The sequence below is a fragment of the Schistocerca piceifrons genome, chromosome X (genome assembly GCF_021461385.2).
Source record: "Schistocerca piceifrons isolate TAMUIC-IGC-003096 chromosome X, iqSchPice1.1, whole genome shotgun sequence".
NCBI classification, from domain to species: Eukaryota; Metazoa; Arthropoda; class Insecta; order Orthoptera; family Acrididae; genus Schistocerca; species Schistocerca piceifrons.
In genome coordinates this window covers 937,917,865-937,989,953 of record NC_060149.1, presented here as the reverse complement: position 1 = coordinate 937,989,953, position 72,089 = coordinate 937,917,865, and positions in this window count along the sequence as shown.

Below are 72,089 nucleotides of genomic sequence, written 5' to 3'. Positions count from 1 at the left end.
ATCCGAATTTAATACAAAATGCACAATGCCGACTTAAGTAAAAGAGGTCTGTCACTCTCCCTTTCTAAGCTTTGAACCTCTCCTGTGAGTCCAGTTTTAGATTCCGATGCTTCACTTCATGTTTACTGTGTACCTTGCACCTTCTTATTGACGATGAAACACAGAAATTGCATCGGATTTTAAACAAAAGGCACAATGCCGACTTAAGTAAAAGAGGACTGACACTCTCCCTTTCTATGATTTGAACCTCTCCTGTGAGTCCAGTTTTAGATTCCGATGCTTCACTTCAGGTTTACTGTAACCCTTGGACCTTCTTTTTGACGATAAAACACAGAAATTGCATCCGAATTTAATACAATATGCACAATGCCGACTTACGTAAAAGAGGACTGATACTCACTCTTTCTATGATTTGAACCTCTCCTTGGCGTCTTGTTTTAGATTTGGATGCTTCACTTCAGGTTTACTGTATACCTTGCACCTTCTTATTGACGATGAAACACAGAAATTGCATCGGAATGAAATTCAAAAGACACAATGCCGACTTAAGTATAAGAGGACTGACACTCTAACTATCTATGATTTGAACCTCTCCTGTGAGTGCAGTTTTAGATTCCGATGCTTCACTTGAGGTTTACTGTATCCCTTGGACCTTCTTCTTGACGATGAAACACAGAAATTGCATCCGAATTTAATAAAAAAGGCACAATGCCGACTTAAGTACAAGAGGACTGACACTCTCACTTGCTATGATTTGAACCTCTCCTGTAAGTCCAGTTTTAGATTCCGATGCCTCACTTCAGGTTTACTGTATCCCTTGGACCTTCTTATTGACGATGAAATACAGAAATTGCATCCGCATTTAATACAAAAGGCACAATGTCGGCTTACGTAAAAGAGGACTGACACTCTCTCTTTCTATGATTAGATCCTCTCCTGTGAGTCCAGTTTTAGATTCCGAAGCTTCACTTCAGGTTTACTGTATCCCTTGGACCTTCTTATTGACGATGAAATACAGAAGTTGCATCCGAATATAATACAAAAGGCACAATGCCGACTTAAGTACAAGAGGACTGACACTCTCTCTTTCTATGATTTGAAGCTCTCCTGTGAGTCCAGTTTTAGATTCCGATGCTTCACTTACGGTTTACTGTATCCCTTGGACCTTCTTATTGACGATGAAATACAGAAATTGCTTCCGAATTTAATACAAAAGGCACAATGCCGACTTACGTAAAAGAGGACTGACACTCTAATTTCTATGATTTGAACCTGTCCAGTGCGTCCAGTTTTAGATTCGGATGCTTCACTTCTGGTTTACTGTATACCTTGGACCTTCTTATTGACGATGAAACACAGAAATTGCATCCGAATTTAATAAAAAAGGCACAATGCCGACTTAAGTACAAGAGGACTGACACTCTCACTTGCTATGATTTGAACCTCTCCTGTAAGTCCAGTTTTAGATTCCGATGCTTCACTTCAGGTTTACTGTATACCTTGGACCTTCTTATTGACGATGAAACACAGAAATTGCATTGGAATTAAATTCAAAAGGCACAATGCCGACTTAAGTACAAGTTGACTTACACTCTAACAATCTAAGATTTGATCCTCTCCTGCAAGTCCAGTTTTAGATTCCGATGCTTCACTTAAGGATCACTGTATCCCTAGGACCATCTTATTGACGATGAAATACAGAAATTGCATCCGAATTTAATACAAAAGGCACAATGCTGGCTTAAGTAAAATAGGACTGACACTCTGTCTTTCTATTATATGAACCTCTCCTGTGAGTCCAGTTTTAGATTCCGATGCTTCACTTCAGGTTTACTGCATACATTGCACCATCATATTGACGATGAAACATAGAAATTGCATCGGAATTAAATTCAAAAGGCACAATGCCGACTTAAGTAAAAGAGGACTGACACTCTAACTCTCTATGATTTGAACCTGTCCTGTAAGTCCTGTTTTAGATTCCGATGCTTCACTTCAGGTTTAGTGTATACCTTGCCCCTCCTTATTGACGATGAAACACAGAAACTGCAGCGGAATTAAATTCAAAAGGCACAATGCCGACTTAAGTACAAGAGGACTGACACACTAAATATCTATGATGTGAATCTCTCCTGTGAGTCCAGTTTTAGATTCCGATGCTTCACTCAGGTTAACTGTATCCCTTGGACCTTCTTATTAACGATGAAACACAGAAATTGCATCCGAATTTAATACAAAAGGCACAATGCCGACTTAAGTACAAGCGGACTGACACACTCGTTTTCTATGATTTGAACCTATCCAGTGGGTCCAGTTTTAGATTCCGATCCTTCACTTCAGGTCAACTGTATACCTTGCAGCTTCTTGTTGACGATGAAACACAGATATTGCATCCGAATTTAATACAAAAGGCACAGGGCCGACTTAACTACAAGAGGACTGACACTCTCCCTTTCTATAATTTGAACCTCTCCTGTGAGTCCAGTCTTAGATTCCGATGCTTCACTTCAGGTTTACTGTATCCCTAGGACCTTCTTATTGACGATGAAACACAGAAATTGCATCCGAATTTAATACAAAAGGCACAATGCCGACTTAAGTACAAGAGGTCTGTCACTCTCTCTTTCTAAGATTTGAACCTCTCCTGTGAGTCCAGTTTTAGATTCCGATGCTTCACTTCAGGTTTACTGTGTACCTTGCACCTTCTTATTGACGATGAAACACAGAAATTGCATCGGATTTTAATACAAAAGGCACAATGCCGACTTAAGTAAAAGAGGACTGACACTCTCCCTTTCTATGATTTGAACCTCTGCTGTGAGTCCAGTTTTAGATTCCGATGCTTCACTTCAGGTTTACTGTAACCCTTGGACCTTCTTATCGACGATAAAACACAGAAAGTGCATCCGAATTTAATACAAAAGACACAATGCCGACTTACGTAAAAGAGGACTGACACTCACTCTTTCTATGTTTTGAACCTCTCCTGGGCGTCCAGTTTTAGATTCGGATGCTTCACTTCTGGTTTACTGTATACCTTGCACCTTCTTATTGACGATTAAACACAGAAATTGCATCAGAATGAAATTCAAAAGACACAATGCCGACTTCAGTATAAGAGGACTGACACTCTAACTATTTATGATTTGAACCCCTCCTGTGAGTGCAGTTTTAGATTCCGATGCTTCACTTGAGGTTTACTGTACCCCTTGGACCTTCTTATTGACGATGAAATACAGAAATTGCATCCGCATTTAATACAAAAGGCACAATGCCGGCTTACGTAAAAGAGGACTGACACTCTCTCTTTCTATGATTAGATCATCTCCTGTGAGTCCAGTTTTTGATTCCGATGCTTCACTTCAGGTTAACTGTATCCCTTGGACCTTCTTATTGCGATGAAACACAGAAATTGCATCCGAATCTAATTCAAAAGGCAAATGACGACTTGAGTACAAGAGGACTGACACTCTAACTTTCTATTATTTTAATCTCTCCTGTATGTGCAGTTTTGGATTCCGATGCTTCACTTCAGGTTTACTGTATCCCTTGGACTTCTTCTTGACGATGAAACACAGAAATTGCATCCGAATTTAATAAAAAAGGCACAATGCCGGCTTACGTAAAAGAGGACTGACACTCTCTCTTTCTATGATTTGATGCTCTCCTGTGAGTCCAGTTTTAGATTCCGATGCTTCACTTCAGGTTTGCTGTATCACTTGGACCTTCTTATTGACGATGAAATACAGAAATTGCATCCGAATATAATATAAAAGGCACAATGCCGACTTAAGTACAAGAGGACTGACACTCTCTCTTTCTATGATTTGAAGCTCTCCTGTGAGTCCAGATTTAGATTCCGATGCTTCACTTACGGTTTACTGTATCCCTTGGACCTTCTTATTGACGATGAAATACAGAAATTGCTTCCGAATTTAATACAAAAGGCACAATGCCGACTTACGTAAAAGAGGACTGACACACTCTTTTCTATGATTTGAACCTGTCCAGTGCGTCCAGTTTTAGATTCGGATGCTTCACTTCTGGTTTACTGTATACCTTGGACCTTCTTATTGTCGATGAAACACAGAAATTGCATCCGAATTTAATAAAAAAGGCACAATGCCGACTTAAGTACAAGAGGACTGACACTCTCACTTGCTATGATTTGAACCTCCCCTGTAAGTCCAGTTTTAGATTCCGATGCTTCACTTCAGGTTTACTGTATACCTTGGACCTTCTTATTGACGATGAAACACAGAAATTGCATTGGAATTAAATTCAAAAGGCACAATGCCGACTTAAGTACAAGAGGACTGACACTCTAACTCTCTATGATTTGAACCTCTCCTGTAAGTCCTGTTTGAGATTCCGATGCTTCACTTCAGGTTTACTGTATACCTTGCCCCTCCTTATTGACGATGAAACACAGAAACTGCAGCGGAATTAAATTCAAAAGGCACAATGCCGACTTAAGTACAAGAGGACTGACACTCTAACTCTCTATGATTTGAACCTCTCCTGTAAGTCCTGTTTTAGATTCCGATGCTTCACTTCAGGTTTACTGTATACCTTGCCCCTCCTTATTGACGATGAAACACAGAAACTGCAGCGGAATCAAATTCAAAAGGCACAATGCCGACTTAAGTACAAGAGGACTGACACACTAAATATCTATGATGTGAACCTCTCCTGAGAGTCCAGTTTTAGATTCCGATGCTTCACTCAGGTTAACTGTATCCCTTGGACCTTCTTATTAACGATGAAACACAGAATTTGCATCCGAATTTAATACAAAAGGCACAATGCCGACTTAAGTACAAGCGGACTGACACACTCGTTTTCTATGATTTGAACCTATCCTGTGGGTCCAGTTTTAGATTCCGATCCTTCACTTCAGGTCGACTGTATACCTTGCAGCTTCTTGTTGACGATGAAACACAGATATTGCATCCGAATTTAATACAAAAGGCACAGGGCCGACTTAACTACAAGAGGACTGACACTCTCCCTTTCTATTATTTGAACCTCTCCTATGAGTCCAGTTTTAGATTCCGATGCTTCACTTCAGGTTTACTGTATCGCTAGGACCTTCTTATTGACGATGAAACACAGAAATTGAATCCGAATTTAATACAAAAGGCACAATGCCGACTTAAGTAAAAGAGGTCTGTCACCCTCTCTTTCTAAGATTTGAACCTCTCCTGTGAGTCCAGTTTTAGATTCCGATGCTTCACTTCAGGTTTACTGTGTACCTTGCACCTTCTTATTGACGATGAAACACAGAAATTGCATCGGATTTTAATACAAAAGGCACAATGCCGACTTAAGTAAAAGAGGACTGACACTCTCCCTTTCTATGATTTGAACCTCTCCTGTGAGTCCAGTTTTAGATTCCGGTGCTTCACTTCAGGTTTACTGTAACCCTTGGACCTTCTTATTGACGATAAAACACAGAAAGTGCATCGGAATTTAATACAAAAGGCACAATGCCGACTTACGTAAAAGAGGACTGACACTCACTCTTTCTATGATTTGAACCACTCCTGGGCGTCCAGTTTTAGATTCGGATGCTTCACTTCAGGTTTACTGTATACCTTGCACCTTCTTATTGACGATGAAACACAGAAATCGCATTGGGATGAAATTCAAAAGACACAATGCCGACTTAAGTATAAGAGGACTGACACTCTAACTATCTACGATTTGAACCCCTCCTGTGAGTGCAGTTTTAGATTCCGATGCTTCACTTGAGGTTTACTGTATCCCTTGGACCTTCTTATTGACGATGAATTACAGAAATTGCATCCGAATTTAATACAAAAGGCACAATGCCGGCATACGTAAAAGAGGACTGACACTCTCTCTTTCTATGATTTGATCCTCTCCTGTGAGTCTAGTTTTAGATTCCGATGCTTCACTTCAGGTTTACTGTATCCCTTGGACCTTCTTATAGACGATGAAATACAGAAATTGCATCCGAATATAATACAAAAGGCACAATGCCGACATAAGTACAAGAGGACTGACACTCTAACTTTCTATTATTTTAATCTCTCCTGTAAGTGCAGTTTTAGGATTCGATGCTTCACTTCAGGTTTACTGTATCCCTTGGACCTTCTTATTGACGATGAAACACAGAAATTGCATCCGAATTTAATAAAAAAGGCACAATGCCGACTTAAATACAAGAGGACTGACACTCTCACTTGCTATAATTTGAACCTCTCCTGTAAGTCCAGTTTTAGATTCCGATGCTTCACTTCAGGTTTACTGTATACCTTGGACCTTTTTATTGACGATGAAACACAGAAATTGCATTGGAATTAAATTCAAAAGGCACAATGCCGACTTAAGTACAAGAGGACTGACACTCTAACTTTCTAAGATTTGATCCTCTCCTGTGAGTCCAGTTTTAGATTCCGATGCTTCACTTAAGGATCACTGTATCCCTAGGACCTTCTTATTGACGATGAAATACACAAATTTCATCCGAATTTAATACAAAAGGCACAATGCCGGCTTAAGTAAAAGAGGACTGACACTCTCTCTTTCTATGATTTGAACCTCTCCTGTGAGTCCAGTTTTAGATTCCGATGCTTCACTTTAGGTTTACTGCATACATTGCACCTTCATATTGACGATGAAACATAGAAATTGCATCGGAATTAAATTCAAAAGGCACAATGCCGACTTAAGTACAAGAGGACTGACACTCTAACTCTCTATGATTTGAACCTCTCCTGTAAGTCCTGTTTTAGATTCCGATGCTTCACTTCAGGTTTACTGTATACCTTGCCCCTCCTTATTGACGATGAAACACAGAAATTGCATCTGAATTAAATTCAAAAGGCACAATGAAGCCTTAAGTACAAGAAGGCTGACACACTAACTACCTATGATGTGAACCTCTCCTGTGAGTCCAGTTTTAGATTCCGATGCTTCACTTCAGGTTAACTGTATCCCTTGGACCTTCTTATTAACGATGAAACACAGAAATTGCATCCGAATTTAATACAAAAGGCACAATGACGACTTTAGCAAAAGAGGACTGACACTCTCACTTTTTTGTGGTTTGAACCTCTCCTGTCAGTCCAGTTTTAGATTCCGATGTTTCACTTCAGGTTTACTGTATACCTTGCATCTTCTTATTGACGATGAAACACAGAAATTGCATCGGAATTAAATTCAAAATGCACAAGCCGACTTAAGTACAAGAGGACTGACACTCAAACTTTCTAAGATTTGGACCTCTCCTGTGAGTCCAGTTTTAGATTCCGATGCTTCACTTCAGGTTTACTGTATCCCTAGGACATTCTTATTGACGATGATACACAGAAATTGCATCCGAATTTAATACAAAAGGCACATTGCCGACTTAAGTAAAAGAGGTCTGTCACCCTCTCTTTCTAAGATTTGAACCTCTCCTGTGAGTCCAGTTTTAGATTCCGATGCTTCACTTCAGGTTTACTGAGTACCTTGCACCTTCTTATTGACGATGAAACACAGAAATTGCATCGAATTTTAATACAAAAGGCACAATGCCGACTTAAGTACGAGAGGACTGACAGTCTAACTTTCTATGATTTGAACCTCTCCTGTGAGTCCAGTTTTAGAATCCGATTCTTCACTTCAGGTTTACTGTATACCTTGCACCGTCTTATTGTCGATGAAACACAGAAATTGCATCGGAATTAAATTCAAATGCACAATGCCGACTTAAGTACAAGAGGACTGACACTCTAACTCCCTATTATTTCAACTTCCCCTGTGAGTCCAGTTTTAGATTCCGATGTTTCACTTCAGGTTTACTGTATACCTTGGACCTTCTTATTGACGATGAAACACAGAAATTGCTTTCGCATTTAATATAAAAGGCACAATGCCGACTTAAGAACTAGAGGACTGACACTCTCACTTTCTATGATTTGAACCTCTCCTGTGAGTCCAGTTTTAGATTCCGATGCTTCACTTTAGGTTTACTGTATACCTTGCACCTTCTTATTGACGATGAAACACAGAAATTGCATCCGAATTTAATACAAAAGTTACAATGCCGACATAAGTACAAGAGGACTGACACTCTCCCTTTCTATGATTGGAACCTCTCCAGTGAGTTTAGTTTTAGATTCCGATGCTTCACTTCAGGTTTACTGTATCCCTTGGACCTTCTTATTGGCGATGAAACACAGAAATTGCATCCGAATCTAATACAAAAGGCACAATGCCGACTTAAGTAAAAGAGGCCTGTCACTCTTTCTTTCTATGATTTGAGCCTCTCCTGTGAGTCCAGTTTTAGATTCCGATGCTTCACTTCAGGTTTACTGTATACCTTGCAACTTCTTATTGACGATGAAACACAGAAATTGCTTCCGAATTTAATATAAAAGGCACAACGCCGACTTAAGTACTGGAGGACTGACACTCTCACTTTCTATGATTTGAACCTCTCCTGTGAGTCCAGTGTTAGATTCCGATGCTTCACTTTAGGTTTACTGCATACCTTGCACCGTCTTATTAACGATGAAACACAGAAATTGCATCGGAATTAAATTCAAAAATCACAATGCCGACTTAAGTACAAGAGGACTGACACTCTAACTGACTATGTTTTGAACCTCTCCTGTGAGGACAGTTTTAGATTCCGATGCTTCACTTCAGGTTTACTGTATACGCTTGGACCTTCTTATTGACGATAAAACACAGAGTTTGCATCCGAATTTAATACAAAAGGCAAATGACTACTTGAGTACAAGAGGACTGACACTCTAACTTTCTATTATTTTAATCTCTCCTGTAAGTGCAGTTTTGGATTCCGATGCTTCACTTCAGGTTTACTGTATCCCTTGGACCTTCTTATTGACGATGAAACACAGAAATTGCATCCGAATTTAATAAAAAAGGCACAATGCCGACTTAAGTACAAGAGGACTGACACTCTCACTTGCTATGATTTGAACCTCTCCTGTAAGTCCAGTTTTAGATTCCGATGCTTCACTTCAGGTTTACTGTATACCTTGGACCTTCTTATTGACGATGAAACACAGAAATTGCATTGGAATTAAATTCAAAAGGCACATGCCGACATAAGTACAAGAGGACTGACACTCTAACTTTCTAAGATTTGATCCTCTCCTGTGAGTCCAGTTTTAGATTCCGATGCTTCACTTAAGGATCACTGTATGCCTAGGACCTTCTTATTGACGATGAAATACAGAAATTGCATCCTAATTTAATACAAAAGGCACAATGCTGCCTTAAGTAAAAGAGGACTGACACTCTCTCTTTCTATGATATGAGCCTCTCCTGTGAGTCCAGTTTTAGATTCCGATGCTTCACTTCAGGTTTACTGCATACATTGCACCATCATATTGACGATGAAACATAGAAATTGCATCGGAATTAAATTCAAAAGGCACAATGCCGACTTAAGTACAAGAGGACTGACACTCTAACTCTCTATGATTTGAACCTCTCCTGTAAGTCCTGTTTTAGATTCCGATGCTTCACTTCAGGTTTACTGTATACCTTGCCCCTCCTTATTGACGATGAAACACAGAAACTGCAGCGGAATTAAATTCAAAAGGCACAATGCCGACTTAAGTACAAGAGGACTGACACACTAACTATCTATGATGTGAACCTCTCCTGTGAGTCCAGTTTTAGATTCCGATGCTTCACTCAGGTTAACTGTATCCCTTGGACCTTCTTATTAACGATGAAACACAGAAATTGCATCTGAATTTAATACAAAAGGCACAATGCCGACTTAAGTACAAGCGGACTGACACACTCGTTTTCTATGTTTTGAACCTCTCCTGTGGGTCCAGTATTAGATTCCGATGCTTCACTTCAGGTCAACTGTATACCTTGCAGCTTCTTGTTGACGATGAAACACAGATATTGCATCCGAATGTAATGCAAAAGGCACAGGGCCGACTTAACTACAACAGGACTGACACACTCCCTTTCTATAATTTGAACCTCTCCTGTGAGTCCAGTTTTAGATTCCGATGCCTCACTTCAGGTTTACTGTATCCCTAGGACCTTCTTATTGACGATGAAACACAGAAATTGCATCGGAATTTAATACAAAAGGCACAATGCCGACTTAAGTAAAAGAGGTCTGTCACTCTCCCTTTCTAAGCTTTGAACCTCTCCTGTGAGTCCAGTTTTTGATTCCGATGCTTCACTTCAGGTTTACTGTGTACCTTGCACCTTCTTATTGACGATGAAACACAGAAATTGCATCGGATTTTAAACAGAAGGCACAATGCCGACTTAAGTAAAAGAGGACTGACACTCTCCCTTTCTATGATTTGAACCTCTCCTGTGAGTCCAGTTTTAGATTCCGATGCTTCACTTCAGGTTTACTGTAACCCTTGGACCTTCTTATTGACGATAAAACACAGAAATTGCATCCGAATTTAATACAAAAGGCACAATGCCGACTTACGTAAAAGAGGACTGATACTCACTCTTTCTATGATTTGAACCTCTCCTGGGCGTCCAGTTTTAGATTTGGATGCTTCACTTCAGGTTTACTGTATACCTTGCACCTTCTTATTGACGATGAAACACAGAAATTGCATCGGAATGAAATTCAAAAGTCACAATGCCGACTTAAGTATAAGAGGACTGACCCTCTAACTATCTATGATTTGAACCTCTCCTGTGAGTGCAGTTTTAGATTCCGATGCTTCACTTGAGGTTTACTGTATCCCTTGGACCTTCTTATTGACGATGAAACACAGAAATTGCATCCGAATTTAATACAAAAGGCACAATGCCGGCTTACGTAAAAGAGGACTGACACTCTCCCTTTCTATGATTTGATCCTCTCCTGTGAGTCCAGTTTTAGATTCCGATGCTTCACTTCAGGTTTACTGTACCCCTTGGACCTTCTTATTGACGATGAAATACAGAAATTGCATCCGAATATAATATAAAAGGCACAATGCCGACTGAAGTACAAGAGGACTGACACTCTCTCTTTCTATGATTTGAAGCTCTCCTGTGAGTCCAGTTTTAGATTCCGATGCTTCACTTACGGTTTACTGTATCCCTTGGACCTTCTTATTGACGATGAAATACAGTAATTGCTTCCGAATTTAATACAAAAGGCACAATGCCGACTTAAGTACAAGAGGACTGACACTCTCGTTTTCTATGATTTGAACCCCTCCTGTGAGTCCAGTTTTAGATTCCGATGCTTCATTTCAGGTTTACTGTATACCTTGCACCTTCTTATTGACGATGAAACACAGAAATTGCATCCGAATTTAATACAAAAGGCACAATGCCGACTTAAGTACAAGAGGACTGACACTCTCCCTTTCTATGATTGGAACCTCTCCTGTGAGTTCAGTTTTAGATTCCGATGCTTCACTTCAGGTTTACTGTATCCCTTGGACCTACTTATTGGCGATGAAACACCGAAATTTCATCCGAATTTAATACAAAAGGCAAATGACGACTTGAGTACAAGAGGACTGACACTCTAACTTTCTATTATTTTAATCTCTCCTGTAAGTTCAGTTTTGGATTCCGATGCTTCACTTCAGGTTTACTGTATCCCTTGGACCTTCTTCTTGACGATGAAACACAGAAATTGCATCCGAATTTAATAAAAAAGGCACAATGCCGACTTAAGTACAAGAGGACTGACACTCTCACTTGCTATGATTTGAACCTCTCCTGTAAGTCCAGTTTTAGATTCCGATGCTTCACTTCAGGTTTACTGTATCCCTTGGACCTTCTTATTGACAATGAAATACAGAAATTGCATCCGCATTTAATACAAAAGGCACAATGTCGGCTTACGTAAAAGAGGACTGACACTCTCTCTTTCTATGATTTGATCCTCTCCTGTGAGTCCAGTTTTAGATTCCGATGCTTCACTTCAGGTTTACTGTATCCCTTGGACCTTCTTATTGACGATGAAATACAGAAGTTGCATCCGAATATAATACAAAAGGCACAATGCCGACTTAAGTACAAGAGGACTGACACTCTCTCTTTCTATGATTTGAAGCTCTCCTGTGAGTCCAGTTTTAGATTCCGATGCTTCACTTACGGTTTACTGTATCCCTTGGACCTTCTTATTGACGATGAAATACAGAAATTGCTTCCGAATTTAATACAAAGGGCACAATGCCGACTTACGTAAAAGAGGATTGACACTCTATTTTCTATGATTTGAACCTGTCCAGTGCGTCCAGTTTTAGATTCCGATGCTTCACTTCAGGTTTACTGTATACCTTGGACCTTCTTATTGACGATGAAACACAGAAATTGCATTGGAATTAAATTCAAAAGGCACAATGCCGACTTAAGTACAAGAGGACTGACACTCTAACAATCTAAGATTTGATCCTCTCCTGTAAGTCCAGTTTTAGATTCCGATGCTTCACTTAAGGATCACTGTATCCCTAGGACCTTCTTATTGACGATGAAATACAGAAATTGCATGCGAATTTAATACAAAAGGCACAATGCTGGCTTAAGTAAAAGAGGACTGACACTCTGTCTTTCTATTATATGAACCTCTCCTGTGAGTCCAGTTTTAGATTCCGATGCTTCACTTCAGGTTTACTGCATACATTGCACCATCATATTAACGATGAAACATAGAAATTGCATCGGAATTAAATTCAAAAGGCACAATGCCGACTTAAGTACAAGAGGACTGACACTCTAACTCTCTATGATTTGAACCTGTCCTGTAAGTCTTGTTTTAGATTCCGATGCTTCACTTCAGGTTTACTGTATACCTTGCCCCTCCTTAATGACGATGAAACACAGAAACTGCAGCGGAATTAAATTCAAAAGGCACAATGCCGACTTAAGTACAAGAGGACTGACACACTAAATATCTATGATGTGAACCTCACCTGTGAGTCCAGTTTTAGATTCCGATGCTTCACTCAGGTTAACTGTATCCCTTGGACCTTCTTATTAACGATGAAACACAGAAATTGCATCCGAATTTAATACAAAAGGCACAATGCCGACTTAAGTACAAGCGGACTGACACACTCGTTTTCTATGATTTGAACCTATCCTGTGGGTCCAGTTTTAGATTCCGATCCTTCACTTCAGGTCAACTGTATACCTTGCAGCTTCTTGTTGACGATGAAACACAGATATTGCATCCGAATTTAATACAAAAGGCACAGGGCCGACTTAACTACAAGAGGACTGACACTCTCCCTTTCTATAATTTGAACCTCTCCTGTGAGTCCAGTTTTAGATTCCGATGCTTCACTTCTGGTTTACTGTATACCTTGCACCTTCTTATTGACGATGAAACACAGAAATTGCAGCGGAATGAAATTCAAAAGACACAATGCCGACTTAAGTATAAGAGGACTGACACTCTAACTATCTATGATTTGAACCCCTCCTGTGAGTCCAGTTTTAGATTCCGATGCTTCACTTCAGGTTTACTGTGTACCTTGCACCTTCTTATTGACGATGAAACACAGAAATTGCATCGGATTTTAATACAAAAGGCACAATGCCGACTTAAGTAAAAGAGGACTGACACTCTCCCTTTCTATGATTTGAACCTCTCCTGTGAGTCCAGTTTTAGATTGCGATGCTTCACTTCAGGTTTACTGTAACCCTTGGACCTTCTTATTGACGATAAAACACAGAAAGTGCATCCGAATTTAATACAAAAGGAACAATGCCGACTTACGTAAAAGAGGACTGACACTCACTCTTTCTATGATTTGAACCTCTCCTGGGCGTCCAGTTTTAGATTCGGATGCTTCACTTCAGGTTTACTGTATACCTTGCACCTTCTTATTGACGATGAAACACAGAAATTGCAGCGGAATGAAATTCAAAAGACACAATGCCAACTTAAGTATAAGAGGACTGACACTCTAACTATCTATGATTTGAACCCCTCCTGTGAGTGCAGTTTTAGATTCCGATGCTTCACCTGAGGTTTACTGTATCCCTTGGACCTTCTTATTGACGATGAAATACAGAAATTGCATCCGAATTTAATACAAAAGGCACAATGCCGGCTTACGTAAAAGAGGACTGACACTCTCCCTTTCTATGATTTGATCCTCTCCTGTGAGGCCAGTTTTAGATTCCGATGCTTCACTTCAGGTTTACTGTAACCCTTGGACCTTCTTATTGACGATAAAACACAGAAATTGCATCCGAATTTAATACAAAAGGCACAATGCCGACTTACGTAAAAGAGGACTGATACTCACTCTTTCTATGATTTGAACCTCTCCTGGGCGTCCAGTTTTAGATTTGGATGCTTCACTTCAGGTTTACTGTATACCTTGCACCTTCTTATTGACGATGAAACACAGAAATTGCATCGGAATGAAATTCAAAAGACACAATGCCGACTTAAGTATAAGAGGACTGACACTCTAACTATCTATGATTTGAACCTCTCCTGTGAGTGCAGTTTTAGATTCCGATGCTTCACTTGAGGTTTACTGTATCCCTTGGACCTTCTTAATGACGACGAAATACAGAAATTGCATCGGATTTTAATACAAAAGTCACAATGCCGACTTAAGTAAAAGAGGACTGACACTCTCCCTTTCTATGATTTGAACCTCTCCTGTGAGTCCAGTTTTAGATTCCGATGCTTCACTTCAGGTTTACTGTAACCCTTGGACCTTCTTATTGACGATAAAACACAGAAATTGCATCTGAATTTAATACAAAAGGCACAATGCCGACTTACGTAAAAGAGGACTGACACTCTCTTTTCTATGATTTGAACCTGTCCAGTGCGTCCAGTTTTAGATTCGGATGCTTCACTTCTGGTTTACTGTATACCTTGCACCTTCTTATTGACGATGAAACACAGAAATTGCATCAGAATGAAATTCAAAAGACACAATGCCGACTTCAGTATAAGAGGACTGACACTCTAACTATCTATGATTTGAACCTCTCCTGTGAGTGCAGTTTTAGATTCCGATGCTTCACTTGAGGTTTACTGTATCCCTTGGACCTTCATATTGACGATGAAATACAGAAATTGCATCCGAATTTAATAAAAAAGGCACAATGCCGGCTTACGTAAAAGAGGACTGACACTCTCCCTTTCTATGATTTGATCCTCTCCTGTGAGTCCAGTTTTAGATTCCGATGCTTCACTTCAGGTTTACTGTACCCCTTGGACCTTCTTATTGACGATGAAATACAGAAATTGCATCCGAATATAATACAAAAGGCACAATGCCGACTGAAGTACAAGAGGACTGACACTCTCTCTTTCTATGATTTGAAGCTCTCCTGTGAGTCCAGTTTTAGATTCCGATGCTTCACTTACGGTTTACTGTATCCCTTGGACCTTCTTATTGACGATGAAATACAGTAATTGCTTCCGAATTTAATACAAAATGCACAATGCCGACTTAAGTACAAGAGGACTGACACTCTCGTTTTCTATGATTTGAACCCCTCCTGTGAGTCCAGTTTTAGATTCAGATGCTTCATTTCAGGTTTACTGTATACCTTGCACCTTCTTATTGACGATGAAACACAGAAATTGCATCCGAATTTAATACAAAAGGCACAATGCCGACATAAGTACAAGAGGACTGACACTCTCCCTTTCTATGATTGGAACCTCTCCTGTGAGTTCAGTTTTAGATTCCGATGCTTCACTTCAGGTTTACTGTATCCCTTGGACCTACTTATTGGCGATGAAACACAGAAATTTCATCCGAATTTAATACAAAAGGCAAATGACGACTGGAGTACAAGAGGACTGACACTCTAACTTTCTATTATTTTAATCTCTCCTGTAAGTTCAGTTTTGGATTCCGATGCTTCACTTCAGGTTTACTGTATCCCTTGGACCTTCTTCTTGATGATGAAACACAGAAATTGCATCGGATTTCAATACAAAAGGCACAATGCCGACTTACGTAAAAGAGGATTGACACTCTATTTTCTATGATTTGAACCTGTCCAGTGCGTCCAGTTTTAGATTCGGATGCTTCACTTCTGGTTTACTGTATACCTTGGACCTTCTTATTGACGATGAAACACAGAAATTGCATCCGAATTTAATAAAAAAGGCACAATGCCGACTTAAGTACAAGAGGACTGACACTCTCACTTGCTATGATTTGAACCTCTCCTGTAAGTCCAGTTTTAGATTCCGATGCTTCACTTAAGGATCACTGTATCCCTAGGACCTTCTTATTGACGATGAAATACAGAAATTGCATGCGAATTTAATACAAAAGGCACAATGCTGGCTTAAGTAAAAGAGGACTGACACTCTGTCTTTCTATTATATGAACCTCTCCTGTGAGTCCAGTTTTAGATTCCGATGCTTCACTTCAGGTTTACTGCATACATTGCACCATCATATTAACGATGAAACATAGAAATTGCATCGGAATTAAATTCAAAAGGCACAATGCCGACTTAAGTACAAGAGGACTGACACTCTAACTCTCTATGATTTGAACCTGTCCTGTAAGTCTTGTTTTAGATTCCGATGCTTCACTTCAGGTTTACTGTATACCTTGCCCCTCCTTAATGACGATGAAACACAGAAACTGCAGCGGAATTAAATTCAAAAGGCACAATGCCGACTTAAGTACAAGAGGACTGACACACTAAATATCTATGATGTGAACCTCTCCTGTGAGTCCAGTTTTAGATTCCGATGCTTCACTCAGGTTAACTGTATCCCTTGGACCTTCTTATTAACGATGAAACACAGAAATTGCATCCGAATTTAATACAAAAGGCACAATGCCGACTTAAGTACAAGCGGACTGACACACTCGTTTTCTATGATTTGAACCTATCCTGTGGGTCCAGTTTTAGATTCCGATCCTTCACTTCAGGTCAACTGTATACCTTGCAGCTTCTTGTTGACGATGAAACACAGATATTGCATCCGAATTTAATACAAAAGGCACAGGGCCGACTTAACTACAAGAGGACTGACACTCTCCCTTTCTATAATTTGAACCTCTCCTGTGAGTCCAGTTTTAGATTCCGATGCTTCACTTCTGGTTTACTGTATACCTTGCACCTTCTTATTGACGATGAAACACAGAAATTGCAGCGGAATGAAATTCAAAAGACACAATGCCGACTTAAGTATAAGAGGACTGACACTCTAACTATCTATGATTTGAACCCCTCCTGTGAGTCCAGTTTTAGATTCCGATGCTTCACTTCAGGTTTACTGTGTACCTTGCACCTTCTTATTGACGATGAAACACAGAAATTGCATCGGATTTTAATACAAAAGGCACAATGCCGACTTAAGTAAAAGAGGACTGACACTCTCCCTTTCTATGATTTGAACCTCTCCTGTGAGTCCAGTTTTAGATTGCGATGCTTCACTTCAGGTTTACTGTAACCCTTGGACCTTCTTATTGACGATAAAACACAGAAAGTGCATCCGAATTTAATACAAAAGGAACAATGCCGACTTACGTAAAAGAGGACTGACACTCACTCTTTCTATGATTTGAACCTCTCCTGGGCGTCCAGTTTTAGATTCGGATGCTTCACTTCAGGTTTACTGTATACCTTGCACCTTCTTATTGACGATGAAACACAGAAATTGCAGCGGAATGAAATTCAAAAGACACAATGCCAACTTAAGTATAAGAGGACTGACACTCTAACTATCTATGATTTGAACCCCTCCTGTGAGTGCAGTTTTAGATTCCGATGCTTCACCTGAGGTTTACTGTATCCCTTGGACCTTCTTATTGACGATGAAATACAGAAATTGCATCCGAATTTAATACAAAAGGCACAATGCCGGCTTACGTAAAAGAGGACTGACACTCTCCCTTTCTATGATTTGATCCTCTCCTGTGAGGCCAGTTTTAGATTCCGATGCTTCACTTCAGGTTTACTGTAACCCTTGGACCTTCTTATTGACGATAAAACACAGAAATTGCATCCGAATTTAATACAAAAGGCACAATGCCGACTTACGTAAAAGAGGACTGATACTCACTCTTTCTATGATTTGAACCTCTCCTGGGCGTCCAGTTTTAGATTTGGATGCTTCACTTCAGGTTTACTGTATACCTTGCACCTTCTTATTGACGATGAAACACAGAAATTGCATCGGAATGAAATTCAAAAGACACAATGCCGACTTAAGTATAAGAGGACTGACACTCTAACTATCTATGATTTGAACCTCTCCTGTGAGTGCAGTTTTAGATTCCGATGCTTCACTTGAGGTTTACTGTATCCCTTGGACCTTCTTATTGACGACGAAATACAGAAATTGCATCGGATTTTAATACAAAAGTCACAATGCCGACTTAAGTAAAAGAGGACTGACACTCTCCCTTTCTATGATTTGAACCTCTCCTGTGAGTCCAGTTTTAGATTCCGATTATTCACTTCAGGTTTACTGTAACCCTTGGACCTTCTTATTGACGATAAAACACAGAAATTGCATCCGAATTTAATACAAAAGGCACAATGCCGACTTACGTAAAAGAGGACTGACACTCTCTTTTCTATGATTTGAACCTGTCCAGTGCGTCCAGTTTTAGATTCGGATGCTTCACTTCTGGTTTACTGTATACCTTGCACCTTCTTATTGACGATGAAACACAGAAATTGCATCAGAATGAAATTCAAAAGACACAATGCCGACTTCAGTATTAGAGGACTGACACTCTAACTATCTATGATTTGAACCTCTCCTGTGAGTGCAGTTTTAGATTCCGATGCTTCACTTGAGGTTTACTGTATCCCTTGGACCTTCATATTGACGATGAAATACAGAAATTGCATCCGAATTTAATAAAAAAGGCACAATGCCGGCTTACGTAAAAGAGGACTGACACTCTCCCTTTCTATGATTTGATCCTCTCCTGTGAGTCCAGTTTTAGATTCCGATGCTTCACTTCAGGTTTACTGTACCCCTTGGACCTTCTTATTGACGATGAAATACAGAAATTGCATCCGAATATAATACAAAAGGCACAATGCCGACTGAAGTACAAGAGGACTGACACTCTCTCTTTCTATGATTTGAAGCTCTCCTGTGAGTCCAGTTTTAGATTCCGATGCTTCACTTACGGTTTACTGTATCCCTTGGACCTTCTTATTGACGATGAAATACAGTAATTGCTTCCGAATTTAATACAAAATGCACAATGCCGACTTAAGTACAAGAGGACTGACACTCTCGTTTTCTATGATTTGAACCCCTCCTGTGAGTCCAGTTTTAGATTCAGATGCTTCATTTCAGGTTTACTGTATACCTTGCACCTTCTTATTGACGATGAAACACAGAAATTGCATCCGAATTTAATACAAAAGGCACAATGCCGACATAAGTACAAGAGGACTGACACTCTCCCTTTCTATGATTGGAACCTCTCCTGTGAGTTCAGTTTTAGATTCCGATGCTTCACTTCAGGTTTACTGTATCCCTTGGACCTACTTATTGGCGATGAAACACAGAAATTTCATCCGAATTTAATACAAAAGGCAAATGACGACTGGAGTACAAGAGGACTGACACTCTAACTTTCTATTATTTTAATCTCTCCTGTAAGTTCAGTTTTGGATTCCGATGCTTCACTTCAGGTTTACTGTATCCCTTGGACCTTCTTCTTGATGATGAAACACAGAAATTGCATCGGATTTCAATACAAAAGGCACAATGCCGACTTACGTAAAAGAGGATTGACACTCTATTTTCTATGATTTGAACCTGTCCAGTGCGTCCAGTTTTAGATTCGGATGCTTCACTTCTGGTTTACTGTATACCTTGGACCTTCTTATTGACGATGAAACACAGAAATTGCATCCGAATTTAATAAAAAAGGCACAATGCCGACTTAAGTACAAGAGGACTGACACTCTCACTTGCTATGATTTGAACCTCTCCTGTAAGTCCAGTTTTAGATTCCGATGCTTCACTTAAGGATCACTGTATCCCTAGGACCTTCTTATTGACGATGAAATACAGAAATTGCATGCGAATTTAATACAAAAGGCACAATGCTGGCTTAAGTAAAAGAGGACTGACACTCTGTCTTTCTATTATATGAACCTCTCCTGTGAGTCCAGTTTTAGATTCCGATGCTTCACTTCAGGTTTACTGCATACATTGCACCATCATATTAACGATGAAACATAGAAATTGCATCGGAATTAAATTCAAAAGGCACAATGCCGACTTAAGTACAAGAGGACTGACACTCTAACTCTCTATGATTTGAACCTGTCCTGTAAGTCTTGTTTTAGATTCCGATGCTTCACTTCAGGTTTACTGTATACCTTGCCCCTCCTTAATGACGATGAAACACAGAAACTGCAGCGGAATTAAATTCAAAAGGCACAATGCCGACTTAAGTACAAGAGGACTGACACACTAAATATCTATGATGTGAACCTCTCCTGTGAGTCCAGTTTTAGATTCCGATGCTTCACTCAGGTTAACTGTATCCCTTGGACCTTCTTATTAACGATGAAACACAGAAATTGCATCCGAATTTAATACAAAAGGCACAATGCCGACTTAAGTACAAGCGGACTGACACACTCGTTTTCTATGATTTGAACCTATCCTGTGGGTCCAGTTTTAGATTCCGATCCTTCACTTCAGGTCAACTGTATACCTTGCAGCTTCTTGTTGACGATGAAACACAGATATTGCATCCGAATTTAATACAAAAGGCACAGGGCCGACTTAACTACAAGAGGACTGACACTCTCCCTTTCTATAATTTGAACCTCTCCTGTGAGTCCAGTTTTAGATTCCGATGCTTCACTTCTGGTTTACTGTATACCTTGCACCTTCTTATTGACGATGAAACACAGAAATTGCAGCGGAATGAAATTCAAAAGACACAATGCCGACTTAAGTATAAGAGGACTGACACTCTAACTATCTATGATTTGAACCCCTCCTGTGAGTCCAGTTTTAGATTCCGATGCTTCACTTCAGGTTTACTGTGTACCTTGCACCTTCTTATTGACGATGAAACACAGAAATTGCATCGGATTTTAATACAAAAGGCACAATGCCGACTTAAGTAAAAGAGGACTGACACTCTCCCTTTCTATGATTTGAACCTCTCCTGTGAGTCCAGTTTTAGATTGCGATGCTTCACTTCAGGTTTACTGTAACCCTTGGACCTTCTTATTGACGATAAAACACAGAAAGTGCATCCGAATTTAATACAAAAGGAACAATGCCGACTTACGTAAAAGAGGACTGACACTCACTCTTTCTATGATTCGAACCTCTCCTGGGCGTCCAGTTTTAGATTCGGATGCTTCACTTCAGGTTTACTGTATACCTTGCACCTTCTTATTGACGATGAAACACAGAAATTGCAGCGGAATGAAATTCAAAAGACACAATGCCAACTTAAGTATAAGAGGACTGACACTCTAACTATCTATGATTTGAACCCCTCCTGTGAGTGCAGTTTTAGATTCCGATGCTTCACCTGAGGTTTACTGTATCCCTTGGACCTTCTTATTGACGATGAAATACAGAAATTGCATCCGAATTTAATACAAAAGGCACAATGCCGGCTTACGTAAAAGAGGACTGACACTCTCCCTTTCTATGATTTGATCCTCTCCTGTGAGGCCAGTTTTAGATTCCGATGCTTCACTTCAGGTTTACTGTAACCCTTGGACCTTCTTATTGACGATAAAACACAGAAATTGCATCCGAATTTAATACAAAAGGCACAATGCCGACTTACGTAAAAGAGGACTGATACTCACTCTTTCTATGATTTGAACCTCTCCTGGGCGTCCAGTTTTAGATTTGGATGCTTCACTTCAGGTTTACTGTATACCTTGCACCTTCTTATTGACGATGAAACACAGAAATTGCATCGGAATGAAATTCAAAAGACACAATGCCGACTTAAGTATAAGAGGACTGACACTCTAACTATCTATGATTTGAACCTCTCCTGTGAGTGCAGTTTTAGATTCCGATGCTTCACTTGAGGTTTACTGTATCCCTTGGACCTTCTTATTGACGACGAAATACAGAAATTGCATCGGATTTTAATACAAAAGTCACAATGCCGACTTAAGTAAAAGAGGACTGACACTCTCCCTTTCTATGATTTGAACCTCTCCTGTGAGTCCAGTTTTAGATTCCGATGCTTCACTTCAGGTTTACTGTAACCCTTGGACCTTCTTATTGACGATAAAACACAGAAATTGCATCCGAATTTAATACAAAAGGCACAATGCCGACTTACGTAAAAGAGGACTGACACTCTCTTTTCTATGATTTGAACCTGTCCAGTGCGTCCAGTTTTAGATTCGGATGCTTCACTTCTGGTTTACTGTATACCTTGCACCTTCTTATTGACGATGAAACACAGAAATTGCATCAGAATGAAATTCAAAAGACACAATGCCGACTTCAGTATTAGAGGACTGACACTCTAACTATCTATGATTTGAACCTCTCCTGTGAGTGCAGTTTTAGATTCCGATGCTTCACTTGAGGTTTACTGTATCCCTTGGACCTTCATATTGACGATGAAATACAGAAATTGCATCCGAATTTAATAAAAAAGGCACAATGCCGGCTTACGTAAAAGAGGACTGACACTCTCCCTTTCTATGATTTGATCCTCTCCTGTGAGTCCAGTTTTAGATTCCGATGCTTCACTTCAGGTTTACTGTACCCCTTGGACCTTCTTATTGACGATGAAATACAGAAATTGCATCCGAATATAATACAAAAGGCACAATGCCGACTGAAGTACAAGAGGACTGACACTCTCTCTTTCTATGATTTGAAGCTCTCCTGTGAGTCCAGTTTTAGATTCCGATGCTTCACTTACGGTTTACTGTATCCCTTGGACCTTCTTATTGACGATGAAATACAGTAATTGCTTCCGAATTTAATACAAAATGCACAATGCCGACTTAAGTACAAGAGGACTGACACTCTCGTTTTCTATGATTTGAACCCCTCCTGTGAGTCCAGTTTTAGATTCAGATGCTTCATTTCAGGTTTACTGTATACCTTGCACCTTCTTATTGACGATGAAACACAGAAATTGCATCCGAATTTAATACAAAAGGCACAATGCCGACATAAGTACAAGAGGACTGACACTCTCCCTTTCTATGATTGGAACCTCTCCTGTGAGTTCAGTTTTAGATTCCGATGCTTCACTTCAGGTTTACTGTATCCCTTGGACCTACTTATTGGCGATGAAACACAGAAATTTCATCCGAATTTAATACAAAAGGCAAATGACGACTGGAGTACAAGAGGACTGACACTCTAACTTTCTATTATTTTAATCTCTCCTGTAAGTTCAGTTTTGGATTCCGATGCTTCACTTCAGGTTTACTGTATCCCTTGGACCTTCTTCTTGATGATGAAACACAGAAATTGCATCGGATTTCAATACAAAAGGCACAATGCCGACTTACGTAAAAGAGGATTGACACTCTATTTTCTATGATTTGAACCTGTCCAGTGCGTCCAGTTTTAGATTCGGATGCTTCACTTCTGGTTTACTGTATACCTTGGACCTTCTTATTGACGATGAAACACAGAAATTGCATCCGAATTTAATAAAAAAGGCACAATGCCGACTTAAGTACAAGAGGACTGACACTCTCACTTGCTATGATTTGAACCTCTCCTGTAAGTCCAGTTTTAGATTCCGATGCTTCACTTAAGGATCACTGTATCCCTAGGACCTTCTTATTGACGATGAAATACAGAAATTGCATCCGAATTTAATACAAAAGGAACAATGCCGACTTACGTAAAAGAGGACTGACACTCACTCTTTCTATGATTTGAACCTCTCCTGGGCGTCCAGTTTTAGATTCGGATGCTTCACTTCAGGTTTACTGTATACCTTGCACCTTCTTATTGACGATGAAACACAGAAATTGCAGCGGAATGAAATTCAAAAGACACAATGCCAACTTAAGTATAAGAGGACTGACACTCTAACTATCTATGATTTGAACCCCTCCTGTGAGTGCAGTTTTAGATTCCGATGCTTCACCTGAGGTTTACTGTATCCCTTGGACCTTCTTATTGACGATGAAATACAGAAATTGCATCCGAATTTAATACAAAAGGCACAATGCCGGCTTACGTAAAAGAGGACTGACACTCTCCCTTTCTATGATTTGATCCTCTCCTGTGAGGCCAGTTTTAGATTCCGATGCTTCACTTCAGGTTTACTGTAACCCTTGGACCTTCTTATTGACGATAAAACACAGAAATTGCATCCGAATTTAATACAAAAGGCACAATGCCGACTTACGTAAAAGAGGACTGATACTCACTCTTTCTATGATTTGAACCTCTCCTGGGCGTCCAGTTTTAGATTTGGATGCTTCACTTCAGGTTTACTGTATACCTTGCACCTTCTTATTGACGATGAAACACAGAAATTGCATCGGAATGAAATTCAAAAGACACAATGCCGACTTAAGTATAAGAGGACTGACACTCTAACTATCTATGATTTGAACCTCTCCTGTGAGTGCAGTTTTAGATTCCGATGCTTCACTTGAGGTTTACTGTATCCCTTGGACCTTCTTATTGACGACGAAATACAGAAATTGCATCGGATTTTAATACAAAAGTCACAATGCCGACTTAAGTAAAAGAGGACTGACACTCTCCCTTTCTATGATTTGAACCTCTCCTGTGAGTCCAGTTTTAGATTCCGATGCTTCACTTCAGGTTTACTGTAACCCTTGGACCTTCTTATTGACGATAAAACACAGAAATTGCATCCGAATTTAATACAAAAGGCACAATGCCGACTTACGTAAAAGAGGACTGACACTCTCTTTTCTATGATTTGAACCTGTCCAGTGCGTCCAGTTTTAGATTCGGATGCTTCACTTCTGGTTTACTGTATACCTTGCACCTTCTTATTGACGATGAAACACAGAAATTGCATCAGAATGAAATTCAAAAGACACAATGCCGACTTCAGTATAAGAGGACTGACACTCTAACTATCTATGATTTGAACCTCTCCTGTGAGTGCAGTTTTAGATTCCGATGCTTCACTTGAGGTTTACTGTATCCCTTGGACCTTCATATTGACGATGAAATACAGAAATTGCATCCGAATTTAATAAAAAAGGCACAATGCCGGCTTACGTAAAAGAGGACTGACACTCTCCCTTTCTATGATTTGATCCTCTCCTGTGAGTCCAGTTTTAGATTCCGATGCTTCACTTCAGGTTTACTGTACCCCTTGGACCTTCTTATTGACGATGAAATACAGAAATTGCATCCGAATATAATACAAAAGGCACAATGCCGACTGAAGTACAAGAGGACTGGCACTCTCTCTTTCTATGATTTGAAGCTCTCCTGTGAGTCCAGTTTTAGATTCCGATGCTTCACTTACGGTTTACTGTATCCCTTGGACCTTCTTATTGACGATGAAATACAGTAATTGCTTCCGAATTTAATACAAAATGCACAATGCCGACTTAAGTACAAGAGGACTGACACTCTCGTTTTCTATGATTTGAACCCCTCCTGTGAGTCCAGTTTTAGATTCAGATGCTTCATTTCAGGTTTACTGTATACCTTGCACCTTCTTATTGACGATGAAACACAGAAATTGCATCCGAATTTAATACAAAAGGCACAATGCCGACATAAGTACAAGAGGACTGACACTCTCCCTTTCTATGATTGGAACCTCTCCTGTGAGTTCAGTTTTAGATTCCGATGCTTCACTTCAGGTTTACTGTATCCCTTGGACCTACTTATTGGCGATGAAACACAGAAATTTCATCCGAATTTAATACAAAAGGCAAATGACGACTGGAGTACAAGAGGACTGACACTCTAACTTTCTATTATTTTAATCTCTCCTGTAAGTTCAGTTTTGGATTCCGATGCTTCACTTCAGGTTTACTGTATCCCTTGGACCTTCTTCTTCATGATGAAACACAGAAATTGCATCGGATTTCAATACAAAAGGCACAATGCCGACTTACGTAAAAGAGGATTGACACTCTATTTTCTATGATTTGAACCTGTCCAGTGCGTCCAGTTTTAGATTCGGATGCTTCACTTCTGGTTTACTGTATACCTTGGACCTTCTTATTGACGATGAAACACAGAAATTGCATCCGAATTTAATAAAAAAGGCACAATGCCGACTTAAGTACAAGAGGACTGACACTCTCACTTGCTATGATTTGAACCTCTCCTGTAAGTCCAGTTTTAGATTCCGATGCTTCACTTAAGGATCACTGTATCCCTAGGACCTTCTTATTGACGATGAAATACAGAAATTGCATCCGAATTTAATACAAAAGGCACAATGCTGGCTTAAGTAAAGGAGGACTGACACTCTGTCTTTCTATTATGTGAACCTCTCCTGTGAGTCCAGTTTTAGATTCCGTTGCTTCACTTCAGGTTTACTGCATACATTGCACCATCATATTGACGATGAAGCATAGAAATTGCATCGGAATTAAATTCAAAAGGCACAATGCCGACTTAAGTACAAGAGGTCTGACACTCTAACTCTCTATGATTTGAACCTGTCCTGTAAGTCTTGTTTTAGATTCCGATGCTTCACTTCAGGTTTACTGTATACCTTGCCCCTCCTTATTGACGATGAAACACAGAAACTGCAGCGGAATTAAATTCAAAAGGCACAATGCCGACTTAAGTACAAGAGGACTGACACACTAAATATCTATGATGTGAACCTCTCCTGTGAGTCCAGTTTTAGATTCCGATGCTTCACTCAGGTTAACTGTATCCCTTGGACCTTCTTATTAACGATGAAACACAGAAATTGCATCCGAATTTAATGCAAAAGGCACAATGCCGACTTAAGTACAAGCGGACTGACACACTCGTTTTCTATGATTTGAACCTATCCTGTGGGTCCAGTTTTTGATTCCGATCCTTCACTTCAGGTCAACTGTATACCTTGCAGCTTCTTGTTGACGATGAAACACAGATATTGCATCCGAATTTAATACAAAAGGCACAGGGCCGACTTAACTACAAGAGGACTGACACTCTCCCTTTCTATAATTTGAACCTCTCCTGTGAGTCCAGTTTTAGATTCCGATGCTTCACTTCAGGTTTACTGTATCCCTAGGACCTTCTTATTGACGATGAAACACAGAAATTGCATCCGAATTTAATACAAAAGGCACAATGCCGACTTAAGTAAAAGAGGTCTGTCACTCTCTCTTTCTAAGATTTGAACCTCTCCTGTGAGTCCAGTTTTAGATTCCGATGCTTCACTTCAGGTTTACTGTGTACCTTGCACCTTCTTATTGACGATGAAACACAGAAATTGCATCGGATTTCAATACAAAAGCCACAATGCCGACTTAAGTAAAAGAGGACTGACACTCTCCCTTTCTATGATTTGAACCTCTCCTGTGAGTCCAGTTTTAGATTCCGATGCTTCACTTCAGGTTTACTGTAACCCTTGGACCTTCTTATTGACGATAAAACACAGAAAGTGCATCTGAATTTAATACAAAAGGCACAATGCCGACTTACGTAAAAGAGGACTGACACTCACTCTTTCTATGATTTGAACCTCTCCTGGGCGTCCAGTTTTAGATTTGGATGCTTCACTTCAGGTTTACTGTATACCTTGCACCTTCTTATTGACGATGAAACACAGAAATTGCAGCGGAATGAAATTCAAAAGACACAATGCCGACTTAAGTATAAGAGGACTGACACTCTAACTATCTATGATTTGAACCCCTCCTGTGAGTGCAGTTTTAGATTCCGATGCTTCACCTGAGGTTTACTGTATCCCTTGGACCTTCTTATTGACGATGAAATACAGAAATTGCATCCGAATTTAATACAAAAGGCACAATGCCGGCTTACGTAAAAGAGGACTGACACTCTCCCTTTCTATGATTTGATCCTCTCCTGTGAGGCCAGTTTTAGATTCCGATGCTTCACTTCAGGTTTACTGTACCCCTTGGACCTTCTTATTGACGATGAAATACAGAAAATGCATCCGAATATAATACAAAAGGCACAATGCCGACTTAAGTACAAGAGGACTGACACTCTCTCTTTCTATGATTTGAAGGTCTCCTGTGAGTCCAGTTTTAGATTAGGATGTATCACTTCATGTTTACTGTATACCTTGCACCTTCTTGTTGACGATGAAACACAGAAATTGCATCCGAATTTAATACAAAAAGCACAATGCCGACTTAAGTAAAAGAGGTCTGTCACTCTCTCTTTCTAAGATTTGAACCTCTCCTGTGAGTCCAGTTTTAGATTCCGATGCTTCACTTCAGGTTTACTGTGTACCTTGCACCTTCTTATTGACGATGAAACACAGAAATTGCATCGGATTTTAATACAAAAGTCACAATGCCGACTTAAGTAAAAGAGGACTGACACTCTCCCTTTCTATGATTTGAACCACTCCTGTGAGTCCAGTTTTAGATTCCGATGCTTCACTTCAGGTTTACTGTAACCCTTGGACCTTCTTATTGACGATAAAACACAGAAATTGCATCCGAATTTAATACAAAAGGCACAATGCCGACTTACGTAAAAGAGGACTGACACTCTCTTTCCTATGATTTGAACCTGTCCAGTGCGTCCAGTTTTAGATTCGGATGCTTCACTTCTGGTTTACTGTATACCTTGCACCTTCTTATTGACGATGAAACACAGAAATTGCATCAGAATGAAATTCAAAAGACACAATGCCGACTTCAGTATAAGAGGACTGACACTCCAACTATTTATGATTTGAACCCCTCCTGTGAGTGCAGTTTTAGATTCCGATGCTTCACTTGGGGTTTACTGTATCCCTTGAACCTTCTTATTGACGATGAAATACAGAAATTGCATCCGTATTTAATACAAAAGGCACAATGCCGGCTTACGTAAAAGAGGACTGACACTCTCTCTTTCTATGAATAGATCATCTCCTGTGAGTCCAGTTTTTGATTCCGATGCTTCACTTCAGGTTTACTGTATCCCTTGGACCTTCTTATTGCGATGAAACACAGAAATTGCATCCGATTTTAATACAAAAGGCAAATGACGACTTGAGTACAAGAGGACTGACACTCTAACTTTCTATTATTTTAATCTCTCCTGTAAGTGCAGTTTTGGATTCCGATGCTTCACTTCAGGTTTACTGTATCCCTTGGACTTCTTCTTTACGATGAAACACAGAAATTGCATCCGAATTTAATAAAAAAGGCACATTGCCGGCTTACGTAAAAGAGGACTGACACTCTCTCTTTCTATGATTTGATCCTCTCCTGTGAGTCCAGTTTTAGATTCCGATGCTTCACTTCAGGTTTACTGTATTCCTTGAACCTTCTTATTGACGATGAAATACAGAAATTGCATCCGAATATAATACAAAAGGCACAATGCCGACTTAAGTACAAGAGGACTGACACTCTCTCTTTCTATGATTTGAAGCTCTCCTGTGAGTCCAGTTTTAGATTCCGATGCTTCACTTACGGTTTACTGTATCCCTTGGACCTTCTTATTGACGATGAAATACAGAAATTGCTTCCGAATTTAATACAAATGGCACAATGCCGACTTACGTAAAAGAGGACTGACACTCTCTTTTCTATGATTTGAACCTGTCCAGTGCGTCCAGTTTTAGATTCGGATGCTTCACTTCTGGTTTACTGTATACCTTGCACCTTCTTATTGACGATGAAACACAGAAATTGCATCCGAATTTAATAAAAAAGCACAATGCCGACTTAAGTACAAGAGGACTGACACTCTCACTTGCTATGATTTGAACCTCTCCTGTAAGTCCAGTTTTAGATTCCGATGCTTCACTTCAGGTTTACTGTATACCTTGGACCTTCTTATTGACGATGAAACACAGAAATTGCATTGGAATTAAATTCAAAAGGCACAATGCCGACTTAAGTACAAGAGGACTGACACTCTAACTTTCTAAGATTTGATCCTCTCATGTGAGTCCAGTTTTAGATTCCGATGCTTCACTTAAGGATCACTGTATCCCTAGGACCTTCTTATTGACGATGAAATACAGAATTTGCATCCGAATTTGATACAAAGGGCACAATGCTGGCTTAAGTAAAAGAGGACTGACACTCTATCTTTCTATTATATGAACCTCTCCTGTGAGTCCAGTTTTAGATTCCGATGCTTCACTTCAGGTTTACTGCATACATTGCACCATCATATTGACGATGAAACATAGAAATTGCATCGGAATTAAATTCAAAAGGCACAATGCCGACTTAAGTACAAGAGGACTGACACTCTAACTCTCTATGATTTGAACCTCTCCTGTAAGTCCTGTTTTAGATTCCGATGCTTCACTTCAGGTTTACTGTATACCTTGCCCCTCCTTATTGACGATGAAACACAGAAACTGCAGCGGAATTAAATTCCAAAGGCACAATGCCGACTTAAGTACAAGAGGACTGACACACTAAATATCTATGATGTTAACCTCTCCTGAGAGTCCAGTTTTAGATTCCGATGCTTCACTCAGGTTAACTGTATCCCTTGGACCTTCTTATTAACGATGAAACACAGAAATTGCATCCGAATTTAATACAAAAGGCACAATGCCGACTTAAGTACAAGCGGACTGACACACTCGTTTTCTATGATTTGAACCTATCCTGTGGGTCCAGTTTTAGATTCCGATCCTTCACTTCAGGTCAACTGTATACCTTGCAGCTTCTTGTTGACGATGAAACACAGATATTGCATCCGAATTTAATACAAAAGGCACAGGGCCGACTTAACTACAAGAGGACTGACACTCTCCCTTTCTATTATTTGAACCTCTCCTATGAGTCCAGTTTTAGATTCCGATGCTTCACTTCAGGTTTACTGTATCGCTAGGACCTTCTTATTGACGATGAAACACAGATATTGCATCCGAATTTAATACAAAAGGCACAATGCCGACTTAAGTAAAAGAGGTCTGTCACTCTCTCTTTCTAAGATTTGAACCTCTCCTGTGAGTCCAGTTTTAGATTCCGATGCTTCACTTCAGGTTTACTGTGTACCTTGCACCTTCTTATTGACGATGAAACACAGAAATTGCATCGGATTTTAATACAAAAGGCACAATGCCGACTTAAGTAAAAGAGGACTGACACTCTCCCTTTCTATGATTTGAACCTCTCCTGTGAGTCCAGTTTTAGATTCCGATGCTTCACTTCAGGTTTACTTTAACCCTTGGACCTTCTTATTGACGATAAAACACAGAAAGTGCATCGGAATTTAATACAAAAGGCACAATGCCGACTTACGTAAAAGAGGACTGACACTCACTCTTTCTATGATTTGAACCTCTCCTGGACGTCCAGTTTTAGATTCGGATGCTTCACTTCAGGTTTACTGTATACCTTGCACCTTCTTATTGACGATGAAACACAGAAATTGCATTGGAATGAAATTCAAAAGACACAATGCCGACTTAAGTATAAGAGGACTGACACTCTAACTATCTACGATTTGAACCCCTCCTGTGAGTGCAGTTTTAGATTCCGATGCTTCACTTGAGGTTTACTGTATCCCTTGGACCTTCTTATTGACGATGAATTACAGAAATTGCATCCGAATTTAATACAAAAGGCACAATGCCGGCTTACGTAAAAGAGGACTGACACTCTCTCTTTCTATGATTTGATCCTCTCCTGTGAGTCCAGTTTTAGATTCCGATGCTTCACTTCAGGGTTACTGTATCCCTTGGACCTTCTTATTGACGATGAAATACAGAAATTGCATCCGAATATAATACAAAAGGCACAATGCCGACTTAAGAACAAGAGGACTGACACTCTCTCTTTCTATGATTTGAAGCTCTCCTGTGAGTCCAGTTTTAGATTCTGATTCTTCACTTATAGTTTACTGTATCCCTTGGACCTTCTTATTGACGATGAAATACAGAAATTGCTTCCGAATATATTACAAAGGCACAATGCCGACTTAAGTACAAGAGGACTGACACTCTCGTTTTCTATGATTTGAACCACTCCTGTGAGTCCAGTTTTAGATTCCGATGCTTCACTTCAGGTTTACTGTATACCTTGCACCTTCTTATTGACGATGAAACAAAGAAATTGCATCCGAAATTAATACAAAAGGCACAATGCCGACATAAGTACAAGAGGACTGACACTCTCTCTTTCTATGATTGGAACCTCTCCTGTGAGTTCAGTTTTAGATTCCGATGCTTCACTTCAGGTTTACTGTATCCCTTGGACATTCTTATTAACGATGAAACACAGAAATTGCATCCGAATTTAATACAAAAGGCACAATGCCGACTTAAGTAAAAGAGGACTGTCACTCCCTCTTTCTATGATTTGAACCTCTCCTGTGAGTCCAGTGTTAGATTCCGATGCTTCACTTCAGGTTTACTGTATACCTTGCACCGTCTTATTGACGATGAGCCACAGAAATTGCATCGGAATTAAATTCAAAAGGCACAATGCCGACTTAAGGACAAGAGGACTGACACTCTAACTGTCTATGTTTGAACCTCTCCTGTGAGTACAGTTTTACATTCCGATGCTTCACTTCAGGTTTACTGTATACCCTAGGACCTTCTTATTGACGATAAAACACAGAGTTTGCATCCGAATTTAATACAAAAGGCAAATGACGACTTGAGTACAAGAGGACTGACACTCTAACTTTCTATTATTTTAATCTCTCCTGTAAGTGCAGTTTTAGGATTCGATGCTTCACTTCAGGTTTACTGTATCCCTTGGACCTTCTTATTGACGATGAAACACAGAAATTGCATCCGAATTTAATAAAAAAGGCACAATGCCGACTTAAGTACAAGAGGACTGACACTCTCACTTGCTATAATTTGAACCTCTCCTGTAAGTCCAGTTTTAGATTCCGATGCTTCACTTCAGGTTTACTGTATACCTTGGACCTTTTTATTGACGATGAAACACAGAAATTTCATTGGAATTAAATTCAAAAGGCACAATGCCGACTTAAGTACAAGAGGACTGACACTCTAACTTTCTAAGATTTGATCCTCTCCTGTGAGTCCAGTTTTAGATTCCGATGCTTCACTATAGGTTTACTGCATACATTGCACCTTCATATTGACGATGAAACATAGAAATTGCATCGGAATTAAATTCAAAAGGCACAATGCCGACTTAAGTACAAGAGGATTGACACTCTAACTCTCTATGATTTGAACCTCTCCTGTAAGTCCTGTTTTAGATTCCGATGCTTCACTTCAGGTTTACTGTATACCTTGGCCCTCCTTATTGACGATGAAACACAGAAATTGCATCTGAATTAAATTCAAAAGGCACAATGAAGCCTTAAGTACAAGAAGGCTGACACACTAACTAACTATGATGTGAACCTCTCCTGTGAGTCCAGTCTTAGATTCCGATGCTTCACTTCAGGTTAACTGTATCCCTTGGACCTTCTTATTAACGATGAAACACAGAAATTGCATCCGAATTTAATACAAAAGGCACAATGACGACTTTAGCAAAAGAGGACTGACACTCTCACTTTTTTGTGGTTTGAACCTCTCCTGTCAGTCCAGTTTTAGATTCCGATGTTTCACTTCAGGTTTACTGTATACCTTGCATCTTCTTATTGACGATGAAACGCAGAAATTGCATCGGAATTAAATTCAAAATGCACAAGCCGACTTAAGCCCAAGAGGACTGACACTCAAACTTTCTAAGATTTGGACCTCTCCTGTGAGTCCAGTTTTAGATTCCGATGCTTCACTTCAGGTTTACTGTATTGCTAGGACATCCTTATTGACGATGATACACAGAAATTGCATCCGAATTTAATACAAAAGGCACAATGCCGACTTAAGTAAAAGAGGTCTGTCACCCTCACTTTCTAAGAATTGAACCTCTCCTGTGAGTCCAGTTTTAGATTCCGATGCTTCACTTCAGGTTTACTGAGTACCTTGCACCTTCTTATTGACGATGAAACACAGAAATTGCATCGACTTTTAATACAAAAGGCACAATGCCGACTTAAGTACAAGAGGGCTGACAGTCTAACTTTCTATGATTTGAACCTCTCCTGTGAGTCCAGTTTTAGAATCCGATTCTTCACTTCAGGTTTACTGTATACCTTGCACCGTCTTATTGACGATGAAACACAGAAATTGCATCGGAATTAAATCCAAATGCACAATGCCGACTTAAGTACAAGAGGACTGACACTCAAACTTTCTAAGATTTGGACCTCTCCTGTGAGTCCAGTTTTAGATTCCGATGCTTCACTTCAGGTTTACTGTATTGCTAGGACATCCTTATTGACGATGATACACAGAAATTGCATCCGAATTTAATACAAAAGGCACAATGCCGACTTAAGTAAAAGAGGTCTGTCACCCTCACTTTCTAAGAATTGAACCTCTCCTGTGAGTCCAGTTTTAGATTCCGATGCTTCACTTCAGGTTTACTGAGTACCTTGCACCTTCTTATTGACGATGAAACACAGAAATTGCATCGACTTTTAATACAAAAGGCACAATGCCGACTTAAGTACAAGAGGGCTGACAGTCTAACTTTCTATGATTTGAACCTCTCCTGTGAGTCCAGTTTTAGATTCCGATGCTTCACTTCAGGTTTACTGTATTGCTAGGACATCCTTATTGACGATGATACACAGAAATTGCATCCGAATTTAATACAAAAGGCACAATGCCGACTTAAGTAAAAGAGGTCTGTCACCCTCACTTTCTAAGAATTGAACCTCTCCTGTGAGTCCAGTTTTAGATTCCGATGCTTCACTTCAGGTTTACTGAGTACCTTGCACCTTCTTATTGACGATGAAACACAGAAATTGCATCGACTTTTAATACAAAAGGCACAATGCCGACTTAAGTACAAGAGGGCTGACAGTCTAACTTTCTATGATTTGATCCTCTCCTGTGAGTCCAGTTTTAGATTCCGATGCTTCACTATAGGTTTACTGCATACATTGCACCTTCATATTGACGATGAAACATAGAAATTGCATCGGAATTAAATTCAAAAGGCACAATGCCGACTTAAGTACAAGAGGATTGACACTCTAACTCTCTATGATTTGAACCTCTCCTGTAAGTCCTGTTTTAGATTCCGATGCTTCACTTCAGGTTTACTGTATACCTTGGCCCTCCTTATTGACGATGAAACACAGAAATTGCATCTGAATTAAATTCAAAAGGCACAATGAAGCCTTAAGTACAAGAAGGCTGACACACTAACTAACTATGATGTGAACCTCTCCTGTGAGTCCAGTCTTAGATTCCGATGCTTCACTTCAGGTTAACTGTATCCCTTGGACCTTCTTATTAACGATGAAACACAGAAATTGCATCCGAATTTAATACAAAAGGCACAATGACGACTTTAGCAAAAGAGGACTGACACTCTCACTTTTTTGTGGTTTGAACCTCTCCTGTCAGTCCAGTTTTAGATTCCGATGTTTCACTTCAGGTTTACTGTATACCTTGCATCTTCTTATTGACGATGAAACGCAGAAATTGCATCGGAATTAAATTCAAAATGCACAAGCCGACTTAAGCCCAAGAGGACTGACACTCAAACTTTCTAAGATTTGGACCTCTCCTGTGAGTCCAGTTTTAGATTCCGATGTTTCACTTCAGGTTTACTGTATGCCTTGGACCTTCTTATTGACGATGAAACACAGAAATTGCTTTCGCATTTAATATAAAAGGCACAATGCCGACTTAAGTACTAGAGGACTGACACTCTCACTTTCTATGATTTGAACCTCTCCTGTGAGTCCAGTTTTAGATTCCGATGCTTCACTTCAGGTTTACTGTATACCTTGCACCTTCTTATTGACGATGAAACACAGAAATTGCATCCGAATTTAATACAAAAGGCACAATGCCGACATAAGTACAAGAGGACTGACACTCTCCCTTTCTATGATTGGAACCTCTCCAGTGCGTTCAGTTTTAGATTCCGATGCTTCACTTCAGGTTTTTTGTATCCCTTGGACCTTCTTATTGGCGATGAAACACAGAAATTGCATCCGAATCTAATACAAAAGGCACAATGCCGACTTAAGTAAAAGAGGACTGTCACTCCCTCTTTCTATGATTTGAACCTCTCCTGTGAGTCCAGTGTTAGATTCCGATGCTTCACTTCAGGTTTACTGTATACCTTGCACCGTCTTATTGACGATGAACCACAGAAATTGCATCGGAATTAAATTCAAAAGGCACAATGCCGTCTTAAGTACAAGAGGACTGACACTCTAACTGTCTATGTTTTGAACCTCTCCTGTGAGTACAGTTTTAGATTCCGATGCTTCACTTCAGGTTTACTGTATACCCTTGGACATTCTTATTGACGATAAAACACAGAGTTTGCATCCGAATTTAATACAAAAGGCAAATGACGACTTGAGTACAAGAGGACTGGCACTCTAGCTTTCTATTATTTTAATCTCTCCTGTAAGTGCAGTTTTAGGATTCGATGCTTCACTTCAAGTTTACTGTATCCCTTGGACCTTCTTATTGACGATGAAACACAGAAATTGCATCCGAATTTAATAAATAAAGGCACAATGCCGACTTAAGTACAAGAGGACTGACACTCTCACTTGCTATAATTTGAACCTCTCCTGTAAGTCGAGTTTTAGATTTCGATGCTTCACTTCAGTTTACTGTATACCTTGGACCTTTTTATTGTCGATGAAACACAGAAATTGCATTGGAATTAAATTCAAAAGGCACAATGCCGACTTAAGTACAAGAGGACTGACACTCTAACTCTCTATGATTTGAACCTCTCCTGTAAGTCCTGTTTTAGATTCCGATGTTTCACTTCAGGTTTACTGTATACCTTGCCCCTCCCTATTGACGATGAAACACAGAAATTGCATCGGAATTAAATTCAAAAGGCACAATGCCGACTTCAGTACAAGAGGACTGACACACTAACTATCTATGATGTGAACCTCTCCTGTGAGTCCAGTTTTAGATTCCGATGCTTCACTGCAGGTTAACTGTATCCCTTGGACCTTCTTATTAACGATGAAACACAGAAATTGCATCCGAATTTAATACAAAAGGCACAATGCCGACTTTAGTAAAAGAAAACTGACACTCTCAATTTTTTTGTGGTTTGAATCTCTCCTGTCAGTCCGGTTTTAGATTCCGAAGTTTCACTTCAGGTTTACTGTATACCTTGCACCTTCTTATTGACGATGAAACACAGAAATTGCATCGGAATTAAATTCAAAAGGCACAAGCCGACTTAAGTACAAGCGGACTGACACTCAAACTTTCTAAGATTTGGACCTCTCCTGTGAGTCCAGTTTTAGATTCCGATGCCTCACTTCAGGTTTACTGTATCCCTAGGACATTCTTATTGACGATGAAACACAGAAATTGCATTCGAATTTAATACAGAAGGCACAATGCCGACTTAAGTAAAAGAGGTCTGTCACTCTCTCTTTCTATGATTTGAACCTCGCCTGTGAGTCCAGTTTTAGATTCCGATGATTCACTTCAGGTTTACTGTATCACTTGGACTTTCTTATTGACGATGAAGCACAGAAATTACTTTCGCATTTAATATAAAAGGCACAATGCCGACTTAAGTATTAGAGGACTGACACTCTCACTTTCTATGATTTGAACCTCTCCTGTGAGTCCAGTTTTAGATTCCGATGCTTCACTTCAGGTTTACTGTACACATTGCACCTTCTTATTGACGATGAAACATAGAAGTTGCATAGGAATTAAATTCAAAAGGCACAATGCCGACTTAAGGACAAGGGGACTGACACTCTAACTATCTGTGATTTGAACCTCTTCTGTGAGTCCAGTTTTGATTCCGATGCTTCACTTCAGGCTAACTGTATCCCTCGGACCTTCTTATTGACGATGCAATACAGAAATTGCATCCGAATTTAATACAAAAGCACAATGCCGACTTAAGTACAAGAGGACTGACACTCTCTCTTTCTATGATTTGAACCTCGCCTGTGAGTCCAGTTTTAGATTCCGATGATTCACTTCAGGTTTACTGTATCACTTGGACCCTCTTATTGACGATGAAACACAGAAATTGCATCCGAATTTAATACAAAGGGCACAATGCCGACTTAAGTAAAAGAGGACTGACTCTCTCTCTTTTTATGATTTCAACCTCTCCTGTGAGTCCAGTTTTAGATTCCGATGCATCACTTCAGGTTTACTGTATCCCTTGGACCTCCTTATTGACGATGAAACACAGAAATTGCATCGGAATTAAACTCAAAAGGCACAATGCCGGCTTAAGTACAAGAGGACTGACACTCTAACTTTCTAAGATTTGAACCCCTTTTGTGAGTCCTGTTTTAGATTCCGATGCTTCACTTCAGGTTTACTATATCCCTTGGACCTTCTTATTGACGATGAAACACAGAAATTGCATCCGAATTTAATACAAAAGGCACAAAGCCGACTTAAGTACAAGAGGACTGACAATCTCGTTTTCTATGATTTGAACCTCTCCTGTGGGTCCAGTTTTAGATTCCGATGCTTCACTTCAGGTTTACTGTATCCCTTGGACCTTCTTATTGACGATGAAACACAGAAATTGCTTTCGCATTTAATATAAAAGGCACAATGCCGACTTAAGTACTAAAGGACTGACACTCTCACTATATATGATTTGAACCTCTCCTGTGAGTCCAGTTTTACATTCCGATGCTTCACTTCAGGTTAACTGTATCCCTTGGACCTTCTTATTGACGATGAAATACAGAAATTGCATCCGAATTTAATACAAAAGCACAATGCCGACTTAAGTACAAGAGGACTGACTCTCTCTCTTTCTATGATTTCAACCTCTCCTGTGAGTCCAGTTTTAGATTCCGATGCATCCCTTCAGGTTTACCGTATCCCTTGGACCTTCTTATTGACGATGAAACACAGAAATTGCATCCGAATTTAATACAAAAGTCACAATGCCGACTTAAGTAAAAGAAGATTGACAATCTCTCTCTCTATGATTTGACCCTCTCCTGTGTGTCCAGTTTTAGATTCCGATGCTACACTTCACGTTTACTGTATACCTTGCACCTTCTTATTGACGATGAAACACAGAAATTGCATCGGAAATTAATACAAAAGTCACAATGCCGACTTAAGTAAAAGAAGACTGACAATCCCTCTCTCTATGACTTGAACCTCTCCTGTGAGTCCAGTTTTAGTTTCCGATGCTCCACTTCAAGTTTACTGTATACCTTGCACCTTCTTATTGACGACGAAACACAGAAATTGCATCCGAATTTAATAAAAAAGGCACAATGCCGACATAAGTAGAATAGGACTGACACTCTCAGTTTCAATGATGTGAACCTCTCCTTTAAGTCCAGTTTTAGATTCCGATGCTTCACTTCAGGTTTACTGTATACATTGGACCTTCTTATTGACGATGAAACACAGAAATTGCATCCGAATTTGATACAAAAGGCACAATGCCGACTTAAGTAAAAGAAGACTGACAATCTCTCTCTCTATGATTTGAACCTCTCCTGTGAGTCCAGTTTTAGATTCCGATGCTTCACTTCAGGTTTACTGTATCCCTAGGACCTTCTTATGGACGATGAAACACAGAAATTGCATCCGAATTTAATACAAAAGGCACAATGCCGACTTAAGTAATAGAGGTCAGTCACTCTCTCTTTCTAAGATTTGAACCTCTCCTGTGAGTCCAGTTTTAGATTCCGATGCTTCACTTCAGGTTTACTGAGTACCTTGCACCTTCTTATTGACGATGAAACACAGAAATTGCATCGGATTTTAATACAAAAGGCACAATGCCGACATAAGTACAAGAGGACTAACAGTCTAACTTTCTATGATTTGAACCCCTCCTGTGAGTCCAGTTTTAGAATCCGATGCTTCACTTCAGGTTTACTGTATACCTTGCACCGTCTTATTGACGATGAAACACAGAAATTGCATCGGAATTAAATTCAAATGCACAATGCCGACTTAAGTACAAGAGGACTGACACACTAACTTCCTATTATTTCAACCTCTCCTGTGAGTCCAGTTTTAGATTCCGATGCTTCACTTCAGGTTTACTGTATTCCTTGGACCTTCTTATTGACGATGAAACACAGAAATTGCTTTCGCATTTAATATAAAAGGCACAATGCCGACTTAAGTACAAGAGGACTGACACTCTCCCTTTCTATGATTGGAACCTCTCCTGTTAGTTCAGTTTTAGATTCCGATGCTTCACTTCAGGTTTACTGTATCCCTTGGACCTTCTTATTAACGATGAAACACAGAAATTGCATCCGAATTTAATACAAAAGGCACAATGCCGACTTAAGTAAAAGAGGACTGTCACTCCCTCTTTCTATGATTTGAACCTCTCCTGTGAGTCCAGTGTTAGATTCCGATGCTTCACTTCAGGTTTACTGTATACCTTGCACCGTCTTATTGACGATGAACCACAGAAATTGCATCGGAATTAAATTCAAAAGGCACAATGCCGACTTAAGTACAAGAGGACTGACACGCTAACTGTCTATGTTTTGAACCTCTCCTGTGAGTACAGTTTTAGATTCCGATGCTTCACTTCAGGTTTACTGTATACCCTAGGACCTTCTTATTGACGATAATACACAGAGTTTGCATCCGAATTTAATACAAAAGGCAAATGACGACTTGAGTACAAGAGGACTGACACTCCAACTTTCTATTATTTTAATCTCTCCTGTAAGTGCAGTTTTAGGATTCGATGCTTCACTTCAGGTTTACTGTATCCCTTGGACCTTCTTATTGACGATGAAACACAGAAATTGCATCCGAATTTAATAAAAAAGGCACAATGCCGACTTAAGTACAAGAGGACTGACACTCTCACTTGCTATAATTTGAACCTCTCCTGTAAGTCCAGTTTTAGATTCCGATGCTTCACTTCAGGTTTACTGTATCCCTTGGACCTTCTTATTGACGATGAAACACAGAAATTGCATCTGAATTAAATTCAAAAGGCACAATGAAGCCTTAAGTACAAGAAGGCTGACGCACTAACTACCTATGATGTGAACCTCTCCTGTGAGACCAGTTTTAGATTCCGATGCTTCATTTCAGGTTAACTGTATCCCTTGGACCTTCTTATTAACGATGAAACACAGAAATTGCATCCGAATTTAATACAAAAGGCACAATGACGACTTTAGCAAAAGAGGACTGACACTCTCACTTTTTTGTGGTTTGAACCTCTCCTGTCAGTCCAGTTTTAGATTCCGATGTTTCACTTCAGGTTTACTGTATACCTTGCATCTTCTTATTGACGATGAAACACAGAAATTGCATCGGAATTAAATTCAAAATGCACAAGCCGACTTAAGTACAAGAGGACTGACACTCAAACTTTCTAAGATTTGGACCTCACCTGTGAGTCCAGTTTTAGATTCCGATGCTTCACTTCAGGTTTACTGTATCCCCAGGACATTCTTATTGACGATGATACACAGAAATTGCATCCGAATTTAATACAAAAGGCACAATGCCGACTTAAGTAAAAGAGGTCTGTCACCCTCTCTTTCTAAGATTTGAACCTCTCCTGTGAGTCCAGTTTTAGATTCCGATGCTTCACTTCAGGTTTACTGAGTACCTTGCACCTTCTTATTGAGGATGAAACACAGAAATTGCATCGAATTTTAATACAAAAGGCACAATGCCGACTTAAGTACAAGAGGACTGACAGTCTAACTTTCTATGATTTGAACCTCTCCTGTGAGTCCAGTTTTAGAATCCGATTCTTCACTTCAGGTTTACTGTATACCTTGCACCGTCTTATTGACGATGAAACACAGAAATTGCATCGGAATTAAATTCAAATGCACAATGCCGACATAAGTACAAGAGGACTGACACTCTAACTTCCTATTATTTCAACGTCCCCTGTGAGTCCAGTTTTAGATTCCGATGATTCACTTCAGGTTTACTGTATACCTTGGACCTTCTTATTGACGATGAAACACAGAAATTGCTTTCGCATTTAATATAAAGGGCACAATGCCGACTTAAGTACTGGAGGACTGACACTCTCCTTTCTATGATTTGAACCTCTCCTGTGAGTCCAGTTTTAGATTCCGATGCTTCACTTCAGGTTTACTGTATACCTTGCACCTTCTTATTGACGATGAAACACAGAAATTGCATCCGAATTTAATACAAAAGGCACAATGCCGACATAAGTACAAGAGGACTGACACTCTCCCTTTCTATGATTGGAACCTCTCCAGTGAGTTCAGTTTTAGATTCCGATGCTTCACTTCAGGTTTACTGTATCCCTTGGACCTTCTTATTGGCGAAGAAACACAGAAATTGCATCCGAATCTAATACAAAAGGCACAATGCCGACTTAAGTAAAAGAGGACTGTCACTCCCTCTTTCTATGATTTGAACCTCTCCTGTGAGTCCAGTGTTAGATTCCGATGCTTCACTTCAAATTTACTGTATACCTTGCACCGTCTTATTGACGATGAACCACAGAAATTGCATCGGAATTAAATTCAAAAGGCACAATGCCGACTTAAGTACAAGAGGACTGACACTCTAACTGTCTATGTTTTGAACCTCTCCTGTGAGTACAGTTTTCGATTCCGATGCTTCACTTCAGGTTTACTGTATACCCTTGGACCTTCTTATTGACGATAAAACACAGAGTTTGCATCCGAATTTAATACAAAAGGCAAATGACGACTTGAGTACAAGAGGACTGACACTCTAACTTTCTATTATTTTAATCTCTCCTGTAAGTGCAGTTTTAGGATTCGATGCTTCACTTCAAGTTTACTGTATCCCTTGGACCTTCTTATTGACGATGCAACACAGAAATTGCATCCGAATTTAATAAAAAAGGCACAATGCCGACTTAAGTACAAGAGTACTGACACTCTCACTTGCTATAATTTGAACCCCTCCTGTAAGTCGAGTTTTAGATTTCGATGCTTCACTTCAGTTTACTGTATACCTTGGACCTTTTTATTGACGATGAAACACAGAAATTGCATTGGAATTAAATTCAAAAGGCACAATGCCGACTTAAGTACAAGAGGACTGACACTCTAACTTTCTAAGATTTGATCCTCTCCTGTGAGTCCAGTTTTAGATTTCGATGCTTCACTTAAGGATCACTGTATCCCTAGGACCTTCTTATTGACGATGAAATACACAAATTTCATCCGAATTTAATACAGAAGGCACAATTCCGGCTTAAGTAAAAGAGGACTGACACTCTCTCTTTCTATGATTTGAACCTCTCCTGTGAGTCCAGTTTTAGATTCCGATGCTTCACTTCAGGTTTACTGCATACATTGCACCTTCATATTGACGATGAAACATAGGAATTGCATCGGAATTAAATTCAAAAGGCACAATGCCGACTTAAGTACAAGAGGACTGACACTCTAACTCTCTATGATTTGAACCTCTCCTGTAAGTCCTGTTTTAGATTCCGATGCTTCACTTCAGGTTTACTGTATACCTTGCCCCTCCTTATTGACGATGAAACACAGAAATTGCATCGGAATTAAATTCAAAAGGCACAATGCCGACTTCAGCACAAGAGGACTGACACACTAACTATCTATGATGTGAACCTCTCCTGTGAGTCCAGTTTTAGATTCCGATGCTTCACTTCAGGTTAACTGTATCCCTTGGACCTTCTTATTAACGATGAAACACAGAAATTGCGTCCGAATTTAATACAAAAGGCACAATGCCGACTTTAGTAAAAGAGGACTGACACTCTCAACTTTTTTGTGGTTTGAATCTCTCCTGTCAGTCCAGTTTTAGATTCCGATGTTTCACTTCAGGTTTACTGTATACCTTGCACCTTCTTATTGACGATGAAACACAGAAATTGCATCGGAACTAAATTCAAAAGGCACAAGTCGACTTAAGTACAAGCGGACTGACACTCAAACTTTCTAAGATTTGGACCTCTCCTGTGAGTCCAGTATTAGATTCCGATGCCTCACTTCAGGTTTACTGTATCCCTAGGACATTCTTATTGACGATGAAACACAGAAATTGCATCCGAATTTAATACAGAAGGCACAATGCCGACTTAAGTAAAAGAGGTCTGTCACTCTCTCTTCCTAAGATTTGAACCTCTCCTGTGAGTCCAGTTTTAGATTCCGATGCATCACTTCAGGTTTACTGTATCCCTTGTACCGTCTTATTGACGATGAAACACAGAAATTGCATCGGAATTAAATTCAAATGCACAATGCCGACATAAGTACAAGAGGACTGACACTCTAACTTCCTATTATTTCAACCTCTCCTGTGAGTCCAGTTTTAGATTCCGATGCTTCACTTCAGGTTTACTGTATACCTTGCACCTTCTTATTGACGATGAAACACAGACATTGCATCCGAATTTAATACAAAAGGCACAATGCCGACATAAGTACAAGAGGACTGACACTCTCCCTTTCTATGATTGGAACCTCTCCAGTGCGTTCAGTTTTAGATTCCGATGCTTCACTTCAGGTTTACTGTATCCCTTGGACCTTCTTATTGGCGATGAAACACAGAAATTGCATCCGAATCTAATACAAAAGGCACAATGCCGACTTAAGTAAAAGAGGACTGTCACTCCCTCTTTCTATGATTTGAACCTCTCCTGTGAGTCCAGTGTTAGATTCCGATGCTTCACTTCAGGTTTACTGTATACCTTGCACCGTCTTATTGACGATGAACCACAGAAATTGCATCGGAATTAAATTCAAAAGGCACAATGCCGACTTAAGTACAAGAGGACTGACACTCTAACTGTCTATGTTTTGAACCTCTCCTGTGAGTACAGTTTTAGATTCCGATGCTTCACTTCAGAATTACTGTATACCCTTGGACTTTCTTATTGACGATAAAACACAGAGTTTTCATCCGAATTTAATACAAAAGGCAAATGACGACTTGAGTACAAGAGGACTGACACTCTAACTTTCTATTATTTTAATCTCTCCTGTAAGTGCAGTTTTAGGATTCGATGCTTCACTTCAAGTTTACTGTATCCCTTGGACCTTCTTATTGACGATGAAACACAGAAATTGCATCCGAATTTAATAAAAAAGGGCACAATGCCGACTTAAGTACAAGAGGACTGACACTCTCACTTGCTATAATTTGAACCTCTCCTGTAAGTCGAGTTTTAGATTTCGATGCTTCACTTCAGTTTACTGTATACCTTGCACCGTCTTATTGACGATGAAACATAGAAGTTGCATAGGAATTAAATTCAAAAGGCACAATGCCGACTTAAGTACAAGGGGACTGACACTCTAACTATCTGTGATTTGAACCTCTTCCGTGAGTCCAGTTTTGATTCCGATGCTTCACTTCAGGCTAACTGTATCCCTCGGACCTTCTTATTGACGATGAAATACAGAAATTGCATCCGAATTTAATACAAAAGCACAATGCCGACTTAAGTACAAGAGGACTGACACTCTCTCTTTCTATGATTTGAACCTCGCCTGTGAGTCCAGTTTTAGACTCCGATGATTCACTTCAGGTTTACTGTATCACTTGGACCCTCTTATTGACGATGAAACACAGAAATTGCATCCGAATTTAATACAAAGGGCACAATGCCGACTTAAGTAAAAGAGGACTGACTCTCTCTCTTTTTATGATTTCAACCTCTCCTGTGGGTCCAGTTTTAGATTCCGATGCATCACTTCAGGTTTACTGTATCCCTTGGACCTCCTTATTGACGATGAAACACAGAAATTGCATCGGAATCAAACTCAAAAGGCACAATGCCGGCTTAAGTACAAGAGGACTGACACTCTAACTTTCTAAGATTTGAACCCCTTTTGTGAGTCCTGTTTTAGATTCCGATGCTTCACTTCAGGTTTACTATATCCCTTGGACCTTCTTATTGACGATGAAACACAGAAATTGCATCCGAATTTAATACAAAAGGCACAAAGCCGACTTAAGTACAAGAGGACTGACAATCTCGTTTTCTATGATTTGAACCTCTCCTGTGGGTCCAGTTTTAGATTCCGATGCTTCACTTCAGGTTTACTGTATCCCTTGGACCTTCTTATTGAAGATGAAACACAGAAATTGCTTTAGCATTTAATATAAAAGGCACAATGCCGACATAAGTACTAAAGGACTGACACTCTCACTTTATATGATTTGAACCTCTCCTGTGAGTCCAGTTTTACATTCCGATGCTTCACTTCAGGTTAACTGTATCCCTTGGACCTTCTTATTGACGATGAAATACAGAAATTGCATCCGAATTTAATACAAAAGCACAATGCCGACTTAAGTACAAGAGGACTGACTCTCTCTCTTTCTATGATTTCAACCTCTCCTGTGAGTCCAGTTTTAGATTCCGATGCATCCCTTCAGGTTTACTGTATCCCTTGGACCTTCTTATTGACGATGAAACACAGAAATTGCATCCGAATTTATTACAAAATTCACAATGCCGACTTAAGTGAAAGAAGACTGACAATCTCTCTCTCTATGATTTGAACCTCTCCTGTGTGTCCAGTTTTAGATTCCGATGCTACACTTCACGTTTACTGTATACCTTGCACCTTCTTATTGACGATGAAACACAGAAATTGCATCGGAAATTAATACAAAAGTCACAATGCCGACTTAAGTAAAAGAAGACTGACAATCTCTCTCTCTATGATTTGAACCTCTCCTGTGAGTCCAGTTTTAGTTTCCGATGCTCCACTTCAAGTTTACTGTATACCTTGCACCTTCTTATTGACGACGAAACACAGAAATTGCATCCGAATTTAATAAAAAAGGCACAATGCCGACATAAGTACAATAGGACTGACACTCTCAGTTTCAATGATGTGAACCTCTCCTGTAAATCCAGTTTTAGATTCCGATGCTTCACTTCAGGTTTACTGTATACATTGGACCTTCTTATTGACGATGAAACACAGAAATTGCATCCGAATTTGATACAAAAGGCACAATGCCGACTTAAGTAAAAGAAGACTGACAATCTCTCTCACTATGATTTGAACCTCTCCTGTGAGTCCAGTTTTAGATTCCGATGCTTCACTTCAGGTTTACTGTATCCCTAGGACCTTCTCATTGACGATGAAACACAGAAATTGCATCCGAATTTAATACAAAAGGCACAATGCCGACTTAAGTAATAGAGGTCTGTCACTCTCTCTTTCTAAGATTTGAACCTCTCCTGTGAGTCCAGTTTTAGATTCCGATGCTTCACTTCAGGTTTACTGAGTACCTTGCACCTTCTTATTGACGATGAAACACAGAAATTGCATCGGATTTTAATACAAAAGGCACAATGCCGACATAAGTACAAGAGGACTGACAGTCTAACTTTCTATGATTTGAACCTCTCCTGTGAGTCCAGTTTTAGAATCCGATGCTTCACTTCAGGTTTACTGTATACCTTGCACCGTCTTATTGACGATGAAACACAGAAATTGCATCGGAATTAAATTCAAATGCACAATGCCGACTTAAGTACAAGAGGACTGACACACTAACTTCCTATTATTTCAACCTCTCCTGTGAGTCCAGTTTTAGATTCCGATGCTTAACTTCAGGTTTACTGTATTCCTTGGACCTTATTATTGACGATGAAACACAGAAATTGCTTTCGCATTTAATATAAAAGGCACAATGCCGACTTAAGTACAAGAGGACTGACACTCTCCCTTTCTATGATTGGAACCTCTCCTGTGAGTTCAGTTTTAGATTCCGATGCTTCACTTCAGGTTTACTGTATCCCTTGGACCTTCTTATTAACGATGAAACACAGAAATTGCATCCGAATTTAATACAAAAGGCACAATGCCGACTTAAGTAAAAGAGGACTGTCACTCCCTCTTTCTATGATTTGAACCTCTCCTGTGAGTCCAGTGTTAGATTCCGATGCTTCACTTCAGGTTTACTGTATACCTTGCACCGTGTTATTGACGATGAACCACAGAAATTGCATCGGAATTTAATTCAAAAGGCACAATGCCGACTTAAGTACAAGAGGACTGACACTCTAACTGTCTATGTTTTGAACCTCTCCTGTGAGTACAGTTTTAGATTCCGATGCTTCACTTCAGGTTTACTGTATACCCTAGGACCTTCTTATTGACGATAAAACACAGAGATTGCATCCGAATTTAATACAAAAGGCAAATGACGACTTGAGTACAAGAGGACTGACACTCTAACTTTCTATTATTTTAATCACTCCTGTAAGTGCAGTTTTAGGATTCGATGCTTCACTTCAGGTTTACTGTATCCCTTGGACCTTCTTATTGACGATGAAACACAGAAATTGCATCCGAATTTAATAAAAAAGGCACAATGCCGACTTAAGTACAAGAGGACTGACACTCTCACTTGCTATAATTTGAACCTCTCCTGTAAGTCCAGTTTTAGATTCCGATGCTTCACTTAAGGATCACTGTATCCCTAGGACCTTCTTATTGACGATGAAATACACAAATTTCATCCGAATTTAATACAAAAGGCACAATGCCGGCTTAAGTAAAAGAGGACTGACACTCTCTCTTTCTATGATTTGAACCTCTCCTGTGAGTCCAGTTTTAGATTCCGATGCTTAACTTTAGGTTTACTGCATACATTGTACCTTCATATTGACGATGAAACATAGAAATTGCATCGGAATTAAATTCAAAAGGCACAATGCCGACTTAAGTACAAGAGGACTGACACTCTAACTCTCTATGATTTGAACCTCTCCTGTAAGTCCTGTTTTAGATTCCGATGCTTCACTTCAGGTTTACTGTATACCTTGCCCCTCCTTATTGACGATGAAACACAGAAATTGCATCTGAATTAAATTCAAAAGGCACAATGAAGCCTTAAGTGCAATAAGGCTGAAACACTAACTACCTATGATGTGAACCTCTCCTGTGAGTCCAGTTTTAGATTCCGATGCTTCACTTCAGGTTAACTGTATCCCTTGGACCTTCTTATTAACGATGAAACACAGAGATTGCATCCGAATTTAATACAAAAGGCACAATGACGACTTTAGCAAAAGAGGACTGACACTCTCACTTTTTTGTGGTTTGAACCTCTCCTGTCAGTCCAGTTTTAGATTCCGATGTTTCACTTCAGGTTTACTGTATACCTTGCATCATCTTATTGACGATGAAACACAGAAATTGCATCGGAATTAAATTCAAAATGCACAAGCCGACTTAAGTACAAGAGGACTGACACTCAAACTTTCTAAGATTTGGACCTCTCCTGTGAGTCCAGTTTTAGATTCCGATGCTTCACTTCAGGTTTACTGTATCCCTAGGACATTCTTATTGACGATGATACACAGAAATTGCATCCGAATTTAATACAAAAGGCACAATGCCGACTTAAGTAAAAGAGGTCTGTCACCCTCTCTTTCTAAGATTTGAACCTCTCCTGTGAGTCCAGTTTTAGATTCCGATGCTTCACTTCAGGTTTACTGAGTACCTTGCACCTTCTTATTGAGGATGAAACACAGAAATTGCATCGAATTTTAATACAAAAGGCACAATGCCGACTTAAGTACAAGAGGACTGACAGTCTAACTTTCTATGATTTGAACCTCTCCTGTGAGTCCAGTTTTAGAATCCGATTCTTCACTTCAGGTTTACTGTATACCTTGCACCGTCTTATTGACGATGAAACACAGAAATTGCATCGGAATTAAATTCAAATGCACAATGCCGACTTAAGTACAATAGGACTGACACTCTAACTTCCTATTATTTCAACCTCCCCTGTGAGTCCAGTTTTAGATTCCGATGATTCACTTCAGGTTTACTGTATACCTTGGACCTTCTTATTGACGATGAAACACAGAAATTGCTTTCGCATTTAATATAAAAGGCACAATGCCGACTTAAGTACTGGAGGACTGACACTCTCACTTTCTATGATTTGAACCTCTCCTGTGAGCCCAGTTTTAGATTCCGATGCTTCACTTCAGGTTTACTGTATACCTTGCACCTTCTTATTGACGATGAAACACAGAAATTGCATCCGAATTTAATACAAAAGGCACAATGCCGACTTAAGTACAAGAGGACTGACACTCTCACTTACTATAATTTGAACCTCTCCTGTAAGTCGAGTTTTAGATTTCGATGCTTCACTTCAGTTTACTGTATACCTTAGACCTTTTTATTGACGATGAAACACAGAAATTGCATTGGAATTAAATTCAAAAGGCACATTGCCGACTTAAGTACAAGAGGACTGACACTCTAACTTTCTAAGATTTGATCCTCTCCTGTGTGTCCAGTTTTAGATTCCGATGCTTCACTTAAGGATCACTGTATCCCTAGGACCTTCTTATTGACGATGAAATACACAAATTTCATCCGAATGTAATACAAAAGGCACAATTCCGGCTTAAGTAAAAGAGGACTGACACTCTCTCTTTCTATGATTTGAACCTCTCCTGTGAGTCCAGTTTTAGATTCCGATGCTTCACTTCAGGTTTACTGCATACATTGCACCTTCATATTGACGATGAAACATAGGAATTGCATCGGAATTAAATTCAAAAGGCACAATGCCGACTTAAGTACTGGAGGACTGACACTCTCACTTTCTATGATTTGAACCTCTCCTGTGAGCCCAGTTTTAGATTCCGATGCTTCACTTCAGGTTTACTGTATACCTTGCACCTTCTTATTGACGATGAAACACAGAAATTGCATCGGAATTAAATTCAAAAGGCACAATGCCGACTTCAGCACATAAGGACTGACACACTAACTATCTATGATGTGAACCTCTCCTGTGAGTCCAGTTTTAGATTCCGATGCTTCACTTCAGGTTAACTGTATCCCTTGGACCTTCTTATTAACGATGAAACACAGAAATTGAATCCGAATTTAATACAAAAGGCACAATGCCGACTTTAGTAAAAGAGGACTGACACTCTCAACTTTTTTGTGGTTTGAATCTCTCCTGTCAGTCCAGTTTTAGATTCCGATGTTTCACTTCAGGTTTACTGTATACCTTGCACCTTCTTATTGACGATGAAACACAGAAATTGCATCGGAATTAAATTCAAAAGGCACAAGCCGACTTAAGTACAAGCGGACTGACACTCAAACTTTCTAAGATTTGGACCTCTCCTGTGAGTCCAGTTTTAGTTTCCGATGCCTCACTTCAGGTTTACTGTATCCCTAGGACATTCTTATTGACGATCAAACACAGAAATTGCATCCGAATTTAATACAGAAGGCACAATGCCGACTTAAGTAAAAGAGGTCTGTCACTCTTCCTTTCTATGATTTGAACCTCTCCTGTGAGTCCAGTTTTAGATTCCGATGCATCACTTCAGGTTTACTGTATATCTTGCACCGTCTTATTGACGATGAAACACAGAAATTGCATCGGAATTAAATTCAAATGCACAATGCCGACATAAGTACAAGAGGACTGACACTCTAACTTCCTATTATTTCAACCTCTCCTGTGAGTCCAGTTTTAGATTCCGATGCTTCACTTCAGGTTTACTGTATTCCTTGGACCTTCTTATTGACGATGAAGCACAGAAATTACTTTCGCATTTAATATAAAAGGCACAATGCCGACTTAAGTAATAGAGGACTGACACTCTCACTTTCTATGATTTGAACCTCTCCTGTGAGTCCAGTTTTAGATTCCGATGCTTCACTTCAGGTTTACTGTACACATTGCACCTTCTTATTGACGATGAAACATAGAAGTTGCATAGGAATTAAATTCAAAAGGCACAATGCCGACTTAAGTACAAGGGGACTGACACTCTAACTATCTGTGATATGAACCTCTTCTGTGAGTAAAGTTTTGATTCCGATGCTTCACTTCAGGCTAACTGTATCCCTCGGACCTTCTTATTGACGATGAAATACAGAAATTGCATCCGAATTTAATACAAAAGCACAATGCCGACTTAAGTACAAGAGGACTGACACTCTCTCTTTCTATGATTTGAACCTCGCCTGTGAGTCCAGTTTTAGACTCCGATGATTCACTTCAGGTTTACTGTATCACTTGGACCCTCTTATTGACGATGAAACACAGAAATTGCATCCGAATTTAATACAAAGGGCACAATGCCGACTAAAGTAAAAGAGGACTGACTCTCTCTCTTTTTATGATTTCAACCTCTCCTGTGGGTCCAGTTTTAGATTCCGATGCATCACTTCAGGTTTACTGTATCCCTTGGACCTCCTTATTGACGATGAAACACAGAAATTGCATCGGAATCAAACTCAAAAGGCACAATGCCGGCTTAAGTACAAGAGGACTGACACTCTAACTTTCTAAGATTTGAACCCCTTTTGTGAGTCCTGTTTTAGATTCCGATGCTTCACTTCAGGTTTACTATATCCCTTGGACCTTCTTATTGACGATGAAACACAGAAATTGCATCCGAATTTAATACAAAAGGCACAAAGCCGACTTAAGTACAAGAGGACTGACAATCTCGTTTTCTATGATTTGAACCTCTCCTGTGGGTCCAGTTTTAGATTCCGATGCTTCACTTCAGGTTTACTGTATCCCTTGGACCTTCTTATTGAAGATGAAACACAGAAATTGCTTTAGCATTTAATATAAAAGGCACAATGCCGACATAAGTACTAAAGGACTGACACTCTCACTTTATATGATTTGAACCTCTCCTGTGAGTCCAGTTTTACATTCCGATGCTTCACTTCAGGTTAACTGTATCCCTTGGACCTTCTTATTGACGATGAAATACAGAAATTGCATCCGAATTTAATACAAAAGCACAATGCCGACTTAAGTAATAGAGGTCTGTCACTCTCTCTTTCTAAGATTTGAACCTCTCCTGTGAGTCCAGTTTTAGATTCCGATGCTTCACTTCAGGTTTACTGAGTACCTTGCACCTTCTTATTGACGATGAAACACAGAAATTGCATCGGATTTTAATACAAAAGGCACAATGCCGACATAAGTACAAGAGGACTGACAGTCTAACTTTCTATGATTTGAACCTCTCCTGTGAGTCCAGTTTTAGAATCCGATGCTTCACTTCAGGTTTACTGTATACCTTGCACCGTCTTATTGACGATGAAACACAGAAATTGCATCGGAATTAAATTCAAATGCACAATGCCGACTTAAGTACAAGAGGACTGACACACTAACTTCCTATTATTTCAACCTCTCCTGTGAGTCCAGTTTTAGATTCCGATGCTTCACTTCAGGTTTACTGTATTCCTTGGACCTTATTATTGACGATGAAACACAGAAATTGCTTTCGCATTTAATATAAAAGGCACAATGCCGACTTAAGTACAAGAGGACTGACACTCTCCCTTTCTATGATTGGAACCTCTCCTGTGAGTTCAGTTTTAGATTCCGATGCTTCACTTCAGGTTTACTGTATCCCTTGGACCTTCTTATTAACGATGAAACACAGAAATTGCATCCGAATTTAATACAAAAGGCACAATGCCGACTTAAGTAAAAGAGGACTGTCACTCCCTCTTTCTATGATTTGAACCTCTCCTGTGAGTCCAGTGTTAGATTCCGATGCTTCACTTCAGGTTTACTGTATACCTTGCACCGTCTTATTGACGATGAACCACAGAAATTGCATCGGAATTTAATTCAAAAGGCACAATGCCGACTTAAGTACAAGAGGACTGACACTCTAACTGTCTATGTTTTGAACCTCTCCTGTGAGTACAGTTTTAGATTCCGATGCTTCACTTCAGGTTTACTGTATACCCTAGGACCTTCTTATTGACGATAAAACACAGAGATTGCATCCGAATTTAATACAAAAGGCAAATGACGACTTGAGTACAAGAGGACTGACACTCTAACTTTCTATTATTTTAATCACTCCTGTAAGTGCAGTTTTAGGATTCGATGCTTCACTTCAGGTTTACTGTATCCCTTGGACCTTCTTATTGACGATGAAACACAGAAATTGCATCCGAATTTAATAAAAAAGGCACAATGCCGACTTAAGTACAAGAGGACTGACACTCTCACTTGCTATAATTTGAACCTCTCCTGTAAGTCCAGTTTTAGATTCCGATGCTTCACTTAAGGATCACTGTATCCCTAGGACCTTCTTATTGACGATGAAATACACAAATTTCATCCGAATTTAATACAAAAGGCACAATGCCGGCTTAAGTAAAAGAGGACTGACACTCTCTCTTTCTATGATTTGAACCTCTCCTGTGAGTCCAGTTTTAGATTCCGATGCTTAACTTTAGGTTTACTGCATACATTGTACCTTCATATTGACGATGAAACATAGAAATTGCATCGGAATTAAATTCAAAAGGCACAATGCCGACTTAAGTACAAGAGGACTGACACTCTAACTCTCTATGATTTGAACCTCTCCTGTAAGTCCTGTTTTAGATTCCGATGCTTCACTTCAGGTTTACTGTATACCTTGCCCCTCCTTATTGACGATGAAACACAGAAATTGCATCTGAATTAAATTCAAAAGGCACAATGAAGCCTTAAGTGCAATAAGGCTGAAACACTAACTACCTATGATGTGAACCTCTCCTGTGAGTCCAGTTTTAGATTCCGATGCTTCACTTCAGGTTAACTGTATCCCTTGGACCTTCTTATTAACGATGAAACACAGAGATTGCATCCGAATTTAATACAAAAGCCACAATGACGACTTTAGCAAAAGAGGACTGACACTCTCACTTTTTTGTGGTTTGAACCTCTCCTGTCAGTCCAGTTTTAGATTCCGATGTTTCACTTCAGGTTTACTGTATACCTTGCATCATCTTATTGACGATGAAACACAGAAATTGCATCGGAATTAAATTCAAAATGCACAAGCCGACTTAAGTACAAGAGGACTGACACTCAAACTTTCTAAGATTTGGACCTCTCCTGTGAGTCCAGTTTTAGATTCCGATGCTTCACTTCAGGTTTACTGTATCCCTAGGACATTCTTATTGACGATGATACACAGAAATTGCATCCGAATTTAATACAAAAGGCACAATGCCGACTTAAGTAAAAGAGGTCTGTCACCCTCTCTTTCTAAGATTTGAACCTCTCCTGTGAGTCCAGTTTTAGATTCCGATGCTTCACTTCAGGTTTACTGAGTACCTTGCACCTTCTTATTGAGGATGAAACACAGAAATTGCATCGAATTTTAATACAAAAGGCACAATGCCGACTTAAGTACAAGAGGACTGACAGTCTAACTTTCTATGATTTGAACCTCTCCTGTGAGTCCAGTTTTAGAATCCGATTCTTCACTTCAGGTTTACTGTATACCTTGCACCGTCTTATTGACGATGAAACACAGAAATTGCATCGGAATTAAATTCAAATGCACAATGCCGACTTAAGTACAATAGGACTGACACTCTAACTTCCTATTATTTCAACCTCCCCTGTGAGTCCAGTTTTAGATTCCGATGATTCACTTCAGGTTTACTGTATACCTTGGACCTTCTTATTGACGATGAAACACAGAAATTGCTTTCGCATTTAATATAAAAGGCACAATGCCGACTTAAGTACTGGAGGACTGACACTCTCACTTTCTATGATTTGAACCTCTCCTGTGAGCCCAGTTTTAGATTCCGATGCTTCACTTCAGGTTTACTGTATACCTTGCACCTTCTTATTGACGATGAAACACAGAAATTGCATCCGAATTTAATACAAAAGGCACAATGCCGACTTAAGTACAAGAGGACTGACACTCTCACTTACTATAATTTGAACCTCTCCTGTAAGTCGAGTTTTAGATTTCGATGCTTCACTTCAGTTTACTGTATACCTTGGACCTTTTTATTGACGATGAAACACAGAAATTGCATTGGAATTAAATTCAAAAGGCACATTGCCGACTTAAGTACAAGAGGACTGACACTCTAACTTTCTAAGATTTGATCCTCTCCTGTGTGTCCAGTTTTAGATTCCGATGCTTCACTTAAGGATCACTGTATCCCTAGGACCTTCTTATTGACGATGAAATACACAAATTTCATCCGAATGTAATACAAAAGGCACAATTCCGGCTTAAGTAAAAGAGGACTGACACTCTCTCTTTCTATGATTTGAACCTCTCCTGTGAGTCCAGTTTTAGATTCCGATGCTTCACTTCAGGTTTACTGCATACATTGCACCTTCATATTGACGATGAAACATAGGAATTGCATCGGAATTAAATTCAAAAGGCACAATGCCGACTTAAGTACTGGAGGACTGACACTCTCACTTTCTATGATTTGAACCTCTCCTGTGAGCCCAGTTTTAGATTCCGATGCTTCACTTCAGGTTTACTGTATACCTTGCACCTTCTTATTGACGATGAAACACAGAAATTGCATCGGAATTAAATTCAAAAGGCACAATGCCGACTTCAGCACATAAGGACTGACACACTAACTATCTATGATGTGAACCTCTCCTGTGAGTCCAGTTTTAGATTCCGATGCTTCACTTCAGGTTAACTGTATCCCTTGGACCTTCTTATTAACGATGAAACACAGAAATTGAATCCGAATTTAATACAAAAGGCACAATGCCGACTTTAGTAAAAGAGGACTGACACTCTCAACTTTTTTGTGGTTTGAATCTCTCCTGTCAGTCCAGTTTTAGATTCCGATGTTTCACTTCAGGTTTACTGTATACCTTGCACCTTCTTATTGACGATGAAACACAGAAATTGCATCGGAATTAAATTCAAAAGGCACAAGCCGACTTAAGTACAAGCGGACTGACACTCAAACTTTCTAAGATTTGGACCTCTCCTGTGAGTCCAGTTTTAGTTTCCGATGCCTCACTTCAGGTTTACTGTATCCCTAGGACATTCTTATTGACGATCAAACACAGAAATTGCATCCGAATTTAATACAGAAGGCACAATGCCGACTTAAGTAAAAGAGGTCTGTCACTCTTCCTTTCTATGATTTGAACCTCTCCTGTGAGTCCAGTTTTAGATTCCGATGCATCACTTCAGGTTTACTGTATATCTTGCACCGTCTTATTGACGATGAAACACAGAAATTGCATCGGAATTAAATTCAAATGCACAATGCCGACATAAGTACAAGAGGACTGACACTCTAACTTCCTATTATTTCAACCTCTCCTGTGAGTCCAGTTTTAGATTCCGATGCTTCACTTCAGGTTTACTGTATTCCTTGGACCTTCTTATTGACGATGAAGCACAGAAATTACTTTCGCATTTAATATAAAAGGCACAATGCCGACTTAAGTAATAGAGGACTGACACTCTCACTTTCTATGATTTGAACCTCTCCTGTGAGTCCAGTTTTAGATTCCGATGCTTCACTTCAGGTTTACTGTACACATTGCACCTTCTTATTGACGATGAAACATAGAAGTTGCATAGGAATTAAATTCAAAAGGCACAATGCCGACTTAAGTACAAGGGGACTGACACTCTAACTATCTGTGATATGAACCTCTTCTGTGAGTAAAGTTTTGATTCCGATGCTTCACTTCAGGCTAACTGTATCCCTCGGACCTTCTTATTGACGATGAAATACAGAAATTGCATCCGAATTTAATACAAAAGCACAATGCCGACTTAAGTACAAGAGGACTGACACTCTCTCTTTCTATGATTTGAACCTCGCCTGTGAGTCCAGTTTTAGACTCCGATGATTCACTTCAGGTTTACTGTATCACTTGGACCCTCTTATTGACGATGAAACACAGAAATTGCATCCGAATTTAATACAAAGGGCACAATGCCGACTAAAGTAAAAGAGGACTGACTCTCTCTCTTTTTATGATTTCAACCTCTCCTGTGGGTCCAGTTTTAGATTCCGATGCATCACTTCAGGTTTACTGTATCCCTTGGACCTCCTTATTGACGATGAAACACAGAAATTGCATCGGAATCAAACTCAAAAGGCACAATGCCGGCTTAAGTACAAGAGGACTGACACTCTAACTTTCTAAGATTTGAACCCCTTTTGTGAGTCCTGTTTTAGATTCCGATGCTTCACTTCAGGTTTACTATATCCCTTGGACCTTCTTATTGACGATGAAACACAGAAATTGCATCCGAATTTAATACAAAAGGCACAAAGCCGACTTAAGTACAAGAGGACTGACAATCTCGTTTTCTATGATTTGAACCTCTCCTGTGGGTCCAGTTTTAGATTCCGATGCTTCACTTCAGGTTTACTGTATCCCTTGGACCTTCTTATTGAAGATGAAACACAGAAATTGCTTTAGCATTTAATATAAAAGGCACAATGCCGACATAAGTACTAAAGGACTGACACTCTCACTTTATATGATTTGAACCTCTCCTGTGAGTCCAGTTTTACATTCCGATGCTTCACTTCAGGTTAACTGTATCCCTTGGACCTTCTTATTGACGATGAAATACAGAAATTGCATCCGAATTTAATACAAAAGCACAATGCCGACTTAAGTACAAGAGGACTGACTCTCTCTCTTTCTATGATTTCAACCTCTCCTGTGAGTCCAGTTTTAGATTCCGATGCATCCCTTCAGGTTTACTGTATCCCTTGGACCTTCTTATTGACGATGAAACACAGAAATTGCATCCGAATTTATTACAAAATTCACAATGCCGACTTAAGTGAAAGAAGACTGACAATCTCTCTCTCTATGATTTGAACCTCTCCTGTGTGTCCAGTTTTAGATTCCGATGCTACACTTCACGTTTACTGTATACCTTGCACCTTCTTATTGACGATGAAACACAGAAATTGCATCGGAAATTAATACAAAAGTCACAATGCCGACTTAAGTAAAAGAAGACTGACAATCTCTCTCTCTATGATTTGAACCTCTCCTGTGAGTCCAGTTTTAGTTTCCGATGCTCCACTTCAAGTTTACTGTATACCTTGCACCTTCTTATTGACGACGAAACACAGAAATTGCATCCGAATTTAATAAAAAAGGCACAATGCCGACATAAGTACAATAGGACTGACACTCTCAGTTTCAATGATGTGAACCTCTCCTGTAAATCCAGTTTTAGATTCCGATGCTTCACTTCAGGTTTACTGTATACATTGGACCTTCTTATTGACGATGAAACACAGAAATTGCATCCGAATTTGATACAAAAGGCACAATGCCGACTTAAGTAAAAGAAGACTGACAATCTCTCTCTCTATGATTTGAACCTCTCCTGTGAGTCCAGTTTTAGATTCCGATGCTTCACTTCAGGTTTACTGTATCCCTAGGACCTTCTCATTGACGATGAAACACAGAAATTGCATCCGAATTTAATACAAAAGGCACAATGCCGACTTAAGTAATAGAGGTCTGTCACTCTCTCTTTCTAAGATTTGAACCTCTCCTGTGAGTCCAGTTTTAGATTCCGATGCTTCACTTCAGGTTTACTGAGTACCTTGCACCTTCTTATTGACGATGAAACACAGAAATTGCATCGGATTTTAATACAAAAGGCACAATGCCGACATAAGTACAAGAGGACTGACAGTCTAACTTTCTATGATTTGAACCTCTCCTGTGAGTCCAGTTTTAGAATCCGATGCTTCACTTCAGGTTTACTGTATACCTTGCACCGTCTTATTGACGATGAAACACAGAAATTGCATCGGAATTAAATTCAAATGCACAATGCCGACTTAAGTACAAGAGGACTGACACACTAACTTCCTATTATTTCAACCTCTCCTGTGAGTCCAGTTTTAGATTCCGATGCTTCACTTCAGGTTTACTGTATTCCTTGGACCTTATTATTGACGATGAAACACAGAAATTGCTTTCGCATTTAATATAAAAGGCACAATGCCGACTTAAGTACAAGAGGACTAACACTCTCCCTTTCTATGATTGGAACCTCTCCTGTGAGTTCAGTTTTAGATTCCGATGCTTCATTTCAGGTTTACTGTATCCCTTGGACCTTCTTATTAACGATGAAACACAGAAATTGCATCCGAATTTAATACAAAAGGCACAATGCCGACTTAAGTAAAAGAGGACTGTCACTCCCTCTTTCTATGATTTGAACCTCTCCTGTGAGTCCAGTGTTAGATTCCGATGCTTCACTTCAGGTTTACTGTATACCTTGCACCGTCTTATTGACGATGAACCACAGAAATTGCATCGGAATTTAATTCAAAAGGCACAATGCCGACTTAAGTACAAGAGGACTGACACTCTAACTGTCTATGTTTTGAACCTCTCCTGTGAGTACAGTTTTAGATTCCGATGCTTCACTTCAGGTTTACTGTATACCCTAGGACCTTCTTATTGACGATAAAACACAGAGATTGCATCCGAATTTAATACAAAAGGCAAATGACGACTTGAGTACAAGAGGACTGACACTCTAACTTTCTATTATTTTAATCTCTCCTGTAAGTGCAGTTTTAGGATTCGATGCTTCACTTCAGGTTTACTGTATCCCTTGGACCTTCTTATTGACGATGAAACACAGAAATTGCATCCGAATTTAATAAAAAAGGCACAATGCCGACTTAAGTACAAGAGGACTGACACTCTAACTCTCTATGATTTGAACCTCTCCTGTAAGTCCTGTTTTAGATTCCGATGCTTCACTTAAGGATCACTGTATCCCTAGGACCTTCTTATTGACGATGAAATACACAAATTTCATCCGAATTTAATACAAAAGGCACAATGCCGGCTTAAGTAAAAGAGGACTGACACTCTCTCTTTCTATGATTTGAACCTCTCCTGTGAGTCCAGTTTTAGATTCCGATGCTTAACTTTAGGTTTACTGCATACATTGTACCTTCATATTGACGATGAAACATAGAAATTGCATCGGAATTAAATTCAAAAGGCACAATGCCGACTTAAGTACAAGAGGACTGACACTCTAACTCTCTATGATTTGAACCTCTCCTGTAAGTCCTGTTTTAGATTCCGATGCTTCACTTCAGGTTTACTGTATACCTTGCCCCTCCTTATTGACGATGAAACACAGAAATTGCATCTGAATTAAATTCAAAAGGCACAATGAAGCCTTAAGTGCAATAAGGCTGACACACTAACTACCTATGATGTGAACCTCTCCTGTGAGTCCAGTTTTAGATTCCGATGCTTCACTTCAGGTTAACTGTATCCCTTGGACCTTCTTATTAACGATGAAACACAGAGATTGCATCCGAATTTAATACAAAAGGCACAATGACGACTTTAGCAAAAGAGGACTGACACTCTCACTTTTTTGTGGTTTGAACCTCTCCTGTCAGTCCAGTTTTAGATTCCGATGTTTCACTTCAGGTTTACTGTATACCTTGCATCATCTTATTGACGATGAAACACAGAAATTGCATCGGAATTAAATTCAAAATGCACAAGCCGACTTAAGTACAAGAGGACTGACACTCAAACTTTCTAAGATTTGGACCTCTCCTGTGAGTCCAGTTTTAGATTCCGATGCTTCACTTCAGGTTTACTGTATCCCTAGGACATTCTTATTGACGATGATACACAGAAATTGCATCCGAATTTAATACAAAAGGCACAATGCCGACTTAAGTAAAAGAGGTCTGTCACCCTCTCTTTCTAAGATTTGAACCTCTCCTGTGAGTCCAGTTTTAGATTCCGATGCTTCACTTCAGGTTTACTGAGTACCTTGCACCTTCTTATTGAGGATGAAACACAGAAATTGCATCGAATTTTAATACAAAAGGCACAATGCCGACTTAAGTACAAGAGGACTGACAGTCTAACTTTCTATGATTTGAACCTCTCCTGTGAGTCCAGTTTTAGAATCCGATTCTTCACTTCAGGTTTACTGTATACCTTGCACCGTCTTATTGACGATGAAACACAGAAATTGCATCGGAATTAAATTCAAATGCACAATGCCGACTTAAGTACAATAGGACTGACACTCTAACTTCCTATTATTTCAACCTCCCCTGTGAGTCCAGTTTTAGATTCCGATGATTCACTTCAGGTTTACTGTATACCTTGGACCTTCTTATTGACGATGAAACACAGAAATTGCTTTCGCATTTAATATAAAAGGCACAATGCCGACTTAAGTACTGGAGGACTGACACTCTCACTTTCTATGATTTGAACCTCTCCTGTGAGCCCAGTTTTAGATTCCGATGCTTCACTTCAGGTTTACTGTATACCTTGCACCTTCTTATTGACGATGAAACACAGAAATTGCATCCGAATTTAATACAAAAGGCACAATGCCGACTTAAGTACAAGAGGACTGACACTCTCACTTGCTATAATTTGAACCTCTCCTGTAAGTCGAGTTTTAGATTTCGATGCTTCACTTCAGTTTACTGTATACCTTGGACCTTTTTATTGACGATGAAACACAGAAATTGCATTGGAATTAAATTCAAAAGGCACATTGCCGACTTAAGTACAAGAGGACTGACACTCTAACTTTCTAAGATTTGATCCTCTCCTGTGAGTCCAGTTTTAGATTCCGATGCTTCACTTAAGGATCACTGTATCCCTAGGACCTTCTTATTGACGATGAAATACACAAATTTCATCCGAATGTAATACAAAAGGCACAATTCCGGCTTAAGTAAAAGAGGACTGACACTCTCTCTTTCTATGATTTGAACCTCTCCTGTGAGTCCAGTTTTAGATTCCGATGCTTCACTTCAGGTTTACTGCATACATTGCACCTTCATATTGACGATGAAACATAGGAATTGCATCGGAATTAAATTCAAAAGGCACAATGCCGACTTAAGTACTGGAGGACTGACACTCTCACTTTCTATGATTTGAACCTCTCCTGTGAGCCCAGTTTTAGATTCCGATGCTTCACTTCAGGTTTACTGTATACCTTGCACCTTCTTATTGACGATGAAACACAGAAATTGCATCGGAATCAAATTCAAAAGGCACAATGCCGGCTTCAGCACATAAGGACTGACACACTAACTATCTATGATGTGAACCTCTCCTGTGAGTCCAGTTTTAGATTCCGATGCTTCACTTCAGGTTAACTGTATCCCTTGGACCTTCTTATTAACGATGAAACACAGAAATTGAATCCGAATTTAATACAAAAGGCACAATGCCGACTTTAGTAAAAGAGGACTGACACTCTCAACTTTTTTGTGGTTTGAATCTCTCCTGTCAGTCCAGTTTTAGATTCCGATGTTTCACTTCAGGTTTACTGTATACCTTGCACCTTCTTATTGACGATGAAACACAGAAATTGCATCGGAATTAAATTCAAAAGGCACAAGCCGACTTAAGTACAAGCGGACTGACACTCAAACTTTCTAAGATTTGGACCTCTCCTGTGAGTCCAGTTTTAGTTTCCGATGCCTCACTTCAGGTTTACTGTATCCCTAGGACATTCTTATTGACGATCAAACACAGAAATTGCATCCGAATTTAATACAGAAGGCACAATGCCGACTTAAGTAAAAGAGGTCTGTCACTCTTCCTTTCTAAGATTTGAACCTCTCCTGTGAGTCCAGTTTTAGATTCCGATGCATCACTTCAGGTTTACTGTATACCTTGCACCGTCTTATTGACGATGAAACACAGAAATTGCATCGGAATTAAATTCAAATGCACAATGCCGACATAAGTACAAGAGGACTGACACTCTAACTTCCTATTATTTAAACCTCTCCTGTGAGTCCAGTTTTAGATTCCGATGCTTCACTTCAGGTTTACTGTATTCCTTGGACCTTCTTATTGACGATGAAACACAGAAATTACTTTCGCATTTAATATAAAAGGCACAATGCCGACTTAAGTAATAGAGGACTGACACTCTCACTTTCTATGATTTGAACCTCTCCTGTGAGTCCAGTTTTAGATTCCGATGCTTCACTTCAGGTTTACTGTACACATTGCACCTTCTTATTGACGATGAAACATAGAAGTTGCATAGGAATTAAATTCAAAAGGCACAATGCCGACTTAAGTACAAGGGGACTGACACTCTAACTATCTGTGATATGAACCTCTTCTGTGAGTAAAGTTTTGCTTCCGATGCTTCACTTCAGGCTAACTGTATCCCTCGGACCTTCTTATTGACGATGAAATACAGAAATTGCATCCGAATTTAATACAAAAGCACAAATCCGACTTAAGTGCAAGAGGACTGACACTCTCTCTTTCTATGATTTGAACCTCGCCTGTGAGTCCAGTTTTAGATTCCGATGATTTACTTCAGGTTTACTGTATCACTTGGACCCTCTTATTGACGATGAAACACAGAAATTGCATCCGAATTTAATACAAAGGGCACAATGCCGACTTAAGTAAAAGAGGACTGACTCTCTCTCTTTTTATGATTTCAACCTCTCCTGTGAGTCCAGTTTTAGATTCCGATGCATCACTTCAGGTTTACTGTATCCCTTGGACCTCCTTATTGACGATGAAACACAGAAATTGCATCGGAATTAAACTCAAAAGGCGCAATGCCGGCTTAAGTACAAGAGGACTGACACTCTAACTTTCTAAGATTTGAACCCCTTTTGTGAGTCCTGTTTTAGATTCCGATGATTCACTTCAGGTTTACTATATCCCTTGGACCTTCTTATTGACGATGAAACACAGAAATTGCATCCGAATTTAATACAAAAGGCACAAAGCCGACTTAAGTACAAGAGGACTGACAATCTCGTTTTCTATGATTTGAACCTCTCCTGTGGGTCCAGTTTTAGATTCCGATGCTTCACTTCAGGTTTACTGTATCCCTTGGACCTTCTTATTGACGATGAAACACAGAAATTGCTTTCGCATTTAATATAAAAGGCACAATGCCGACTTAAGTACTAAAGGACTGACACTCTCACTTTATATGATTTGAACCTCTCCTGTGAGTCCAGTTTTACATTCCGATGCTTCACTTCAGGTTAACTGTATCCCTTGGACCTTCTTATTGACGATGAAATACAGATATTGCATCCGAATGTAATACAAAAGCACAATGCCGACTTAAGTACAAGAGGACTGACTCTCTCTCTTTCTATGATTTCAACCTCTCCTGTGAGTCCAGTTTTAGATTCCGATGCATCCCTTCAGGTTTACTGTATCCCTTGGACCTTCTTATTGACGATGAAACACAGAAATTGCATCCGAATTTAATACAAAAGTCACAATGCCGACTTAAGTAAAAGAAGACTGAAAATCTCTCTCTTTATGATTTGAACCTCTCCTGTGTGTCCAGTTTTAGATTCCGATGCTACACTTCACGTTTACTGTATACCTTGCACCTTCTTATTGACGATGAAACACAGAAATTGCATCGGAAATTAATACAAAAGTCACAATGCCGACTTAAGTAAAAGAAGACTGACAATCTCTCTCTCTATGATTTGAACCTCTCCTGTGAGTCCAGTTTTAGTTTCCGATGCTCCACTTCAAGTTTACTGTATACCTTGCACCTTCTTATTGACGACGAAACACAGAAATTGCATCCGAATTTAATAAAAAAGGCACAATGCCGACATAAGTACAATAGGACTGACACTCTCAGTTTCAATGATGTGAACCTCTCCTGTAAGTCCAGTTTTAGTTTCCGATGCTTCACTTCAGGTTTACTGTATACATTGGACCTTCTTATTGACGATGAAACACAGAAATTGCATCCGAATTTGATACAAAAGGCACAATGCCGACTTAACTAAAAGAAGACTGACAATCTCTCTCTCTATGATTTGAACCTCTCCTGTGAGTCCAGTTTTAGATTCCGATGCTTCACTTCAGGTTTACTGTATCCCTAGGACCTTCTTATTGACGATGAAACACAGATATTGCATCCGAATTTAATACAAAAGGCACAATGCCGACTTAAGTAATAGAGGTCTGTCACTCTCTCTTTCTAAGATTTGAACCTCTCCTGTGAGTCCAGTTTTAGATTCCGATGTTTCACTTCAGGTTTACTGAGTACCTTGCACCTTCTTATTGACGATGAAACACAGAAATTGCACCGGATTTTAATACAAAAGGCACAATGCCGACATAAGTACAAGAGGACTGACAGTCTAACTTTCTATGATTTGAACCTCTCCTGTGAGTCCAGTTTTAGAATCCGATGCTTCACTTCAGGTTTACTGTATACCTTGCACCGTCTTATTGACGATGAAACACAGAAATTGCATCGGAATTAAATTCAAATGCACAATGCCGACTTAAGTACAAGAGGACTGACACACTAACTTCCTATTATTTCAACCTCTCCTGTGAGTCCAGTTTTAGATTCCGATGCTTCACTTCAGGTTTACTGTATTCCTTGGACCTTCTTATTGACGATGAAACACAGAAATTGCTTTCGCATTTAATATAAAAGGCACAATGCCGACTTAAGTACTAGAGGACTGACACTCTCACTTTCTATGATTTGAACCTCTCCTGTGAGTCCAGTTTAAGATTCCGATGCTTCACTTCAGGTTTACTGTATACATTGCACCTTCCTACTGACGATGAAACATAGAAGTTGCATCGGAATTGAATTCAAAAGGCACAATGCCGACTTAAGTACAAGGGGACTGACACTCTAACTATCTATGAGATGAACCTCTCCTGTGAGTCCAGTTTTAGATTCCGATGCTTCACTTCAGGTTAACTGTATCCCTTGGACCTTCTTATTGACGATGAAATACAGAAATTGCATCCGAATTAAATACAAAAGCACAATGCCGACTTAAGTACAAGAGGACTGACACTCTCTCCTTCTATGATTTGAACCTCGCCTGTGAGTCCAGTTTTAGATTCCGATGCCTCACTTCAGGTTTACTGTATCACTTGGACCCTCTTATTGACGATGAAACACAGAAATTGCATCCGAATTTAATACAAAAGCACAATGCCGACTTAAGTACAAGAGGACTGACACTCTCTCTTTCTATGATTTGAACCTCGCCTGTGAGTCCAGTTTTAGATTCCGATGCCTCACTTCAGGTTTACTGTATCACTTGGACCCTCTTATTGACGATGAAACACAGAAATTGCATCCGAATTTAATACAAAAGGCACAATGCCGACTTAAGTACGAGAGGACTGACACTCTCGTTTTCTATGATTTGAACCTCTCCTGTGGGTCCAGTTTTAGATTCCGATGCTTCACTTCAGGTTTACTGTATCCCTTGGACCTTCTTATTGACGATGAAACACAGAAATTGCTTTCGCATTTAATATAAAAGGCACAATGCCGACTTAAGTACTAGAGGACTGACACTCTCACTTTCTATGATTTGAACTTCTCCTGTGAGTCCAGTTTTAAATTCCGATGCTTCACTTCAGGTTAACTGTACCCCTTGGACCTTCTTATAGACGATGAAATACAGAAATTGCATCCGAATTTAATACAAAAGCACAATGCCGACTTAAGTACAAGAGGACTGACTCTCTCTCTTTCTATGATTTCAACCTCTCCTGTGAGTCCAGTTTTAGATTTCGATGCCTCACTTCAGGTTTACTGTATCACTTGGACCCTCTTATTGACGATGAAACACAGAAATTGCATCCGAATTTAATACAAAAGCACAATGCCGACTTAAGTACAAGAGGACTGACACTCTCACTTTCTATGATTTGAACTTCTCCTGTGAGTCCAGTTTTAAATTCCGATGCTTCACTTCAGGTTAACTGTACCCCTTGGACCTTCTTATAGACGATGAAATACAGAAATTGCATCCGAATTTAATACAAAATCACAATGCCGACTTAAGTACAAGAGGACTGACACTCTCTCTTTCTATGATTTGAACCTCGCCTGTGAGTCCAGTTTTAGATTCCGATGCCTCACTTCAGGTTTACTGTATCACTTGGACCCTCTTATTGACGATGAAACACAGAAATTGCATCCGAATTTAATACAAAAGCACAATGCCGACTTAAGTACAAGAGGACTGACACTCTCTCTTTCTATGATTTGAACCTCGCCTGTGAGTCCAGTTTTAGATTCCGATGCCTCACTTCAGGTTTACTGTATCACTTGGACCCTCTTATTGACGATGAAACACAGAAATTGCATCCGAATTTAATACAAAAGGCACAATGCCGACTTAAGTACAAGAGGACTGACACTCTCGTTTTCTATGATTTGAACCTCTCCTGTGGGTCCAGTTTTAGATTCCGATGCTTCACTTCAGGTTTACTGTATCCCTTGGACCATCTTATTGACGATGAAACACAGAAATTGCTTTCGCATTTAATATAAAAGGCACAATGCCGACTTAAGTACTAGAGGACTGACACTCTCACTTTCTATGATTTGAACTTCTCCTGTGAGTCCAGTTTTAAATTCCGATCCTTCACTTCAGGTTAACTGTACCCCTTGGACCTTCTTATAGACGATGAAATACAGAAATTGCATCCGAATTTAATACAAAAGCACAATGCCGACTTAAGTACAAGAGGACTGACTCTCTCTCTTTCTATGATTTCAACCTCTCCTGTGAGTCCAGTTTTAGATTCCGACGCATCACTTCAGGTTTACTGTATCCCTTGGACCTTCTTATTGACGATGAAATACAGAAATTGCATCCGAATTTAATACAAAAGTCACAATGCCGACTTAAGTAAAAGAAGACTGACAATCTCTCTCTCTATGATTTGAACCTCTCCTGTGAGTCCAGTTTTAGATTCCGATGCTCCACTTCAAGTTTACTGTATACCTTGCACCTTCTTGTTGACGATGAAACACAGAAATTGCATCGGAATTTAATACAAAAGTCACAATGCCGACTTAAGTAAAAGAAGACTGACAATCTCTCTCTCTATGATTTGAACCTCTCCTGTGAGTCCAGTTTTAATTTCCGATGCTCCACTTCAAGTTTACTGTATACCTTGCACCTTCCTATTGACGATGAAACACAGAAATTGCATCCGAATTTAATAAAAAAGGCACAATGCCGACATAAGTAAAATAGTACTGACACTCTCAGTTTCTATGATTTGAACCTCTCCTGTAAGTCCAGTTTTAGATTCCGATGCTTCACTTCAGGTTTACTGTATACATTGGACCTTCTTGTTGACGATGAAACACAGAAATTGCATCCGAATTTAATACAAAAGGCACAATGCCGACTTTAGTAAAAGAGGACTGACATTCTCACTTTCTGTGGTTTGAACCTGTCCTGTCAGTCCAGTTTTAGATTCCGATCTTTCACTTCAGGTTTACTGTATACCTTGCACCTTCTTATTGACGATGAAACACAGATATTTCATCAGAATGATATTCAAAAGGCATAATGCCGACTTAAGTACAAGAGGACTGACACTCTAACTTTCTAAGATTCGAACCCCTTTTGTGAGTCCTGTTTTAGATTCCGATGCTTCACTTCAGGTTTACTATAACCCTTGGACCTTCTTATTGACGATGAAACACAGAAATTGCATCCGAATTTAATACAAAAGGCACAATGCCGAATTAAGTACAAGAGGACTGACACTCTCGTTTTCTATGATTTGAACCTCTCCTGTGGGTCCAGTTTTAGATTCCGATGCTTCACTTCAGGTTTACCGTATCCCTTGGACCTTCTTATTGACGATGAAACACAGAAATTGTTTTCGCATTTAACATAAAAGGCACAATGCCTACTTAAGAACTAGAGGACTGACACTCTCACTTTCTATGATTTGAACCTCTCCTGTGAGTCCAGTTTTAGAATCCGATGCTACACTTCAGGTTTACTGTATACCTTGCACCGTCTTATTGACGATGAAACACAGAAATTGCATCGGAATTAAATTCAAATGCACAATGCCGACTTAAGTACAAGAGGACTGACACTCTAACTTCCTATTATTTCAACCTCTCCTGTGAGTCCAGTTTTCGATTCCGATGCTTCACTTCAGGTTTACTGTATTCCTTGGACCTTCTTATTGACGATGAAACACAGAAAATGCTTTCGCATTTAATATAAAAGGCACAATGCCGACTTAAGCACTAGAGGACTGACACTCTCACTTTCTATGATTTCAACCTCTCCTGTGAGTACAGTTTTAGATTCCGATGCATCACTTCAGGTTTACTGTATCCCTTGGACCTTCTTATTGACGATGAAATACAGAAATTGCATCCGAATTTAATACAAAAGCACAATGCCGACTTAAGTACAAGAGGACTGACACTCTCTCTTTCTATGATTTGAACCTCGCCTGTGAGTCCAGTTTTAGATTCCGATGCCTCACTTCAGGTTTACTGTATCCCTTGGACCTTCTTATTGACGATGAAGCACAGAAATTGCATCGGAATTTAATACAAAAGTCACAATGCCGACTTAAGTAAAAGAGGACTGACAATCTCTCTCTCTATGGTTTGAACCTCTCCTGTGAGTCCAGTTTTAGATTCCGATGCTCCACTTCTAGTTTACTGTATACCTTGCACCGTCTTATTGACGATAAAACACAGAAATTGCATCGGAATTTAATACAAAAGGCACAATGCCGACTTAAGTAAAAGAGGACTGACACTCTCACTTTCTATGATTTGAACCTCTCCTGTGAGTCCAGTTTTAGATTCCGATGCTTCAATTCAGGTTTACTGTATCCCTTGGACCTTCTTATTGACGATGAAACACAGAAATTGCATCCAAATATAATACAAAAGGCACAAAGCCGACTTAAGTAAAAGAGGACTTACACTCTCACTTTCAGTGTTTTGAACCTCTCCTGTGAGTCCAGTTTTAGATTCCGATGCTTCACTTCAGGTTTACTGTATAACTTGGACCTTCTTATTGACGATGAGACACAGAAATTGCATCCGAATTTAATACAAAAGGCACAATGCCGACTTAAGTAATAGAGGACTGACACTGTCACTTTCTATGATTTGAACCTATCCTGTGATTCCAGTTTTTGATTCTGATGCTTCACTTCATGTTTACTGTATACCTTGGACCGTCTTATTGACGATGAAACACAAAAATTGCATTGGAATTAAATCCAAAAGGCACAATGACGACTTTAATTGAAGAACACTGACTCTCTAACTATCTATGATTTGATGCTCTCCTGTGAGTCCAGTTTTAGATTCCGATGCTTCACTTCTGATTTACTGTATCCCTTGGACCTTCTTATTGACGATGAAATACAGAAATTGCTTCCGAATTTAATACACAAGGCACAATGCCGACATAAGTACAAGAGGACTGACACTCTCGTTTTCTATGATTTGAACCTCTCCTGTGAGTCCAGTTTTAGATTCCGATGCTTCACATCAGGTTTACTGTATACCTTGCAACTTCTTATTGACAATGAAACACAGAAATTGCATCCGAATTTAATACAAATGGCATAATGCCGACTTAAGTACAAGAGGACTGACACTCTCCCTTTCTATGATTGGAACCTCTCCTGTGAGTCCAGTTTTAGATTCCGATGCTTCACTTCAGGTTTACTCTATCCCTTGGACCTTCTTATTGACTATGATACACAGAAATTGCATCCGAATTTAATACAAAAGGCACAATGCCGACTTAAGTAAAAGAGGACTGTCACTCTCTCGTTCTATGATTTGAACCTCTCCTGTGAGTCCAGTTTTAGATTCCGATGCTTCACTTCAGGTTTACTGTGTACCTTGCACCTTCTTATTGTCGATGAAACACAGAAATTGCATCGGAATTTAATACAAGAGCCACAATGCCGACTTAAGTACAAGAGGACTGACACTCTCACTTTCTATGATTTGAACCTCTCCTGTGAGTCCAGTTTTAGATTCCGATGCTTCACTTCAGGTTTACTGTATACCTTGCACCGTCTTATTGACGATGAAACACAGATATTGCATCGGAATTAAATTCAAATGCACAATGCCGACTTAAGTACAACTTAACTTTCTATTATTTCAACCTCTCCTGTGAGTCCAGTTTTAGATTTCGATGCTTCACTTCAGATTTACTGTATCCCTTGGGCTTCTTATTGACGATGAAACACAGAAATTGCTTTCGCATTTAATATAAAAGGCACAATGCCGACTTAAGTAAAAGAGGACTGTCACTCTCACTTTCTGTGATTTGAACCTCTTTAGTCAGTCCAGTTTTAGATTCCGATGCTTCACTTCAGGTTCACTGTATTCCTTGCACCTTCGTATTGACGATGAAACACAGAAATTGCCAGGGAATTAAATTCAAA